The 72,089-nt window shown below is 37.7% G+C and overlaps 3 protein-coding genes across 3 annotated transcripts; 2 read left to right on the top strand and 1 right to left on the bottom strand.

The window, feature by feature from the left end:
- The first annotated feature begins 1,815 nt into the window (after nucleotides 1-1,815).
- LOC139730654 (zinc transporter ZIP9-like) lies at nucleotides 1,816-10,189 on the top strand. The gene is made up of 7 exons (XM_071641514.1): nucleotides 1,816-2,033; nucleotides 3,094-3,196; nucleotides 3,823-4,056; nucleotides 4,988-5,062; nucleotides 6,101-6,186; nucleotides 8,229-8,363; nucleotides 9,584-10,189. Exons 1-7 carry the CDS (start codon nucleotides 1,872-1,874, stop codon nucleotides 9,830-9,832), a joined length of 1,044 nt encoding a protein of 347 aa, XP_071497615.1. The 5' UTR covers nucleotides 1,816-1,871; the 3' UTR covers nucleotides 9,833-10,189.
- A 10,011-nt stretch (nucleotides 10,190-20,200) lies between these two features.
- Nucleotides 20,201-51,389, bottom strand: LOC139730667 (uncharacterized). The gene is made up of 22 exons (XM_071641527.1): nucleotides 51,383-51,389; nucleotides 50,437-50,525; nucleotides 49,523-49,713; nucleotides 48,871-49,151; nucleotides 48,074-48,340; nucleotides 46,261-46,381; nucleotides 45,433-45,838; nucleotides 44,610-44,755; nucleotides 43,804-43,989; nucleotides 42,662-42,976; nucleotides 41,510-41,667; nucleotides 40,647-40,806; nucleotides 39,991-40,098; nucleotides 35,508-35,825; nucleotides 34,744-34,920; nucleotides 33,912-34,044; nucleotides 32,873-33,031; nucleotides 27,870-28,064; nucleotides 26,401-26,502; nucleotides 25,717-25,912; nucleotides 24,238-24,398; nucleotides 20,201-20,867 (listed from the first exon to the last, which is right to left on the bottom strand). Exons 1-22 carry the CDS (start codon nucleotides 51,387-51,389, stop codon nucleotides 20,622-20,624), a joined length of 4,122 nt encoding a protein of 1,373 aa, XP_071497628.1. The 3' UTR covers nucleotides 20,201-20,621.
- Nucleotides 51,390-59,480: 8,091 nt separating this feature from the next.
- Nucleotides 59,481-68,315, top strand: LOC139730653 (uncharacterized). Its single transcript, XM_071641513.1, has 5 exons — nucleotides 59,481-59,498; nucleotides 64,823-65,149; nucleotides 65,518-66,011; nucleotides 66,661-66,778; nucleotides 68,029-68,315. Exons 1-5 carry the CDS (start codon nucleotides 59,481-59,483, stop codon nucleotides 68,257-68,259), a joined length of 1,188 nt encoding a protein of 395 aa, XP_071497614.1. The 3' UTR covers nucleotides 68,260-68,315.
- Nucleotides 68,316-72,089: the final 3,774 nt, after the last annotated feature.

The following is a 72,089-nucleotide window of genomic DNA, read 5'->3' as shown; positions in this document are numbered from 1 at the left end:
TTGTCCTTTAAGTCTGGGGATAAATCAAGAAAGTTAAAATATACACAGGCTGCTATAGGGTAATTCACAACTGTCACTGAAGGTCAAGTGACTGACATTTCTTGATTACTACTCGATTCCTTCTGTGACAGAATTTACCAATGACACAGTTTTTCTTGAAATGGAAAGAAGATACTGGCTTGCTCAGTCTGGATAGGTCCGGGATTGGTATGCAGGATCATACTGTTCTGGGAAGAAGATGAACACGAAAGCATGAAATTAGTGACATCAAATATGAGTGCTGGGTATAGCCCTAGCCATGTGATGGCAGAGACATGGGTCATGTAAAATTTTCACTGAGCTGCAACTTACTCTTCAGTGTTTGTTTGTTTTTTTATCAAAAGATATGATATTTCCATACGGCCTTATGGGTGACTTTTCTCACATGGGTACATAAGTTTGTAGCCAGAGAGAGAGCCAGTTTCATCAGCCCAGTTCCAGTGATTGTACCCAGTATCCATGCTCAAGTCATGAGTACATGTAAAATTATGAATTTTATGATTCTACTGATCTTTTAGTTTGATTTTGATCAAAACATTGTGCTTTGGCCTGCTTAGCATTACTCTGTATGTTATTCAGATTTATAACCTTGAAGTTAAAGTTAGCTTTCTCTTTCACTATGTTCATTGAAGTATTTTTGTGTTTTGCTCTGTTTCGTGTGAGTGCACATTTGGCGTGCCATAGCAATTTCTGGTTTGGCTTCAATCTGAATACGCAGTACTGGTAGTCTTATTGCTGCAGACCGCTAAGACAGTTATTTTCAATACACTGTATCGATTAGATCCACTCTTTGACACGAAATGGAAGATAAAAGTAGAACAAGACATCATGATCGGTATCATTTGCAAAGACCCACACATCGATGGAATTGAAATAGTAAACATATGTCTTTGCGTGTCCTTATCATCCGTCTAATAATATCCATCACGTGTCAATTAGGACTAGATGGGTGCACTGGTGCATAGCCTTATACTGTAGCATGGACCTCAGCTTTTGTTGGATAGGAACTTTTGGATAGCCATCAACTTATCTAGGAAATAGAGATTGGTTTGAAATTATTGTCAGTGGTTTTCTTTAAAACAATAATTCAGTTGTTTAGTGAAAGAAGTTATGAGATTGATGAAGGGAGCAGAGAGAGAATTGCAAAGTACACCCCTGACACATGCCACCGGGGGTTTTGCAGTTACGCGAATTTAAAAGAAAGAAAACAAAACAAAAGGAAAATGCAGGCTACTATGTTTATTTTTTAAAGTCATACAGCAATGCGAAAAAGAGAGCAAAGCAATATTTGTCCGAGGATTTAGGAATGAAATTAACCTACGAGACAAAAGAAATCAAATGGGAAAGCTAAGTCTTATAATAGAGACATCGCCAAATAATGTCCTCTTCGCTTCTCATACATGGCCAGGCAAGAGGCCACGCAAACACAATCACCGTGTGCATTGTGTGTATTCCGTACACATATTTTGTACGTATTTCGCACCTGACCCTTGTGCGCGTGCAAGTCGGATCATCAGTCCGGGCAAGATAGAAGCTACAGGTGCATATCTTCTGCTGGCCAAGAAGAGATAAATTAGGTGTTATCAGTGGTTATCGTCTTTCCATGTGAACATATGTTTCGTCTCTCACTTGTTACAAGAGCCATCAGTCACAGCAAGCGACGTGGTGAATTTCTCTGAGTTGATCAACTCGTCACCGTCACGTCACGTAGGATTTCCGAGCACACACGTATTCCACCAGTTTGGATGGCTGATGTTGTATGCAGCGCTAGCGAGAGACAAGTCTCCAATTCCAAATCTAGCAACTTTCCTGTGCCTGGTGCATGGTGATGTATGACTGCTCAATCAGAGTTTCCAAGTCGTAACGCCGTTAGCATTAGCGCAACGATGGAAGAAGAAGGAACAGAAACATGGGGTATTTTCGTGCTCTCATTCGCGATGCTTGTTGGATGTTTTATTGCCGGTTCAGTGCCGTTAGCGATTTCCATGTCAGAGGTGAATAAAGAGCCAGAAATTTACACTTTGTCTATTCTAAACTAGGGTTTAATTTAGGGCCTAACGTTAAGTAAATTAAGTCAGGTGTGATATGGTGATGTAAGGTAAGCTGCAGTCCAGCTGTAGAATGCTAGAAAATCTAGCCAGTCATGCTACACAGTAGAATGTCACTTAATAATGACTTATCAATCAATTTTGACTAGTCTGTGCCTTTAATTTAACTCCCCCTATGTACGCGTGAACCTAAAGTAAGGACAAGTAGCAAGAAAGACAGAACTATAATAGTAGGTGATAGTACCGTATGCAAGTGGACATGCCAGTGCCAGTGCTTCCACATGACTAAACTGAGTAAAAATTGTAACGTTATCCTATCAAATCACTCAACATGGGAATTTGAGCCACACTGACTATTTTATAAATAATATTGAAGTTTTGATTTCAGCCTTGATAATCAACAATGTCGATTGGTACAATGGTCACAATTTGATGAAAGAGTGTACACTGTGGAAAGGATATATAAATATTTGTTAATTTTTTTTTTGGTCAGATACACAAATTCATGTATTCAAGACTAGATATCTATTTCCTTGATTTTCACTTGCTGTTTATTATTTCAGCTCAAGAGAGCAAACTTCCTTACCGTGCGGAGAGTATAATAACAGTGAAAGAAACATATATATAATTACACTCTCAGTAAAACAAATTCTTTTCATTTATATAAAATGCCTCCCCAGAGGCTAAGGTAAGACCAAGAAAGAAAAGAATTGTGAGGATGTGGACATTTTGTCTAACTTCATCTTACCACTTCAATGAACATGCTGGAGGTCTATAGTATTGCTGCTTAGAAGTACCTGTAGTTGACAGGTTCAAATTCAAGGGTGTTTTTTTTGTGTGTGTGTGTGTTTTTTTTTTTGAACTTGGTGATTGAAATACCATTAATACTGATTGAACGTGTGATCTACAGACTGAGAGTGGTTGGTAGTAAACATATCTATTACTGCACTCTCTGTAAAAACAATTTTGATATCTCTGTTGTTGAAAACGATTCATCATCCCACAGAGCAAGACGCGGCTTATTACTGTCCTCGGTGCAGGCCTACTGGTAGGCACTTCACTAGCTGTCATCATCCCTGAAGGAATTCACTCACTGTTTGAAGAAGCAGGTATTCTGTCGCCGTCCCTCCATCCTAAAAATAGAAAATGCACTTTAAAAATACAAGGTGTATTTTGATATAGTGTAAGACTAGTCGGGTGCTGTAAAAGGGTTATCCCAAATTTATGGAGTTTTCAAACTTGGATTATTACAACTTATACAAGTACATCAGAGACTATGGAATGGTTTTTAGTGTGGGAGGGGCTCATGGGTAGTGCTGGTGTTTGAGTTTCCCCTTTTAATGTTTTTTTATTATTTGTAAAGAGCCCAAAGTGTATGTGTTGGGGGGGGGGGGGTGGGAGGGAGGGGGCTTCTCCCATAGGTACATTACTGGTAACTCACAGACTGATTTTATTACAGTGAAATTGTACTGTAAGAAAATTGAACAAATGTTGATGAATGTGACTTCAGGAGGTTTTGTTAGCAGTTTCATGATCATCTGTAATTTTTGTATTTAGCACTAATGAGATGAGCTTTTTTTTTTTGTCTTTTGGCTGACACTTCATGCATAGTTACTGAAATGTCACTGAGGTAAGGAGATGATTTTTGTCCGTAACTGCAAGAATTTATTTTTCTATCTTCATGCAAAGGTTAATCTTAGATATTCAAGTCTTATTTACATGTCTGCATTTCCAGGCCCACACTGTCATGAAATAGACCCCCGGGCTGTGATAGGACCAGAGAACAACCCAGCGAAACCTGAGGTGAACCAGAATGAGGCTGCAGAGCATCCTGAGCATGACCACAGCCACTCCCCTGCGGAGGAGCTCCACTCCCTCATCGGCGTGGCACTCGTCTTTGGATTTGTCTTCATGCTCCTGGTCGATCAGATCGGCGGAGCCCATGGTCACTCCCACACACAGATTACCGGTAAAAACTCATGGATTGAGTTCATGATCTCAAGTGAAATTTTACTGCATGACAAGGGTCATATGATATACTGTACCTTCCTACTGGTCTACATGTTGTATAATACCTGTCTACATGTTGTATAATACCTGTCTGGCTTCCTACTATGTTGTCCTTAAAGGGAAACTCCACTCTGTAGTCACATTTAGTAAAGCAGATAAGGTCAAATAGAACAAAAAAAAAGTTTGATGAAAGTTGGACACAAAATGAGAAAGTAGAATTTGACAAAGTAACATGTTGTTAAATGCATTTATCCATATTAAATGAAGTGATGTCATTATATCACATGACTTGAACCTAAAGATATAAATTCATTTGTTGGTCATTAGTTTAGCAATTATAACACTGCTTTTTAAAAGTCATTATTGCTTGGTTGTTACAACTGTACTATAATTAACAAATTGTATAATTTTCTCCTTTTGAATAAATTCAATAAAAGACAATTGAATAAAGGTATAATATTATGTGCCAGACAGTGGGAGACTTTGGTAATAGCATCAGGACTTGGTATTATTTATATCCAATTTGCATACATCTGTGATTGTGACCATGATCACTGTGCCATGAAAGTGTTGATCAGAAGACTCCATTTACTTTCTTACTGTTGTCTGCTGTTGATGAAACTTTCACTTTGTCCCCTCCCCCCCCCCCAAAAAAAAAAATACAATGCTGTCATTAATGCTAGAGTTCTTCAAGGCCTATCATGTAGATATACTGAATTTTAGGGCCTACAAGAGACAAGGTTTTTTTTCGATGATTTTTCGCCATTTTATTGTCATTTTATTCTTATTTCAATCATTGAAACAGGAAAGATTCTACATTTTATGTGGTGATTTTAAAGTGTTTGATGATACATAGCAGCATGTTCAATTTCTCACTGCTTTGTGCACAGGGGAACTTGATGTTTCACACAGAACAGGAAGAAATCGTATCACTGCTACACTTGGTTTGGTTGTCCATGCAGCAGGTGAGAAGAATCTATATTATTACATCAGCATAATATTACATACTAGATATTACTACCATAATGGCATCAATTCATTTGACTTTAGTCACATACACGGTATTTGGAAATAACAAATTCTAATAGATATGGCCATAAGAACCACAAACAATTCCCAGGAGTTGTATTGTGAAGAACCGATTTATGCAAGAAACTTTGCAAAACTTTAAAGCAAAATGTATTTTCATCTCCCTACTGAGGGTATTTTTATGCCTCCGCCACAAAGTGGTGCCGGAGGCATTATTTATAGTTTACTTCCAAATGACACATCGTGCCTTTACTGAATTGGCAGTGAAAAGGAATGTTTAATGTTGATAAAAAACAAATGTGAATCATGTTGAATTGTAGAGTGAATTATAGATATGCTGTGTGAGTGTACAATCAGTGTGTGATGTCAGAAGGTTTGATATGTTTTGTTTTTTTCCCATTGCAATTCCTTTGCAATTAGTGGTATACTCTATATCTCTGCTGTCACAAAACCATCTTCCACATTTATTTTGGTAACTCCTTAATAAGCAATTAGTGAAGGTTGAGGAAAAAACTGCAATATTTCATTGCTACACTGCCTCATAGTAATTTCCCTTTGAATAGGATACAGACTGTATATGCTTTCTTAAAGTTGGTCAATGACTTTCTCAGAAATCTAGTCTTGTTGATATGAAATTAGACATTATTGAGAATGTCTATTCATAGTTCACTTGAATTCTACATTGTAAAAGAATTTTATGTGGTGTAGATGAATGCTTTAAAGGATCTGTTATGCTTTTAACTGTACAAATGATAGCTATTAAAAGATGGACAAATTCTTCAGCGCAAGTCCAAACTAGGACTTCCTCCCTTTGCATACAGCATGTATGTTTGTACCCCGTACTTAAACTTTACAGTGCCACGTTTCACCTTTCAAATTCTGTGAAGTGGAGGGTAAACACTTGTACTTCTTGGACCGTGCAGAATATTCTCAGCCTTCTTGCTGACAATCATATTCTCCATCTTAATTTGCAGCCGACGGTGTAGCTATGGGAGCAGCTGCTATAGGATCTCGGGCAGATGTGCAGATGATTGTATTTGTTGCCATAATGTTGCACAAGGTGAGATCTGCACCCTCTATACTCGAGAATGCCATATTAAACTAAGAGGCAAGAAAGGGAAATGGCAAAGAAGTTTGTAGAATCATTTTTGAAATTGGCCACAGATTGCATCAGTAAATTTTAGATATAGAGGTTTCCATATTTCTAATCCACATGACTGACCATAATTTGCATTTTATATATTGTCTTATTTTATTTTATTTTGTTTTTGTAATACGTCTGCCCCAGAGGGTGGATATGGGTGTGTGGTATGTCCATCCAGCCATCCCATGTTTGCATATGTGTACTGACATAGATTAATGAATTTATATACATGTAATAAAGAGAGAGAGAGAAACACATGCACACAACACAAACATGGCAATATTTTAATGTTATCATGACAGATATCTGCTCTTATAGGTTCACAGGTGGCAGTGTTATGCCTAATTGTCCCCGCCGAACGAGTTCGAGCAGGGGACTATGAAACGGGCTCCGTACGTGTGTGTGTCCGTGTGTCCGTCCGTGTGTCCGTCCGTCCGTCCGTCCGTCCGTGTGTCCGTGTGTGCGTCCGTGTGTGATCAAAATCTTCAATTTGCTACTTCTCTGTCATTTATGAGCCAATTTTGATTCTGTTTGCTTTATATGATAGCACTACATGGGAGCTTTGAAACTTCTACACAGAATTTCAGTCGTGACCTTTGACCTTGACCTTTGACCTATATTGTACATTTTGCTACAAAATGCTACTCCTTCGCCATTTCTAACCCGATTTCGATTCCGTTTGCTTTATGTGATGGCACTAGGTGAGGGCTTCAAAACTTCTACACAGAATTTTGACCTTTGACTTCTTTGACCTTTGACCTTGATTTTTGACCTGTATTGTACATTTTGCTACAAAATGCTACTCCTTCGCCATTTCTAACCCGATTTCGATTCCGTTTGCTTTATGTGATGGCACTAGGTGAGGGCTTCAAAACTTCTACACAGAATTTTGACCTTTGACTTCTTTGACCTTTGACCTTGATTTTTTGACCTATATTGTACATTTTGCTACAAAATGCTACTCCTTCGCCATTTCTAACCCGATTTCGATTCCGTTTGCTTTATGTGATGGCACTAGGTGAGGGCTTCAAAACTTCTACACAGAATTTTGACCTTTGACTTCTTTGACCTTTGACCTTGATTTTTGACCTATATTGTACATTTTGCTACGAAATGCTACTCCTTCGCCATTTTTAACCCTATTTCGATTCCGTTTGCTTTATATGATGGCACTAGTTGAGGGCTTCAAAACTTCTACACAGAATTTTGACCTTTGACTTCTTTGACCTTTGACCTTGATTTTTGACCTATATTGTGCATTTTGCTACAGAATGCTACTCCTTCGCCATTTCTAACCTGATTTCGATTCCGTTTGCTTTATGTGATAGCACTAGGTGAGGGCTTCAAAACTTCAACACAGAATTTTGACCTTTGTCTTCTTTGACCTTTGACCTTGATTTTTGACCTATATTGTACATTGGCTACAAAATGCTACTCCTTCGCCATTTCTAACCCAATTTCGATTCCATTTGCTTTATGTGATGGCACTAGGTGAGGGCTTCAAAACTTCTACACAGAATTTTGACCTTTGACTTCTTTGACCTTTGACCTTGATTTTTTACCTATATTGCACATTTTGTTACAAAATGCTACTTCCGGCGGGGACATATGTTACGCACCGCGTAATTTCTACTTTTCCTTGTTGTAACATGATTAATCACAAGTATATAACATGTATGATCAGATTGCTAGGAAAAAAAGAAAAAAGAAAAACTTACAACCAAGCCCAAATGCATAATACCAGATCCATTCTGTAAGAGATTGATGTGAAGAGAGTCTGTGGGTACCATTGCAAGAAGCCAATAGAATGCTAGCAGACGGATTTCATCGTATGCATGTCGGGTTCGAGTCCAGAAAAAGAAACAGGATTATTGAAACATACGTAGAAGTTATTCTGGATCATATTACAATGCATGTACTTCATCTTTGAACATTTCTTTATTTTCCCCACTTTCCAGGCCCCAGCAGCATTTGGTCTGGTGACATTTCTCATGCATGAAAACTACGAGAGGAACAGGATACGAAAGCATCTTCTTGTATTTTCATTTGCGGCTCCAGTAATGGCGTTATTTACTTACTACAGTCTTAGTCATGTGAGTGCTCTTCCTTTTTAACCCATTAATTCCCAGAAACCACTAAAGTTTTTTTTTTCTTCTTTTTTGGACACTTGTGGTGTGGTGCTGTAATTCTATATGATAACATTTACTCATTGTTAAAGGCATAATTTACCATTTGCAGATGAAACAAAAACAGAGCATTAATGCTTTAAAACAGTTCTAAAATGTGAGTTGGGGATAGAAACAACCAATGTAAAAATTTGAATCCGTGTAATTGATGTTAAGTATATTTAAATACACAAAATATGAACAATAGTTATAATAAAGATGTTTCCAGACTAAACCGTCAACATTTATGGTTTATTGAGAAAAATACTGATATCTCCTTATAATTTAAGCTTCATTGCAAAATTTTTATAGGGTAGAATGTTTTGTGATATAACAGACCTACACATGTATACAAATGTATGCGTCAAGTGTGATATCCTGAACATTTTGTAAATCACTGCTCCCAAAGGTAAACAGGACCTTTAATGTATTGTAAGGTAGAATTAAGTATAAAACAACAACAACAACAAAACACAGCAAACTATCCAACATTTTAGTTCTTTTTTGCTCATAAATAAATTATTTGTTTTTGTTGCAGAATTTTCAAAAGCGTCTTGAAGGCAGCAAAATTAATAATCTATTCTAAGATTGGCACCTCATTTTGAAGATTTAAATTCTGTCTTCTCCAATTAATTTTTTGTAAATTTCTTTTCGATTTTGTGCAGATGAATGGATTTTAACCAGTTCTATCTTTCTCTAGTGTAAGAGTTGTGGTGAAATTTAGAGTTGCAAATTTAATGATGTCAAGATGATAATTTCTGCAACAAAATCCCCCCCCCCCCCCAAACTGGATGGGTTACGCTGTTGCCACTTATCAGTAATTGTCATTGAAAGTCTATACTTTTTGACAAACACACTTTACTGAGTACTGATGTTGTCGTTACTTGTTATAGATTTCCACAAATCACCTAAATCTAAACCTACTGCAGCAGCAAAATATGCCTAGAGTTATGTTGTAAAATCATGATACATTTTCAATCCAATAACAGGAATGGATTTAGAAAGGCTAATAAAATGAAGTCATTAGAGACAGAACACTATTGCTGCAGTGAAAATTGTTTGTAAGTGAAGAAGCAAGAAAATGAAATACCAGAATAAGTTCAGCTTTCAAGAAAGTACTGTCTAGAATTCCCTTATTTTGTTTTCAGGCAAGCAAACAGGCTCTGCTGTCTGTCAATGCCACAGGATTGTCTATGCTCTTTTCGGCGGGCACCTTCCTTTATGTGGCCACAGTGCACGTTCTTCCCGAGATAGCCTCCAGCCAGAAACAGCCACCTTCACCGGCCGACCCAGAGGGTGGGACGGAGGTCAGACAGGGCTTTACGTGGACTGAGCTCGGGGCGCTGGTGTGCGGCTGCCTGGCACCCCTCTTTCTCGCCATGGGACACCACCATTAGACAGGTGCAGCTGTATCCCCGCAGTATTTATCTTCCTCTGTACCAAAGGAGAGTCCTACTGCTGGAAACCCTGTACCAGAGGACAAGAGACATTGTACGAGTCCTTCTTCGGACAAGGTCTCCAATTAAGAGATTGCATCGAGGCACAGCAACAGAAATCAAGGGCTATGATAAATGATGGATGCCATTATGATATTTGTGCAGCCCACTTCATCACTTGTTCTGGTGACTCCATCCATGAAGACTGGCGTGAGGAAGAAAAACAAAATTTAATGGGTGCTGAACAGCTTTTTCATGGCTGTTACCATATTCCTGTCAATATAAGTTCTGGTCAGACAGGCTGAGCATAATCAGAGTCAGGAGGATATCCCTAAAAGATGCTTCATAAAACCAGTCAGAAGGGTGTTTTTGGTGGGTTTTTTATGGGGGGGGGGGGGTATTTGCTTTTTGACAAGTCAGATACCAAGTTTTCCTACCAGAGGCCATATTAATGGACTTGTCCTTCACAATAAATGCAAATCAATCTGGAATTGTCATTCAACATCATGACAGTTCTTTTCCAGTTCTGAGGTTTAGCAGTGTGAAGTTGTAAAACTGTTCAGTTTATTTTGCTTTCTAGAGAAGTGTAGTGGAGGCTATTTACTCATAAATTGTACACTTTTCCTGAATCATGTCAAGTATGCCTTGAAGGCTGTTATGTTTGCACCAATGAGTTTTGCACTTTAAAATGAATGAAGTGCTAAATTAGATTTCTGTTACATAATGCCTTGCAATAGAGGGGTTCTCCCAAATGAATGCTCAATTATCTGAGTCGAGTAAGCTGATATTTCTTACTGTCAAAGAAATTCATTCCAGGCAAGCCTAATGAAGCTAGTTTGTACCAAGCAATATCTTATGAACCGGTTCGTGGGGATAATAAGGTTATGTATGTAGTTTTTGTGAATGGATTTGTACTCATTTATGCACAGAAAATTATTCTTATTAAGTCAATATGTAACAGTTCTTGTGAAAGGTCCTTCCTTTGTATGGGTCTGTCTTTTTTTTTTCCCAGAAAGAATATTGCTGTAGTGCTAGGCTTGTGTAATTTGCCAGGTGTCAATTTCATTCAAAGCCTACAAATCAACGAGTTGAATGCAGTTACACTCATCCTGTCAGTATGTGTGTGATCGTGTCAAGTGCATATTTGTGTGTGTGTGTGTGTGTGTGTGTGTTTGTGTGTGTGTTTACTTATGTCTCATGTTCCTTGACTTGCGTTGGATAGTCTAGCTGTTACTAACTGCTCCAAAGCCTGCTTTCAAACTGAAATGTAGGGGAAAATTTCCCTGAATTTCATCCTATTCGTCATCTCTATCAGTACCAGCCACAGTGATAACATTGGTTTGTAAGGAACAGCTCTCTTGATTAGGAGAAAGTTCCCAATTGAAGTGATTTGATTGGATGTTCAGATTGGGATGTTATAGGAAAAGGTGTCAAAGTAGCTGACAATATATGTAGGCTCGTATTGATACATTAATTTACTACTTATAAGACTTCTGGCTGAACTTGTCTTTCACTTTGTCCATAGGGGAAGAAGTTCAAAAGATTGTGTAAGAGTTCACAACATCAGCAGTCGTGGCATATCATCATGATACAGTGGTACATGTGCTCATGAACAACTAAAGGTGACTGGAGATTTTGTCAACTCTGTGTAAATGTGTAAGTCAACAACATGTAAGTCTATGTATGTCAACTTACACAAGGTTTCCATTATTTGTATTTGTACATTTTATAGAATATGAGTGTTCAGCACAGCTTTGTGTGGCGTTTGGAAAGCTGATGTTGTGGTGGGATGGGGAGAAAGGAAGTAACAGACATGATATATTGATTGTATGCTCAGAGTTTGATTATATACAAGCAAGTTTGTCAGTGTAGAGAGGGCTACTAGTGTATATCATGCTTAGATTCCAGTGGCATTTTGTTTGTTGGGACCACCAAAGAAGTGGGAGCAGGCTCAGTCAAAGTTTTTGTATCTTGTATGAGGTGACATCGCTGTCTGTCCATCCATTATTAAAAACAGCATGATCTCAGACCAGCAATGTTGTATACCTGCCGTTATTTGTCTCTAAATGCTGATGACAGGTTGATTAAAGGAATGGTATAGTTTTGGTTGAGATGGGGATTCAGGTTTTAACTTTCTGCAAGATAGTTAGGAACCACTTATATGAAATATCAAGGAGCATATAATTCTAAAATGATATCAAAGGTTATTTGATGAAAATTGGTTTTGTGATGGCTGAGATATCCAGAAATGAAGAGATCAATGATAAAAGGTGGAACCCAATTTTTACTGGGATCACTTTATTTTGCTTTGTTTTTGGATGTCTCGGCCATCTCAAAATTCATTTTCACCAAATAAACGTCGAATTCCCCTTAAAATTGTATGCTTTTTAATATTTCACAAGTGGTTTTTAGTTATCTGATAAAAAGTTAAAATCTTACTCCTCCATCTCAACCAAGACTATACCATCCCTTTAAGATGGTGCTTGCAGTTGAACTCGTTTGATTAGAAAAGTTCAGATCAGAGTGGTATGAAGAGGTACTGCTGTATGCACAGTATTCATTCATCTATTCTTGTAAGTGCCATGATGTATGTACAACGTATTTTCAGTCCCGACTCTGTATTCCTCTCATGTACAGTAAGTCCATATGGTTCTCGTCATACAAATTGCAATGGCGCAAAGTTTAAATATTAAAGGCAAAGAGTGCACGTCGGTCTATTTTACATTACCTTGCCTGCCCCATAGTCCCATATATGTGTTGCTCAATAACCAAAGGACATTTGTAACAGTATGACACAAAACATACACATATATTCCATTACTGCGAGTTAATTTACATCAACTTTTAAACACTTTGTATGAAAAAAAAAGATAAGAGAGCATGAAAAAAATTTTTTGTTTGCTTTTTAGGGCAGTTTGAGAAATCTGTTATTTAAAAAAACAAACATACTTCTGTTTGTATCTGAATGTAGTTGTATGAAGTTCCACACTGGGATGAACATGTACAGTAAATCGTAAGTTAACTTGTGGGTTGATGAATTGCATAAATCAAAGAAATGTCCCCATTTTATTTTCTTATGTTTCTCATGAAATTCTTTATGCAAGACAACATTCTTAAAGGCATAATTTACCATTTGCAGATGAAACAAAAACCCGGCATTGATGCTTCTAGATACTTATAAATGTGAGTTAGGGATAGAAATGACCAATGTAAAAATTTGAACCAGTATTATCGATGTTAAGTATTGTTAAATATACAAAATGTGAACAATAGTTATAATAAAAATGTTTCCAGACTAAACCGTCTACAGTTACGGTTTAATGAGAAAAATTGTGATATCTCCTTATATTTTAGGCTTTAATACAGAAATTTTGTATGGTAGTAGGTTTTGTGATACAACTGACCTACACATATGCATCAAAAGTGATATCTTGAACATTTTTAAAATCACTGCTCCCAAAGGTAAACAAGACCTTTTAAAGGACAAGTTCACCTTCGTAGACATGTGGGTTGAGTGAATGCAGCAATATTAGTAGAACACATCAATGAGAGTTTGAGGAAAATCGGACAATCCGTTCAAAAGTTATGAATTTTTTAAGTTTCTGCTCAGTTACAGCTGGATGAAAAGACTACTATAGCTTGTGATGTCATATGAGTACAACTATATAAAGAAAGTACATTGTATAAAGAAAATTCTAGATATTCTCACTTTTCTCACATAAAAAAAGAACACTCGACTTCTCTCTTTTTGAAGTCAGGGGAAATAATATTACCCCTAACATAAGTCAGTAACATGTTGAAGAAATGTGCACTTTATTCAAAAAGTCAAGGTTTGTGAAATTCTCCTTTTATTTTCCTTATATTGTTGTACGCAGGTGACATCATACGCTGTAGTAGTCTTCTCCTCCAGCAGTGATTGCACAGATACTTTAAAAATTCATAACTTTTGAACGGATTGTCAGATTTTCCCCAAACTTTCACTGATGTGTTCTAATATTGTTGCCTTCACTCAATCCACATGTATATGAAGGTGAACTTGTCCTTTAAGTATTGATAGCCTTCTTATTTCAATAGAAACAAGACATTACCTGGAGAATGACGGACCATTGAGAATGAGGTTCAGTTCTGCATTGCATGCAGTGTGTGATATGCTTGTGTAAATCAATGTGTATGTTTGCCTGAAATATCCATTCACAAGAGGAAAACCCAACCTCTCACAAGAAACACAGGAAAACACACACACACACATAACATATCCTTGTTCGATAATGCAGAAATGCAAGCTATTCGAGGGAAGGGGGGGAGATTTTTTATTGTTATGGGTTTTGGTATCTATTGAAAAATATGGGTTATGTTACTGTCACAAACAGAGTCTGTAAGTTGAGTTTAAAATTTTGGAAACATTACCAAAAGTACAGCACCAAACCACAGAAATGAGGTAGTGACTATTACCAATGAAATAGTGACTATGCACAAAGTTGCTATATACATGGCTCGACACTAACTTTTTTGTTTGGTGGCCCGATGGGGCCACCAAAATCCTAAATTTCAAATTTTTGGTGGCCCGAGAGAAAAATTTGGTGTCCCGAAAAAAAAAACCAATAAAAAACGTTAAAAGTCCTTTTTTTTAATGAGTCAAATATTTAAGTTTTATGATAGTAAGAATTAGAAGTTGGACATATCTACTCATAAATAAACTTCAACAAACTTGCAATACTCACTCTCAGGCACTCATTCAGTCCTTTTCATCCATCCTTTAAACAAAAATAACTGCTAATTTCCGACGCAAAAAGTTACGAATTTATTGACATACTTTTCAAAAACTTTTGGTGGCCCGACTTTCATTTTTGGTGGCCCCGGGCCACCGGGCCACCGTTAGTGTCGAGCCCTGCTATATACATTATGTGCACAAAGAATGCATATTAAAGTAGACCATGGGCAGTTTTACTTGACTAAGGTCATTGGTCTCTGTAAAATGAAGTTGCATTCCATTTTGAGTCGATAATATAGTGTAGAATTGCACATTGCAGTGCATACATCATTTGTTTCAGTGAATAAAGTGTACCAGTAGTTGTAACATATGTAAAATGACACAGAGCTATGTTTTGCATGAACGAACACACACCCACACACACATGCTGTTGTTGCTTGCCACACAAAACTAAAACATTACACATTTGAATGCTGCCAGTGATATTATACGAACTGGTCCATGTTTTTTAATCAAAACAGGCAGTTTGTCGACAGGTTATTACATTGGTGCATGATCTCCGATACCGGCATATAATGGCACAGCGTAATGTTGAAGCAACAGCCAAAAAAGACTGAGGAAAAAAAAAAATGTGCAGTTTCTGCACAGAGGAGAGAGAATGTGATAGACAGCAAAACATACAATGATAAAGGGTGAGAAAGAATTACCCTCAGTCTTCACTAGTAATATGGCAAAAGCCACTTGCTATTGAGTACCAAAATGTGATGTTATAGCTTATCATAGCTGTGGAAACTTGTTCTCATTGACCTGACTTGGCCTGAATATCTGTGAACACTATTGCTGCTATCCATGCGCGCACCTGGTTCCAACCCAAGCTATAACAAAAGACTGTGACACCAACATTTTGGTATTCTAAAAGTTCTGACAACAACCTTTCCGGTATATGTCACAGTAGTCACTATGGGTTCACACTAAATACCACATTGACACAAAGTAGCAAGTACAATCCAAAAATGTACTCTAATCACTACCTCAGGTAATACCACGCAGGGAGGTGCGAAGAGAGTCTCTTCCCACCTCCCTGATAATACCTCAAGAAAGGCCTTCGCACTTCTTCTGGAATAGTAATGACAATCTGCTTTGGAAAGACTTCTCCAGGTTTGTAACCAATACATGTATCATTCACTTGTCATTATATATGTTACCCTCTCTTTTTATCACAGGTGCACAATAGCACTTTTCATCAATTTTTGCAGTCCGCCTCTCAGAGATGTCGTAGATGATACCCATGTTGAACAAAATCATACACGAAAGAATAATTATATACAATAAAACATTAACAATAACACATACACACCAAAAACAAACAATGGAAAAGGGCAGAATCAACAAAAAATCAAACAAGCAGTAAAAAACAACATACTGGTAGTTTTAAAGGAATGGCCAAAGAAATACTCGATACTTGCTTTCATGTGCTGCATACTGTATACGCTGTTATTTTCGCGAGGGTTTAATTTTCGCGAATTTCGCGAATCAGTTGGATCGCCAATTTAACAACACAAGAAATTGTCTCCATGCGCTTTGTTAATAGAGCATTAACGTACGTTGATTCGCGAAAACAACATCTTGCGAAAATGTCTAAGACCTCATCAATCGCGAAAATATCTGTATGCAAAAATAACAGCGTATAGAGTAATTCATTCATGCCTGTGTCTCAGTTCCTAGTCATTTTGATATCTATATCACTCTTCTACCAAATCTGAGGAATAGACAGAATACACATACTCCCCTTCTCTATGAAATACTACAAATAAATTCAAATATCAACATTGAATCCTTTGATCAGCAATACAAATGTCTGCTAATAAAACAAATATCTTCCACGTACAATTCTGAATATCTATTCAAATATCTTCTTTGAAGAGTATTATATGTTACAATATGTACTATTGCATTTACTCTGAGTGCAAAGTTATTCACATCAATGTCATTGGGAGAAAAGCCCTGCAGACATCACCTGAAGTCATTCAAAAATACTAATTCATTAATGGTTTTGGAAAACATACATACATGAAACAAATTGATGAATTTTATATACAAATGTACTTGAAGGACGGAAGAGAGAGGAAATTGTGTGATAATAATAGTTATCACATGATTCCAGATGTGACATCCAAACTGCCCCACAGCACTGATTAAGACAATTCTTCTTGACATTTATATGTTAGATTGTCCTTATATCTTTCAGCTGGTGAAAGATGGATATCTCTATCTTCAACCACAGCTTCATGACAGACAGATACTTAGTTTACATGATATGAATCTTTTGTGTGGTAATAACAAGGTCAAAACACTCATTACCAATATCCATCTACATTTGTCAAGTATCTTCATATACTTGTCGTCAGCTTTAAACATTATCATAGAAAATATATCATCATAAAGATGAATTCTATCATCACACCAAATTTATATATATTAATACTAAATTGTGCCTATCAAAAGTGCACATAAATTATCACTGACAAGTTGGAATGAAAAGACGTGTGGTGAGTTACAAAAGCACAATTCTTGAAAGGTAAAATTCTTTCTACTCCATGACGCAAATCTCTCGTTTGAAGAGGCTACACCCCAGTAAATAATGCCAGTGCATATCTTGGCAATCAATGACTTAAAATCAAAGATATAAAACACCTGTTTCTTGACCCTGGCCTAATCTAAGCATCAGTCATCGCCACAGCGCCACAGGAGGGGGGGGGGGGCACCGCGAGAGGAGGAGATTGTTTTGGTTTTGGCATGGGCCATGTAGCTCCATGGTGCGTGTGTGTGTGTACGTGTGTGTGTGTGAGTGTAGACATTCAGCGTATGCAGACAGAGCATGCCTGTACTGTAGTGACCGGAACTATTGTCATTCCATTTTGCTCTCCCCTTCTCCCTCCCCCATCTCTCCCCCCTCTCCCTCCCTCTCTCCCCCTCGCTCTCCCTCTCTCTATCTCTCTCTCTCTCCCTCTCTCTCTCTCTTTCTCAATGATCCAGTCAGCAGACTGATTGTAACCAGGGAGGTAGTCTCACCTCCCCGTTGTAACTCACTGCCAAATAGCACATTGTCAGCACCGGCAAACTGGCAATGCTCTCCTTCTTATTCCTGTATTTTCGTTATTTACGGGTCGATTTTTTTCGTTCGAAATGTAAAATGGATGACCATAGAATTTCTCAATAGAATATAAAATTGAAAACTTTAGAAAGGATAGAGAAAATTGAGTTCACTTTGAATGGTCTGCCACAGGCAGATATCCTTATCATGCTCTTACGTAATACGACAGCTGCTTTCTCAACGATCCAGTCAGCAGGCTGATTGTAACCAGGGAGTAGTCTCACCAGGGAGGTGGAAGAAGCTCCCTGGTCTCACCTCCCCGTTGTAACTCACTGCCAAATAGCACCGGCAAACTGGCAATGCTCTCCTTCTTATTCCTGTATTTTCGTTATTTACGGGTCAATTTTTTTCGTTTGAAATGTAAAATGGATGACCATAGAATTTCTCAATAGAATATAAAATTGAAAACTTTAAAAAGGATAGAGAAAATTGAGTTCACCTTGAATGGTCTGCCACAGGCAGATATCCTTATCATGCTCTTACGTAATACGACAGCTGCTGGAGTCATCAAACCCTGGCTTGGCCTCCAGGTTTGTCACGCCTGAGCAGAAAGTTTATTTGCAATGAACAAGTACTTCGACTCCCAACTCCCAAACGACAAATATACGCACCCCACTTTGGGTATACCTCAGTTGGGGACTCGCCTCAAACGAGGGATTGACGGCATGCAAATCTAAAAATTGCTAAGGCTGAAGAATGGTTGACTGCAAACCTTACTGCTACTCTTATAAAGCTTGCAATAAGAATAAAAATAGAGACCACCACTATTCAATGAGGCCATTTCTCAAGTGTATGGATGTACTGAAGTATAAAAATATATGATAATACACAGTTTTCATTGCATATTTAAAGATGTGGTGGCATACAGCTTCGTGAGCCATCCATATTTCTTTAATCTGTAGGAGAGACTATATTATTAATTTCTAAAGCTAGATAGTCACAATATACTCTGATATGAAGAAAAAAAAATACCTGCTGGACGGAAGGTTCTCATTCACTTGACGCAACATGTAATTCCTTACCATTTCATGAAAAGATTTTACTCAGGAACTCTAAAAAGAAAACAACATCTTAAAATACTTTAATGTCTACTAATACAGCTGAAAGGTGTCATGATTACTGTAGGACAATTCACTTTAATGGAAGGATATTGAATCTCTTTGGCTGACTTCACGACTAACAACTGCAATTCACCAAATCTTTACAAATCTGACTGGAATCTTCTGAACATTGGAATGTCTTGCATAGATACAAATTTCTCAATGTGAAAATTGGAATCCCTTGATTGAGTTTAATATTGTTTGATAGGTCTCCAGAGAAGCTGACTTGTGAACTCACTTAACATCTTAAAATCACTAACTGCCTGACACACAAAAATACAAAATCAGTGCATATAAGTGCCCAAGTGTTTGTCCACATTTGTTCACAAGGCTCCATTACATCATAACACAAGTCATAATCCTTTCCCACCACTGTTTAACATCCCCTTCAAAGCTGATATTCCTTCTGATACGAGGCCCACTTTGGAGACCGTCATTTTAGATATCTATATAAATGGTACTGTATTCCAAAGCAAGTATTACAAGTAGAAATACTGCTACAAAAAAAGGACATAGGCACAACTATGAAAGGCACAAAGGGCTCCGTCATGTACCTATTCGGTCAAAAAATAGGGCCTTATTCATTCCAGTTGAACAAACTTACGTCATACCATCATATTGATAGATGAGTGTCATCTCAAAATTTCAGGCTACATTGTAGTCTTTCCGCAAACTATTGACTGTTGAAGAAGTTTGTCGGTAGTGTGAGATAAAGGCTGCTGACCATCTCTCACAGACTCTGTAATAGTGTATAGGTTAAAATTGTACTGACATGGCCAGAAACCAGTCCAAAGATATGTAGGATTATGATTGCATCCCTTCCAACCTCCCTACATTCAATGAATAGGAATAAATATGGGGAAATATTACAAAAATAGACATTTCACCCATCTCCAATACATCAATATCAGCAGCTGCTTACAAAATAGGATTACAAGAGTGCATAAAGCTTCTTAGTTCTTTCCAGAGAGACAGAGAGAGAGAGAGAGAGAGAGAGAAAGAGAGAGAGAGAGAGAGAGAGAGAAAGAGAGAGAGAGAGAAAAGAGAGAAGGAATATTCCTTTTAAATATGCATAGTTGACAGGTATCGAATTGGCCTCATAAACTTCAGATATATTCAAGATCTTTGGAATCTGCATATGTTTGGGTACACTTTGGAAGTCATACTCTCAATCTGGATACTTGTATAAAGCATGGACATCACTGTGAAACAGTTTAGTTGTAATATCATTCAACATATTTCCCCCCCATCAACAGACAGGGAACCAATGTATGAACTATGACATAAATATACAGATATTCATTACAAGTTGTAGCTGTACACAGTATCCTGAAATAATCAGTGCTAACTGGTGGTTGTATCAGTGCTTTCAAATCTCCTTGGCAATAAGAGCCTTTGGAAAACCTTATGGACTCTTTTAGAAAATGACTTATGTAATTGCACTAACATATCTTAATTTCTTTCACTGTATTTCAACACTTATGACGCATATAGAATGAATACCATAGGTCTGCCCTACTCAATGTTATGAACATGTCTTTGGCATACCATATCACACAACATATCCATGAAAGTTTTGAAATATATCTTGTATAGTATCTTTACAACACTGTGAGTTCATCTGAAAACAGAATAAAATATCAAAACAAAGAGATGAAATGTGATGGGGGTTACTTAAAAGGGAGGCATCAACAATTGCTCAGTTTTTAATAGCTCTATGATTTTTACATGTACACAGATTCTGTACAATAGAATGACATGAGTGCTATGTGGTTTAAGATTTGGTCAGTCTTGGACAACCACTGCCAGCCGCGGCGGCAGGCTTACTCTGTTGGGTCTGGAAGGAGTGGAGGAGGATTCCAGGGTAGATCCCCCACTGCCCCGGGTTGAGATGGTGTTCCTCTGCCGAGACTGTGGCTGCAGTGTGCCTGGAGTACTGGTGGACTCTCTGGTACTGGTCCGCCCACTTCGTGGCACCGCCGGCGCTGTCTCCATGTCACTGAAGTCTGTTGCCTCGTTGGCCTCAAACACCTAATAACATTTGGATTCCAAAGTTTGTTTGTTTGTTTGTTTGTTTGTTTGTTTGTTTGTTTGTTTGTTTGTTTGTTTGTTTGTTTGTTTGAGGTATGGAGGGAGATGTAAGGACGGGTTGAAGAGTATGTTTGCAGATGTATACATGTGTGGGTGTGTGTGCATGTGTATTTACATGTTTGTGCAGAGAAAAAACAGAAAGACAGAGATTACAGACTTTTTCCTACTGTTGTACCAGCTCAGTGATACTCACTAAATCTGTTTGTTAAAGAGCAAAATATCCAACATAAAATATCAATGTTCTGTGTCAATAAAATAATCATGTTATTCCAAAGACAACACTGCTGACTTTCTTCACAGCGCAAACAATATCAGTGATTAAATGCAGACACAAAAAAATGCACTCTGGAATGTCAAATGAAGTTAGATTCAATGAGAAATGACTGTCTCATACTATGCACAGAACATCTGTAAGAAAATCTGTTAGACAAAGTCAGTTGATTGTTAAGATTGTCTGTATATGAGAGGCAAAATTTCACATCACACGGCATTATAAAAAGAGATAGTAACATCAAATACAATGATCATATTGGATCTGCAGCTCCAACAATATATTTCTTGTCAACTACAATGCACTTCCATTTATAAACTTAATTTGGGAACCTTGAAAGGGATAAGAGTGGAAATGGAATACAGAGTTTACCCATTTGGAATACATCAAGAAAATGGAATATATGAAATGTATGAATTACACCTCCCCCAAGACATCTGCTGGATGCAAACAGCTCCTCTTGCAGCAGCAGGGTTCCTGATGGCATGCTTTTTGTGTATTTAACTTTTTTATTTAGTGGAGTTTTAGTCTAAATCGATGTAGTAATTTCAAAATATCATATCTGCACACACAGCAGCCTAGGTGTAAATGTATTTCAGTATCAATATAGAGACTTTAACACCACAACAAAGTGAATGAACACAGTGTAATGAATGCAAAAGGTCATAGGAGTTTGGGGTGAAAACTGACAGTCTTTATCACACAAAAATGGATTACTTTAAATACCAAAGGACTCTTTTTATTATGTACAGAAAATGTAACTAAAACTTATTTCTTTTTGTTTTCTTCAAAGAGGATAGTTGTATCTATGACTCTGATCACAATAAAAGGGGAAGCGTGGTTTCTACACATTGTTCAAGACAGAAGAGTTAATTTTGCACAAAAACAGTAACATCATATTTTTTTTTTTCGTCTTCTTGAAGGTGCATGTAGGATGCAATGTCAGAAGATTCACTACTTGTAGCAAAAAAAAAAAAAAAGCTGCTGAAAAGTGCTTATCCAATAGTGGTGAGCCAATGGAGTAAAATGGAGTCAAAAGGGGTCTGAGCTTTTGATCCTAGCAGAATCTTCATCAGAGGCAAAATGACAAACAAGTAGGGAAAGCAATCACAAAGGACTTCACACAACAAGAACAGTCAGATTCTGCTAGGATTGAAAGCTCAGGTCCCTTTTGACTCCAAGATTCACTACTTTTCAAAATTATCACAAGTTTCTTGTCCATTTTCTAAAAGTTCACCTCATTTGTTGTTTGCATTTGTATTGTCATATATTCTAACAACTTATCTTTTATTCAAATTCATGAAATTTACGTCGATGCAGGGCAATTTGTCAATCAGTTGCAACTTATGTTTCTATTAAAGATTAGAACGCAGTCAGTATGTGTTATTGCTCATGGCTTGTGTTTGTAATCACAAGGTTACATCACTACAGTTGTATTTGTTATCGAATGAAGTTGTTAATTCAAAGTGAGAATGACAAAAATACAGATCTGTGAAAACGACTCTTGCAAGATTTAAAACGAATTCATACAGTTCATTCATCCATCCCCGTATTGCTTATGACACATAACAGTTCACTGAATAATTCTTCACATCTACTATTCCTTTAAGATTTTCAACTCATGACAAGAAATATAATTTAATTGTGATCTTGCAATACTGCAGACATATTCTGTTTTAGCCTTTCTTGGTTATTACATCAGTACCAGCAGTCCTCTTCTAGTGTTGTTGTTGTATTCAACAGCATTTTATGTGCATGTTGAATACAGTTTGACTAATCTGCACTATCATAACTTGTTTACTCTGAAGAACATTGTGATAGTTTACCAGTATTATACATTGTATCTATTTATATTTCTCTTCTTCTTTTGTGTTGTTATTGTTGCAAGAGTCCAATTCCATAGTTCCACTCTTCCCTGTAAATTGGCCTTACTTGTGCATTACAAAATTTTCATTTACTGCTACCCACATAATATCTGCACGTCACTGTCCCTATGTCCGTGACATTCTTGTTTGTCAGTCCTTTCTATCAAATTACAGTCACTCGAGTTTAGAGTCAAATATTGAGCTAAATGCAGCAGAAAAATGGTGTGAAAATGCACCTGTGGATGAGTTGAGTGCAGAATGATTGCAAGGTTAGCTGGGGGGTGTGAGGTGATAAACTACAATGTGTAATAGCCAGAGTGATGGCACTAACATTAGTCAGTGCAATATTCTGCAAGCTCTACTTCTCTTTCCCTCTCTCTCTGGCAAATGAAGAACAAGTTGCACTGGGGTGCTAAACAACAAATTCTGCATTACTTGGCAATGCAAATCATTTCATGTTCAGACGTGAGTGTGTGCTGTTCACACTTGGGTGTAACACACATCATCACCAGCTAACCTCTACTGCGGCAGTAATTCAACCTGGGCCCATTCCTTGTTTCAGCATGGTTAAGGGAAAAAAAGGAAAACCCACACAAAGCAGATATTGTAAAATTGGAATAATGTTCTTTACATGGAAAATGCCAGATGAATAAAAATACACAAAAAGGACAATTGCTTTAATACTGGACTACAAAGCACATAAACTTGAACAACAATTCACAAAGCACGGATAATTAAATTGGAGACTACATGTTCACATCTGGGTGTGATCTTCTGACATCAAGAATATGAGTGTGTGCAATGACACATGATGCAGCTTTCATACAGCACATCATACATGTGAAGTCCCCTAAAATGTAGCTCTGATGTAATAAAAATATTTTTTGTTGCAATATGGGCAGCTGAAGTAATCCAAGTCCCCTCAGAAGAACAGCTGAGTCCTGTAGGTAAGCTGTAAAGGGCTTTAGGTATTACACTGTATTGGCTGAGTGTGAATGTCCAGTGTAAGTAATATGTTTATCTTTCTTTCAATAGTCTTGTTTTCAAATACAATTGCAAATACACACACTAACAACAACATAAACTAATAAAACAATAACAATAACAACAGTAGATATGGTGTGAAAAAAAAAAATGAGTGATAAATATATAGGTGCTACATAACAAACATTACCTTCCACTGCAGGCCATCACTGATGGAGAAGGTGATCCCAGTCCCACCAGTGCGGTTTTGTGGTGGGGTATGGACAGCTGGCAGCTTAAACTCCCTCTGTGGTTCTCCCATATCCATGAAGAGCTTCAATCTTTGCTTAGAGAGGCGCTCATACTTGGATGCTGCAATGACAGTAGGGGGGAAACAAGCGCTATGGCTGTGAAAATATACAAAAGCACCACTAAATCAAAGCAACTTTTGGCCACTTAATGTGATCCGTCACCATTGAGAGTCTGATCATTGTAATTATCTGTAAAATCTGCTTTGAAGTTTAGATGCAGGCAAAAGTGTCAGTGATTACACATTTCAGAGTCAAGTCAAATTTCTTGGCAATAATATGCTCCCTAAAATTCAAAAGTTTTGAACTTCCAAACTTGCTTAGATGTATTAAACACAGCCAGGAGATAGTAGAGATATGAAATTTCTTCTCTTGAACACAAATGAAATTTCTTATCACCTCATTTTGTAGCTTTCTATTACAAGTTTTATAAATGTCTCAGACTTCATCATGGCAACATGGTGACAGTTTACATGAAGAGTCTGATCTTTCAATTCTGAAAGTGTCATGTATTCATGGACAATTCACTTGCATGAAATCAGTGAAATGAAATCAGCAGACCAGGGGAAGTTTGAGGACAGCCAAAAAGTACCAAAAACATTCAGAAAGTTTGAATGTCAGTAAACCACTTCCACATGGTGTCCTAAAGTGCTTTGAAAGTGTCATCCTGGTAACACTGCCATGACATTGCAGACACAAAATTTTTCACATGTCGCATACACAAGAGGATTGCCATATGACCCTTCTTGAATTTGTATGACAGAAATAACACCCTTTGTCTTGAAGGACAAACAAAAGCAGAACATCCTAGAAATTTAACTGTTAAACACAATCAGAAAAAAAAATATGCCTCTAGAAGAATGTAGAATTTTAAAAACTTCATATCCAAACCAGAAAAGGGCATCAAGGCAAGGTTTATTTCAGTCACATGATGAAGGTGGCTCTTCTGGTGCTCAATGAATGCAATATTGGATGACTTACCTGCATACAGATGGTTGTGTCTTTCTAAGTTTTTCCCTGAGTTTACGGGAATTTTGGTCTGTTATAATTTCAGAAAGCCTTCTCAGCAAACACACATCTTTATAGTCAGATAGCATGTATGACACATATTACGTATGTGAAAAAAGCTTTTATTCTGGCATAGTGATGATTTCACAACATCACCACATGTAATTACAATTGCTGTTGGGTTCTTCTATTGTACTAGATATCAATATTGTTCTTCTATAGACTCTGCAGTAAATATGTCAGGACTTACATTTAAAGACAAACCACTGATCTTAAATCAACAGTCCTAGCATATTCTACACCCTGTCGAAGGTGACTTTACTACATTGTATTGAAAGTCACCAATCACCTTGTCTGTAATACTCTGTACTTACATGGTAGTCCATCCTGGTGATAAGCTGGTTGGTGGTAGCGCTTTGTGAAGGCTGCCCAGTATGGGAGCATCTCTTTGAACACGCTGTACTGGGCGTCGTCAAAGAAGTTTGGGTTGTGAGGATCCTTGCCCGTATCCTTAAGGTAGGCATCAGCCTTCTTCAGAATCCTGCTCCCCAGCTCTGTGGTGATATCAATCTGAGAACCAAGAGAAATGGAACCTTTAGATGGATGGAGCCTTGGGTAGATAGGGATCTACGTACCAGGGCTGTGTTTTACTAACATGGGAACTACTAGTATATCAAGCCAAACAATCAACCCAAAGTTGGGACAAATTCAGATCAGATTTACTGTATTCGGGGAAAGATACACAGTCATTCAAGATTATTCTGGAACGCGGAAAGGTAGGGGCATTATATTGTTCTCAAATGGCTTTCATAGTGAAACAGTTTCTAACTTCTGAGAACTTACTGATCCCAAAATTGTCCCTGGATTAGTTGAATTGAACTTAGGATGAAACAGTCCAGGTATCATTTCTAAAGCATGAACTTTCAGCAGAAAACAAACTTTTGATAGCGCCTAAAATTCTCATCACAGGGCATAAGAACACATAAACATATCATGATAACCACTAAAGGAGTACATTTTCCACAGTGTTTGTTGATGAATTCAACACCAGCACTCACCAGCACTCCTGATGTAGTGAGTGGCGAATCGATGAAACAGTCTAAAATCACTTCCACTTTTCGTTTCAAGAGAAAGTTGTCGGTGTTGGTGTGGCATGCCTCCTACAAATGCAAACACAGATCAAAATCATCACTTATTCAGTAAACACATCCACAATGCAAAAAGAGAAATGAAAGATAAGAACAGTTTGAAATGTCAAACATAAGAGCAAATTTAATGAAATAGATGAGACAAAACAGCACTGCAAAACCATGCATTCGGTTAACACCAAAGGCAATACCATGACAAATGAGTAGGTATGATATTGTTAAATATATCATACTGTATAAATATACTGTATATAACATTCTCACTAAAATGAACTCTATAAATCACTTGCTAATACTAGCTCTCTTGGAGCAAATATATATCATATGGCAAACATCTACACTCTCAATATTCTCATGGTCGGACATCCGGGTATTTTGCGTGTCACGGGGTCATGGATAGCGGTGGAGTGAAAACAAACCATAGTCTTATAGTCGCGTGAGCCTGGAGGGGTAACGCTGTACGTGTTTTCTGCCGGGGCGCCCCGCGAGCATAGCGCTAGCACAAGCTGTGTAGCTGTGCGGGCAGCAGGATTAGGCCCTAGGCCTACCCTAAATTAGGCCCTACCCTTCTTCTTCTTCTGATTAAGTCTGCCTCCTTCAATAGACTGAAGATTCTTGACAGTACTAACGTTAGGCCTATAGACCTACCTGAAGTTTCTATGAGGTAGGCCTACTAAGTAAACGTAGATATCGGGGTAGGGCCTACTCAATGAGGTTCTACTGCACATCTGGCCATTTTCGGGTCGTTGATCCAGAGTCCTGCCGCGATTTCATACGGGCACAGGTCCAGTCCGGCTGCCTTCAACTTGGCAAAATACCGGGATCCGACCGATCGATCGACGGGATCCAGATTTTTAGAATATTGCTGGCAAGACATGATGCATGTATCTCATGAATGATGGCACAAATGACAAAATGAATAATGAAAAACAGTCCCCATGTCTGCGTAGAGCTGCACATAAAACGCGTCGCACATGCACAGCATGCAGTATGCGCATTATGCAGGCTTAGCGCGTGCAAGCTGTTTGTTTTCACTCCAGTCAACCGGAAGTGACGTGTAGCCGACCGCAAGAATAATGGGCACATAGTAATGATGACAATAATACTAATATTAGTAAATTGATAACAATATTGATGTTGTATCACTTACGGGTAGAAAATAAAAGAAAATTACAAGAACAACAAAAAAGTGCCGAACACAAAACAAAACCATATGAAAAATAAATGGGTGCAACAAATATGTTGTCTTATCATTTAAACAGATGTCAAATTTGAGTTTGTTTTCTACACCTGGCATGCAAAATTTGATCAAAAGACAGTTCACCAGACATTAACATTAGACAGAGAACGGACAGCAGAACCTCAGGGATCACGTGTACCTTAAACCTTTGCGCCTCCAGATAGAAGACCAGGTCCTTGTCGAGGAACTGGGCTCCACCTTCTTTATCATTGTACTCCATCAGGTATCGGTGAAAGTACATGAGCTTATGGGATGGGACTCCACGGGCAGATTTGATGAGAGTGGCGTGGAACTCATTCTTGTCTTGACTAGTTGGCATTTGCTGGCCGGATTGCTGTGGACCATGAGGAGTTCAAATTAAATTAGTGAGTGGAGGAAGAAGTGATTGATCAAAACATCCTTTGGGAGATGTAGCACACTTGTGTTGTGCAAAAATGAATAATGGATATTTTTTATAAACAAAATAGTATATGTACATATGCACTTTTTGGACATGCATTCACTTTGTTCAAAGGCAAGTGTATCATAACTATGAACACTCACAAAGATTGTGTTTAGAATTATGAATTCATGCTTTAGTACCAACAGGCATTTATTTCTTTGTGATTTAAAAAGACGTCATTACAATATCACATTTGATGACAGAGTTAGAACTACTACTAGACTGACATGATAAGTGAAGGAAATTTGGAAACCAATTGCCACTGGCATAGAAAGTATTTTGTCGATGCAACTCTGAAAGAGTTTCTTTTGCTGATCTATTTGATGAATTACCATCTGCATGTGACTGCCACTTAATATATACATTGATAATCATTCATGAAAGGAAGTCTCAATCTTGTGCTTATTATTGAGCGGAAGCTTGCATCTCCTGCTGAGGCACTGTAATATTTATCTTTCTGCTTTTTTTTTTTTTAAAGAAAAAAGATAGGTTAGTTTGCCCAAGAAGGAATTGTACCACACAGAAATGCAAGAGAATTCTTTTTTTTTTTTTTTTGATAGGGACTTCACAAGTACACTAAACACAAGCCCAAGAAAGAAATTAGAAAGAATGAAAAAGGAAGAGTAAAGAGAAATATATTTGATGAAATCTTGTATTTTTCTTTCTTGCGAAAGGATGAAACAACTTCAGTACCAAGGTACATAATGTTTATGGGTGACAGCATGAGAGAAGAGTACCACTGTTAGTAAAGCAGAGCCCAGCTTTAACCCATGAGAGAATGAAATGTGAGACAGAGCAGAGTCAAAATCACACTGTAAGTCTAAACCGTATTTCATTTTCGGACGAGCGAAACTGCAGAATAACAAACCTTATTTCACTTTCAAATTAACAAACCTTCTGCATAACATACCTTGTTTCCTTTCCAGACTAGTGAAACTTCAGATTAACGAACCTTACGTAATATTTGGACAACTACCCTTGGAATAACACCCCAAGTGTTCTGATTAACAAACCACATTTCCTTTTGGACTAGCAAACACCTGGTTATATGGCATTTGTATGTTATGGAACTGAGCAAACCTTCTGAATAATGAAGATAACCAGAAATAACATCAGTTGCATGACCTGTACCTTTCAAATAACCTTATTCAAGAGTGCAGTGAAAGCTATCCTAAAGATTGAAAACAGTTATAACTCTCTAAAAATTTGTCAAGTTGTACTTAAATGTACAATGCCATGTGTCTATCACATACCTGCCAACCCTGAGACTTAATAAATCTGAACAAACAGAGAAAAATAATTTAAAAATCTGAACTTTCATAAATTTCATATACTTTACTATTAACAGAATTTCCAAAAAATCAGAACACACTGAAATTAATGCATTTTCTTTCAGTGAAAAATCTGAATATTCAGATTAAAACTGAACAGTTGGCAGGTATATGCTATCATACTTCATTATGGTTTTAATTTGGTGAACATTCCGCAACTTGCTGCATAAAGGGTATTTGCAGGATTTATTTCGACAAAAGACTTTCTCTTCCCATTTGATCCTGGTTCATTTTGGGTGACTACTTGATTTGTTCTGACGTTACATCCTAAAATACATTCTTTTATGAGCTTGATATTGGTATTACTTGGTAACTTAAGGCAAATGTCATAAAAATGACTCACAGCCTAATGATTTTGTCTTACTCTGTCTATATCAAATCTGTTGAAATGATGTCTGTCATGATGACATGAAAGGGTGGGGGACATGAACAGTAAATAACAAAATGACCTGTTAAGATTGCGATATCCAGTATTCCTAGTGCAGAGGCAAGACAAAATAATAGAAGCAACCAAAACTGGCATAATTTCAGAAAGCTGGCAACAGCAGTAAAGAAAAAATAACTATGGTCTTATTTTTCCTATTTTATGGATGCACAAACACACAAAATGCAATGCAAATGCAGGGTTTAATTGACCATAACCAACAACACAAATCACATGCCCTGGAAAATCAAAAACAACTGAGCAAACAAACAAAACGATTGCATGGAAGAGTTTTGCTATAACAATGTACAAAGTTAATACATCTAAGCAGTGTCACATGAATTTCTGAACAAAACTGGTGCAAATTCTTTCTTTTTTTCAGCTTTTTTTGTGCTACATAAACTCAAAATAGCAGTGACAACTCACAGAGCTGCCACAATGCAGATGCATTACTTACATGAGTTTCAGGCTATTGGTTTGATGATGAGCAAGTGAGATAAGAAAGTGATAGTTATGGACAGTTTCTAATAATGAAATGTATTTGTATGATGCCACTCATAGCAGGACACAAACATGTGTACATAAATAATGCACCATAACTGTCTACATATTCACACATATACACACATACATTTGTATACAAAAGCACACATACAGTATACATATATACATATATACATACATACACATATATATGCATACATATATACATACCTACACACATATATATGCATACATACATACATATAGCATACATACACTACATACACTCACAACTGACACTGAGAAAGACCGTTAGGCGGATGAAGGATATAGGCTTACACATCATCACACTGTACTATGCATCCCTATGAATATGACTATATTACTATATTGTACTATTCAGACTATATTGTACCTGCATGCATTCACTGGAGATGAATTACTGTAGATCACCTTTTGACAGCAAAATTTGATCCAAACAATTATCATCATCAATGATATGCACAAATGAAATATATCTTTTAATAACCTTAAGAAATGGCAAAATGAAGAAGAAGAAAAAAATTACCATCGCTGGCCAGTTCTGCAAAAAAGCTTTTCGAATAATCAATTTTTCTTTAATCCAATTTTGGCACTGTTTTTCAAAGTCATTCATTTATTTTCTTGTTCTGACAGCTGCTGGTTTTAACACCCCAAAAACACCTAATTTCAAATGAATCACCATTCTACCAGTTTTTCCATGATAAAGACTACGTGCTCACAATGCTTCACATCTTGCTTTCTAATATACTCAGAAGAATTCAATAAAGATGGGAATGAAATTTGAGGGAAAAATAGATAACCTTGTGAAATTTGCGAGAAAATAGATAACCTCATATTCTATGAGATATATTTTGTTGCATTGATAATTTTCCTTTCTATTCCTATTTCTTTGTCCTATTCATATCTATATCTATGTGACTGTGCACAAACCCAGGTACAATACACTACTACACCAGTGTACAATATGCTACATACACACACAACAGCACTACATGTAATACACGTGTACATACTGCCATACATGTACTTCAAACAAGCATCCACCAGGCAAAATGAGTTGCTTCAAAATGCAAACTCTTTGCACGACCCAGTATGTAAGCTACAAACACAAGCCTTTGGTTTATGTGTTTAGTTTTTGCTCAGCCAAGGCTTTGGGGTGCAGATGAGCTGTTTTGTGAAGGGTTGAGGTTAGGTCTAGGCTTGGCTTAGCAGCATGCCAGTTGACTATGTGATGCATTATGCAGCAGTAAATCTGGAGCTACTGCTAAATACTCCTTAATACATGTATTTTTTTATTTATTTTTTTTTTTTTTGGTCACAAAACTCTCCAAACTTATGTGTTGCTATAACACCACATTTATTACACACAGTTGGTATGTAACATTCAATGTGCAAAATGTCAAGCATTTATATCTCAAGGACAAATATATAAAGCAACACTTATGTATATCATGTGAGAATCATCTTCCTATATTTGTTGTCTCAAATTTGCCACATTACTTTACATACTTAACATTAAAAAAAAAACAGGAAAAAAACATATTTGCCTGGTTTTATTTCAAATCTGACGCATAGTCAATGCAAAAATCCAGTAGAACATGCAGACAAACACTTTCTCTCTGGAACACATCCATAATGAACAGCAGTTGGACCATCAAGATTGACTAATTACATTCCACTGACATTATATATCATTACCAGGATTACTTGGTACACTGAATATGCATAGATGGCAAACCAGGTTACATTCAGATGATGTTATGCTGGAGAGTTCAGAATCTTTGTTTGAATACCACATGAATCAAGCCTGAAACTAGAACAGATTAAGTGTTAAGGCACTACAGGCAATTAGAGTAGAAACATGTGGATAAAAAGCACAATATATTAAGCATAATTATCCAGTGGTTTATTTCTATGCTGGTTTTTTTTTTTAATGTTTTCTACAATTCACTCAGCACGGTGAAGTGCGGCAGTTCTACATACACAAAAACACATACACATACAACAAACAATAGAGACAAAGTAACAGAGCAAGTTAAACAAGAATTTGTGTAGGATTTGTTTACGTCTCTATTTTTTGCACAATCATACAGTGATTTATTTTTGTGTTTGCATTTTTTTTTCTTTGTACTTGTTAGCAGCGTTCAAGTAGTTATGTTAGCCACAATTCACAAAACATGAAGAAGTTTGGTAGTTCTTTCCAATACACCTACACAAACAAGCATGCACACAGCCACACACAAACACACACGCAAACAAACAAACTCACAAACTAGCAGAGCAAGTTAACAAGAGTTAGCAGAATATCTGTTGAAGTCTTTTTTTTTCTCCTTTTGGTTAAGCACAAAGAATAGATAGAACTCCATAAGAATGGAAATCAGTTAACACATGGAAGAGAAGTATTCATTTGTTTCCCTTACCGGACCCTTCCCTCTTCGTCGTCGCTTGTAGGCGAGCACCATGCTTTGGGTGCTCTCAGTGCGCCCCGTGTTGGCCGTTCCCTCGATCCTGTCGCCTCCACCTCCTCCTCCTCCTCCTCCCATTCCTCCTCCTTGCTCATCCATTGATTCCATGTGACTCTGAATGACACATGTCATGGTTTTCATATACAGATGATGGATGATGGGTTGCTCACAACACACCACAGACAATATAAGCAATCACTCTAGCTCACTCAAGCAGTGGGTTCAGATGAAATGCATGTATAAGGGAAATTCAGTGAAGGTTTGTGTACTGGCAAATAGGGGACTTGAGAGCCAGTGACATCATCATCCTAATTTGCATATCTAGTCATAACTGTCATTACTGTTTCATAAAGAGGTGAACTTGACAAAGGATGAGTTCCTTATTTCATGTCTAGTCATAATAAAACTTTCACATTTCTGTTTGTTTGATTTCACTGTACTTATTCAAGTCAACTGAAATTGGCATTTCACTTCAAGGCATTACCTGTTTTGACTGATGGTCATCTAACAAGTTCACACATTGACATCTTATTATTTTGTGCACATTATTATATATGACCATTGCCTGCAATTGTCAAATGTTCTGACCCAGTCTTACAGAATATTCTCCATTTAGTACTCCAGTCAAGACGATAACTAGATTCTCTTTAATATAAGTATAATGATAACATTTGCTTCCAGACTGAGAAGAAGTAAATCCCACTCATATGCTTCCCTGTCAAATCCTCACGATCAAAGGACGATGGTTTTCATGATATATACATGATGTATTTGATTATATGGAGACACATCTGAAAACACAATATATGTATGCATATACGTGAAATAATGAAAATGAAAATATATTTGAGATGGTATTCATTCCGACAATGGTAAGGATACTGTGTATTGAATATAGTAATCTGAGAGGCATCATTTAGCTATGAGTCACAAATAAACATTGTAATGGGCATCCAATGACATGGGGGACAAATTTTCAACAGAAAGTACTTACAGCCCAGAAGTTGCTGAAGGCTTCCTCGATGTTAGGAAGGACAGATTTCAGTGCCATGTCCATTGTTTTTGAGGACAGCCTCTCTCCCTCTGTACTCTGTCGCGCCAGAACCTCTCGACTCATGTTGATTGACCTGAAGTTTGCAGAGAACAACATTCAATGTGTGAGCATGACTGTTCCTAAGAGAAAGCGTGACATCTGAAGCTGCCAGCATTTACCAAGTATTCATCATCATTCAAAAGAGTGACATACAAACCACCAAAATCATTAAAAGCCACAAGTGTCTCCAAAGGGGTTGACATTTAACCAATCTTTCTGGTAGATTTGACCATGATTATGACCTCTCTGCAGTGGCCCTTTGAAAAAAATTAAATTCTTCATAATAATATGAAAGTATATACACACAGTACCATTTACTCTGGGTTACAGATAAAGATAAGATGACTGAAGTCAGAAGTATTCTTGCCCTCAGCATTTCTTTCCCATCACCCCTATGGGGACCACATGAACCTTTTGCATAATTTTGCCTTCTCTACCCCATAGGATGACTGCAAGTGAGAAACGCTGGATGTATCTCCTCTTACAAAGGGTATTTTACGCAAACAGCTTGACAATGTTGTGAAAGTAGTGTAAATACAAGCACACCATCCACACATAGATTCTTAGGTGGTGCTTTTAAGTATAATGGATGATGGAACATAAGGCTGTACGGTCTGCTACTACCACACAATGAATCCCTGCCATGGAATTCATGTGCAGGGCAAAGGAAACCCAAAGCAAGCTGAAATGTACAGGTAACTATGTTGAACAGAAGTTACATAAATAATCATACCTTCTGGAGTTTGGGTCAAAATAGTTTCCGTAGATCTGCTTCGAAAGCGTCATCCGCTTCTCGACCAGGTTTTCAGGGATACGGAAGAAGATGTCAATGTCAAAGTACATCTGGATCATGTTGTTGATGTCCTTGCTCTCAAAATCCTGGGCAAATGTCCTGAAGAGATTCATAATGCTGGACAAGGGAAAGAAAAAAAAACATGTTTCTTAGACTTTGACGGCAGAGGAATGAGAAAGGATGTGCAAATATATACAAGAGCTTTCACCTGGTATAACAATTGTAAATATTGCTTTTAAGACAAAGTTGTAAATGCTGCAGATTTTATTAAATTACCAAACCATAAAGCCAACAAGCTCTTAGTCAATGTTGAGAGCATATTGTATTGAGGTATGAATAATTGCCACCCACCAACATCAAATGACAATAAAACTAGATTACTGAGGATTTGGCACAGGTGAGCAACAGATTACACAGCAATTGTTTGTTCTTGGTTTTTAACTCCTCCACTGATGTAGCACACATATCATCTTGTGGCATACAAGTTTTCAATATCATGGGTGAAAGTTATCTTCATATAAGGTGAATGTTAAAAAGTTACAGAAACTACCTAAGGGAGTGTAAGAAAGGTAAAACGAATGGGACACTGAAAAATGACAAACTTTTCATAAATAGGAAGACTTCCTTTAGAGTGGAGAGCTGTAATAGAGACAAATAGCTGAAAGATTTGACAAGCTAATGACCTCGTTTGAGCAATGAATCACCTTTTGTTCTTGAACATCTTCTTGAAGCTGGTGTCCTTTTCATCCTCCCCTTTCTTGTCCCCCTTCTGGTCCTTGCCTGCACCTTCAAACTTGACCCCCTGCTTGCCCCCCTTTCCACCCTTGCCGGTGTTCTTGGCCGCCTGCTGACGGGCTCGGGCCTGGCGCACCACCTTCCGCTGCATGGCGATCTGCTTCCTCTTGCGCTCCTCTCGCAGCTTCTTCATGGCCTCCTTGTCCGCCTGACTGGCCGTGTCCTCCTTCTTGGCTTTTACTTTCTCAGGTTTCTTCGTCTTGCCCTTGTCTGTCTCCTCATCGCTACTGAAAGAAAAATGTCAAAAACAGGATACATCATTTATATGCCTAACAAGCATTATGGTACACAGAGACTCCAACCCCAAGCACCTTCTGATCTGGAGATTCTCCCACCTGAAACCCCTAGCAAACGGGAGACCCCAAGTTGATGTGCGCAAAGCGCGAAGTTCCTTGCGGCCGGGGTCCAGCTCTAGGGTTCTAAATGCTCTCTCATGCTGTCTAAGGCTTATTTTTTCAACATACGATGGCAATAAGTAAGAAATCCTTTCCAACGGGAGACACAGAGCCAGGGCGGGAGAAATTAAATCTCAAGCGGGAAAACGGGAGATTTGGCAAAAATGGACTTTCAGCGGGAGATCTCCCGTCGAAAGCGGGAGAGTTGGAGTCTCTGGGTACATACTGCAAAGCCGGACAAGAATGGAGACCTAGTGAAATAAAAAGGGTCCAACAGAGAGCTAGCATATTGTCCTCAAACAAACATAAACACAAAACACACATACACGAACAAGTTAGCGTGGATGTGTCTTCTTGGACATCATACAAATACAGAAACATACACACAAAGAGAGTGTATACACTGCAAATATTATTCATTGTCCTCAGATGTCAGACAAACTCGGACACACATTGAATTGATTTTTTTTTAAACCCTCAATTAACATTTTGATATATTCACCACAGAATATCGGTAATATTGTTTTTCTGCATCATCATCATCTCACGTCACAGATTAATCCAAGGAGAAAACTCATAGATAGATACAAACTTGCAACACAGACACAAAATATACTCTCACTAGCAAACAAGATTATTCATTATTTGCTTGCTCATACATACATCTCTTGGCACAAAAGTTACCCATACTGATTATTTGTGGCCTGTAACACACAGCTATGATAACTTCTACTGAGATCACTACATATTGATTGAAAACAAGACCATGCCACATCACAGTGTAGCTTTGGGGTTCTACAGGACTTCCTCTGTAAAACCACTGAGAATATACCAAACTACAAATGTGGGTAAATTTTATTGAAGTCATTGAAATGCAAGACGTATTTTCCCTGTTTTATAAATCCTTTCATTTATATAAGCATTTGTAAATTTGCAATTACTAAAGCCTATCATTCACACACACAAAAAAAAGTAAAACCACCTGTTTAACATGTAGCCAAAATTTTTATGCATACAAGCTGTCACACACATACTCACACATGTTTAATTCATTTGTACCATGACAAATTACAGCAGAACTGGTGCAAGGATGCATGCACACATGTAAAAAGGTAGCATCCCTACAAAACACAACAAACAAACAAAAACAGTAAAAACTGAACTCTAAAAATGATAATGAAAAATATGTGCAAGAGAAATGTGTTAAAAAATGTTATTTGATTGCAGGTAAAACAGTGAAGGATATTCAAAGAATAATTGCATTGATGCTCAATTCTAGATAATGCATAAATCATTCTACTTAAAGTACAGAGATAGAAAATACCACTTTAAATCAATAACTGAAATGACCATAGCTTCATAACAAAAGAGAAGTAGAGAATCGCTACATCTTGTAAAACTTACAATTTGCCTAAAAATATAATGACAAATATACAGAAGAAAGAATAAACACAGGGCATACATTGCACTAATAATCTCAAAATTGAATAAATGTCAAAAATATAATCTGACAAGCAAATAAAGGAACTGCAAACTTAGAATGTGACAGAAAAAATAAAGATGCCAAACTGACAGACACTTGCACAAAATAATGATAAGCAGTGATTTCAAATACTACAAAGTAATCATCACTAAATAATGTGATAAACCAATCAGCTACCCACTTCCTGAAGTATGTGCAATTTACATGTGAGTGTGCAAACTGCATGTAAACTTCATACTTTCATAACTTTGATAGTTAAACTATGCAGTCACAAACACACACACACACAAAAAAAAACAATAAACCAATGATTCCTTCTTTGTGCCCTTCCAAAAATCTGTCTCTTTTGCAAACACACACAAACAAACACACACACACACGTCACTACAATACTTTCAAGTGCTTTCACTGCTGGTTAAGTGCAGGTAAAGAAAACATAACAGCAAATCATCAAAAGGGTGAAGAACCTAGAGTGTGCATGTGCAACAGCACGAGAGTTTTTTCGGGGATGATCGAGGCACGTCACCTGTCATTATCACTGGATTCCATATCTGTCTCACTGCTCTCATCACTGAGGCACCGATGTACGTAGTGGGGGGAGGGGGGTTGAAAGGAAGGGATGTATGAGGAAAGATAGCATGCATATTGAGAGACAGACCTAAAAAGGTTACTTGCATGGTATGCAAGCTAAGACAATGACAAATGATACTGCCAATGACAGCCCTCACAGCTAGTATACCATGAGGGCACTATGTTTGATGTGCACCATACACTAATTGCTCTTTGCAACTGCTCCCCGACTAATGCCAGATTGCTCCCCAAAAATTTCATTACTAAATTCACTAGGAATCTCCATCATGGCACCTTATTGTTCTCTCAAGTTCCTGTAGCAACAAATACACGAATATGGATGGACAGAACAATTTCCTCAATGATAAAAAAGACTGCATATACATACATATTTTTTACAGTGACATAATGAACTACTTGTATGTACCAAGTTAATATATCATGTGAACACTGACTAAGAAATATTCTTTACACTAAAATAATTACAGGAGCAATCATAAAATTTGTCTCAACAGCAAGCATATCAGAAGTGAGCAAACAGATGGTAGATGGTAGATAGAGGGGGAAAAAGAAGTGACCTAAATTCCAACAAAAATTGCAAATTCCAATCCTAACTGTGTAGCACCTGACAATCCTGAAAATCCTGACAATAATTTCCATGATGTTAAACAAAACCAATGCCTCCGGCACCACTTTGTGGCGTAGTCATAAATACTGCTCAAGCACATTTTCATGACATACAGAAAGAACATACACACACAAAAAGAAGAGACAACAATGACATGAGTTTGACCTAATTCATTGCTCCTAAGACAAGTAAAAAGAGTTTAGCTATTAAAGTGCTTGTTCTTCATAAATTGCAGGAACAGGTTACAATGACATTGGCCCTTGATTCACATTGAGCTCTAGAGCTGGTTCACATCTGTGTCATCATTTAACATCAGATTTGTGATGAACGTGGAATTAACTGATATTTAATCAAGTATAGCTTCTCTGATGTTTTCCTATAAACGTGATTCTTGACATTTTGCATTGCACAATTGTTCCTATAAATATTCCATTAAAAAAACAAAAACACTGCAACACTCTTTGAAAACCTTCCTTTACCTGGCTTTTTGATGAATGACGGATATCACTGAAGGCCTTTGTTGCAAGCGTAAGGACACAAAATGGAATCAAGTGCTGTTTATGACACCGTATAATGACACCGTATAAACTACACCAGATTTAATATCCATAACATCCTGGAATGCATGCATGATAGATGCTTCCAACACACACACACAATTTGAAATATGTGTGACAACAAAAGCATCTGAAATTGTTACAGGCAAATGTTAATGTACATGACATTTTCCATTACATAGTTTATTTCAATCAGTTGATCCCCACATTGGCGGTAACTCTGAACAAATCTAGTGTTGCAGTCTTACAGCTCCCATTTGAATAGAAACAGTTTTGCGCCAACCTCACTTCACAAGTTTTATATGTGCAAACGCATTTCATGGGATATTCCGCAAAACCTGTTGAGCATCATGAAACAGAACTTTTACAGCATACAAAAAAGAAGAGGAGATCATGGTAACTTTTTATTTGTTAATGCTAAATAAAGAAGAAGAGAGATAAAAATAAACTTAACACAATCAATTTTCTTCTTATGATGACTGCCATGTATTGAAGAAATCTGCTGGATGTCAACAGTTCTACTGGCAGTAAGCTTTTACCTTCAATGTACAACATACAAAAAAAAATTGAAACAGTTTTAAACTCTTCACATTCATAGCATCACATTCATCAATTGTATCCTGTCAACCATCATCAACTTCGCTCTGTTGTTACTGATAGAATAGATGCAAGAGTACATATGATGTTACGTATTCTAAAGTCACATGATTCTTTAAGTCTTTTAAAAGGGGGGGGGGAACATGTCTTGTAAATACTTACAGTTTACCAGTGTAGATGGATTCTTTCCTTGCCAGAGCTGATCTGTCAGAGTAGGATGTTTTGTGGGAGCTTGCAGACATGATGCGATCCTCAGGCCTAGCTCGACAACTGAACAGATTTTTAATGTAGAAATAACATTTTACAAATAAGTAACTTGTAGTAAACTACAGCAAATCATAGCGATGAACATTCAATTGCAACATGATCGAATATAATGATTTGTGATTGTATGTTTACATGCGCTCTTTTACAAGATTTGATAAGCGACGAATGTGCAAATGAATAAAGAAACATATATCTGTTATCATAGAAAACAAAGTAATAAAAATATTCTATAAAGATCATAATTCTTAAGAGCATCCAACTTTCATTATTTAGCCTGAGTAATATGTCACACAATATCATAGACATTTAAAAACAAATACCCTAATGATCACAGATGACTGATTATTATTGTTATTATTATTTTTTTTTTTTTTTTGGGGGGGGGGGGAGAGGCAAAGTGTAGTGACCTTTGACCTTTCACATTATCACTTTAGTCCATCAAAACCAAGAAAATACATTGCCATGATATGAATATGGGATATGGACTGAGTGATGACTCACAAAAGGTCAAGTCTAGTGTAAGATTTGGGTTATCTAGTGATAGAACTCACTCTAAAAACGTCTTGAGGTCTTCCTTGAGAAAGTGTAACCACTCTCTCTGCAGCAGCTTCACTGCATGCTCTTTTGCCCGGTCAAAGGTTGCTGCCTCCACAAAGTCACTGGTCAGCAGGAGGGTGCTGTGGATAAAGTCTCGCTCTCCAGGCGGTAGCTCTGAGCAAAGTAAATAAATAAATGAAGAAATAGTAAGAAAGATGCAGAAATATTACTTCAACAGAGACATATAAGAGTTTACGGTATATATATGGGTTTCTTTTCCCTACTTCATCTCTTACTTGTCAGAAGGATCTAGAGAGATGGACAGAACTGTCTAAATGAAAGTCAACCCGTCACACAATAGATGTCTTGTACAGTTTACCGGTACATATTTTGCATTCATTTCTGAAATGTTACATATAAAATACAGAAATCATAATTGGAAAATGTATAAGCATAAACTGAAGCACACACTTTATTTGTAATTTGAGATCGAGAAAAGGTTAATGTACTGACTAGTGTGCCAATTTATGCACAATGGAAATTAATGGTTGGAGTTAAAGTTACCAATGATACCTTTTAAAGAAAATGTTGATGCACTAAGGAAAGAGATATGAAGGGGAATGTGGTAGAAACTGAATATTACAGTTTCCTAGTCACTGTTTGTTTTTGCTTTTAATTTTGTTTTGTTTTGTTTGGAAAGACACTGAAGATAACTATTCTGAGGTTACAACAACTTACACATCAAAAATTACTCCCCACTGTAATTACTCAAAGTATATATATCATAAACATGTCAGTCAGGATAGATGTCATGGGACACTCATGCTTGCCCCAGAACTATTGAATGTATGATAAAAGATACATGCTCTACACACACCTATATTCCATATGCCACCATCCATGATGTAACGGTTGAAAATAGACCAGGCCTGGCCCATGAGCAGCAAGCGATCAGCTGATCGGTCTTCGGCCATTACGTAATCTGACACATCTTGCCAGAAGAGAAGATTTGCCAAGAGCAGGCGATCAGAATGTCTGTTGGCAAGAAAAAACAAAACAAAACAAAAGTAGTAGAGTGGGAAACTGTCGAGAAATCTGCTATTTATCTATCAATAGAAACTCCATTATGTGTCACATGCAAGGGGTAAATGCAATTAATTAAATCTACCATAGACAGTTCCATGAAACCAAAGATTAGAGAATGCGTCAAAATAGAGTGATATGAATGCAGTGGGATTTTGAATAAGACACAATCTACCTTCTCACATGGTTACATTTTTCCTCAACAGGCCTGGTCCTATATCAATATTTACATGAAGTTCATTAATCTTAACATATGACTTCAGTCTCCTTTGCACAAAGAAACAATAAACAAATCATTTCTATTCGTCATACCACATTACATTCCAACTGGATTTCCAAGCTGGAGTTGCAGCAGGGAAATCAAATATTTGGCTAAATTAAGAGACCTTTCACCATTTACCATTGTCTATTCATTAGAATTTTCCTACCAAATGATATTACTACTTGACATACATAGCTGAAGAAATAGTCTGAAATAATATTTTTTTTTTTCAAAGTTTAGTAACCTTCATGACCTCTGACCTCAAGGACATTTGTCAAATCTCTACTCTTCTTCTTCTTCTTCTTCTTCTTCGAGATACTCCTCAACGTTCCATCTGGAACCAAACGAGGACTCAACACAACTATAAATCATGCAGCACATCTGGGCCATGTAACATCAGAATTCACCACCTGAGATATTTCTTAAATTGAAATCATGAAAACTGGGAAAGATGGATAGACAACACAACATAATGTCTCCCATACACTTTAGGGGGTAGATACCCCAAAGTTCACATTTAGTCAACATTGATACCATTTATTTTGTCCTTGACATTTCTCCATGTACTGAAGTACAAGAAGAGGACAGCAATGATGAAATCATTTGATCAATGAAGAAGATAATGCTGCTGAAATTAGTTGTGGTAATTTGTAAATGTCAAAGGAGAAGAAACACACTGCTTACCTCTCTAGGTATCTCTGGAATGGCCTGCCTGCATCTCTGTCACATGCCAGTCCTATGTGAAACCGAGCCGACATCGGGCGTGGGATGTATTTGGTTTCATCCAGAGCCATGAGCTGACCGGGTCTGATGACAGGCTCCATCTGCCTTCCTCCCCTGGCTACTCGCGTCCAGTCCTTCTGGGTGGTGGCCAGCCGGAAGCAGGAGGACGGGCGAACGGGCAAGGAGTTGACCAGCGAGATGGAGGGCAGAAACGTGTCTACAGGCTTCTTGGCTTCCTCCATCATCCGTTGGTGGCGCTCTCTGAGGCGGTCATAACTGGAGAGTTTGTTTTGATCAGAAAGAGGAAGAAGAGGTGAAATATCCAATGTCATAAAAGACTATTTACAAGAGGTGATGTGCATCTTTCAAACATTCAGTATCACATCTAATGACATTTCTGGGTCACAGTGGTGCTTCCTCATTGATAATACTGGAAAATTTAGCAGTATGTAAATATACAGGACTTCACTTCTGTTGGTCAAAGACAGTTCATATCTGTTAAAAAGATGTTCACAAAAAGCTGCAGTTACATAATAAATAAGTTCCAATTACAACTACAGTCTTCATCTGTCAATTATGAATAAGCAAAATCAACCTTTTTTTTAACCACACCAAAAACAACATCATGTCTCCCCCCCCCCAAAAAAAAAAATAAATAAATAAATAAATAAATAAAAATAAAATAAAATAAATAAATAAATAAATACAAAAATGTAAAGAATTCAATTCCCTTGAACTCTGGAGCGACAGCCAAATGCAATCAAGCCTGCCACAATCATAGTGCTGCATTTCTTGTTCAACAACCAAACTGAAATCACTTAATATGTTAAGTTGATCTATTGTACTTTTTGATGATAATGGATCTGCTTAGTTATTCACTTGATATCTTCTCATCACTATTCCTCACCATGACATCATTTTACAAGCACTGTGAATGACTACCCTGCATCTTTCTCTTGACACATTTGCATTTTATGCTTCCATATTTAGGCAGACAAAGGTAAAAAGTTAATCAATAGAAATATGAAACATATTTTGGGTTCATCCATGACATTTGTCAAATATACTTCACAATTCCGTTTCAGTTTCTGATTATTTCTCACCTGTACTCCCCTGTCCTCTCTTGGTGAATCAGAAATCTAGCTACCCAGTAGGATCTCAGTCTGCGCAGGACGTCATATTGGGTTCTAGTAAAGACCGAGTCACTGAGGCCGATGTTCCCTTGAGCCTGCTTGATCTGACGCTGAGCATCTGGCATCAGCTTAAAGCGGTACTTGTCTTGGATGTCCCTAAGATGCCAACACATAGGACAGTTATGACTCACAAGGAGAAATAATACATGTCTTATTTGTATGGGGTGTGAAAGCTGGAATGTTGAAGGTGATAGCTACACTGTCAAACAAACACAAGAAGATGTCTTGACTTATCCATTCACTCTTCAAGGTTGTTATATGTACCACTTTCAAATACTTGAAAACTGTGGAAGGAGCTCATTCATCAAAATTTTTTGATTTCACCAATGGTTGCCAGTGGAAATAATTAAGTGGACACTGAAAAACACACTAATATTTTGCAATTAAACATCTACAGGTCATCACATGCACCATGCGCTGTGAACACTCCTTGAAAAAATGCTTAGCTCCACAAAAGGAATATAAAATGAAATTGTAGTTGTCATGACAACACTTGGTCAAACAAACAAAAAGCACCAACAAAATGCCTTGCACTTTAAACCTTAAAGACCATCGTGCAATACCATGTATAAATCACTGAAAAACATGGACTTTGTTTGAACTACAAAGTTTTGCTTCTTACCAACCAACCACACCTTGCAACATACCTATAACCCAAACTATAACATCCCAAAAGTATAAAAGCACATCCAGAATGATGATCAAGCTTTTTATACCTGAAAAGCCTTGTTCTTGTGATGTCTGCACCATCTTCCAGTGCCTGCACATTGTCCCTGTACATCTCACAGTCTAACCAAAAATTCAGCATGTCTTCGCCGACAGTTCCTGCAAGAAAGGCCTTGAACAGCTCCATGCCAACAAGCTGCAAGTGACAGAACAGCCAATGATATTTGTCATACATTTACTGAAGAGCTGCTTGCTGGTCTTTCATATTACGACTGGCTATAATGGTCTCTGAATATGCCTCAAACTTGTGCCAAACATCCAGTTCCTGTCCTCTTTGAAGAGACTAAATCTGAATTGCCAGAATCATCTCTGATTTGTCTCAAAGGAAACATTTACCAATGCAGAATTTAAACAGGGTACACAAAAAGGGATTGAACTCAGAATTGCATTTCTCACTAGACTCTTTCAGCCTTTGTCTTATTTAAAAGTCACACTGGTTTCTGCAATCTTCACAAAGTTAGAGAGTAAAAATCAACATGTCTGCAAATAGTATTACCACTGATATGGGAAAACTTCTAGTAAACTATCAAATACCTACTTGACCTGATACTGAAGATTTGCATTGAAGAACAATCATCTAATGCAGTGGAATTCCTCATAAAAACTAGTCAATGATGATTAAAATTGTTCAAGACAGAAAATTAATGGTGAAATAGATTCATATGACTTTTTTTTTTCTAATGGTTCCCAACAGAAAGCTGAATCATCACGCAAATTATGAATATCTCTCTCACACCAAATACCAGAGCAAGTTTTAGGAGCTGGTCTTACAGAGCAGAGCTTAATGCTTGGCAACATGGAACCTGCACTTACACTGCCTAGGATCTCCTCCTTGAGCTGGTGGAATGTGACACGGTGTTTGGCCTCCACCTGCCGCAGCTCCGACTCCATCCTCTCATCCGCCAAGTCTTCCTCATCCTCGTAGTCGATGATGCTGTGTTCATGTTGGATGTTGTCATTGTCATCCTCCTCATCGTCCACCTTTAACTCCTGGTCGAGGAAGTCATCTCTCAATTCTGCGTCCTCTATATCCACTCCTTGAAGCTGGTGTTGGATTGTCACTTCCTCCCCTTTCCTGTGATCACCGTGATCAGTCACCTCTTCATCCTCCTCCTCATCATCGCCATCACTGAAACTCTTGTCCTCGCTTTCCGTCTCCTCGTCTTCCGAGTCATCTTCAGAGTCAATGTTTCTTGAAACTGATTTCTGTGGTGATCTGCTGTTACGCATGTCACTGTTTAGAGTGGGGGAAAGCATCATGGTAGATATGACAATATACGTAAGAAACCACAGATTCAGCAACTACCTCCTAGCGAGTTATCATATCTGCTGAGGGGAAATCCCAAATTAGATTTCCCATGAGAGTCTAGGTAACAATGGGTGAAATTGGTTCAAACATGTATTCCTGATATGACGTCTAATATGTTTGGTTTGGTATTCTTCTATCTTACACCCTCTTAAACTTTATTATCTGAAGTGATTTGAATGCTGTGGGTAGTTTTTCTGCCAATACTTTCTCTCAAATAAATAGATTGTGATGACTCAAACAAATACTATTCCAGTGACATTTAGCTTACTTACATGCCTACACAATATAGGAATAATGGATCCAATGTGTACCGATAATCGCATTCAACATACCCGTTCATGTCAGATTTCTTCCGAGATTTTCTTCCCGAGTCATCCCTGGGTGTCTGGATGGTGGCATGCTTCTTGGGTGAGGCTTCCTTCCGAGACTCACTTTTTAATGCACTTTTTCTTGCTGTGTATACAAAATACATGTACATTTCAAGAAATAACTAGAAATGTCACTAAGGCGACTGCTATGCCTCCGCCATAATGCATGATTCTCCTAATAGGTCTATAGTACGTGTGGACAATGTATAATTACATTTTCACAATATTGGCAAAATATTGAAATTACATGTTTGTCACAAATGTGTTGAATGTTCACCTTCCTTTACCTAGGTTTAATTAGATGAATAGGAGAGCATGTATTTGGGGATTCAAGGACTTTAACTTGACTTTGACCCATTCATAAGTGTATGAATACTGTAATTTTCAAGGTATGGAGAAAAAGTGTAATTTCTGTATTGAAAAGTACACTGTTACCATTTTCTTTTGGCCTTTGACCCTAAAATTCATAGGATAATCACTGTCAGGCAGAACATGCATAAATATGTAGTAAGTTTCAAGATAACTTGAGCCACTTCTGAGATATGGAGGAAAAAGTTAGTTCAGCACTTTCCCTTGATCTTTGACCTTTTAACCTTTGAGGCAAACCCCCCCCCCCACCCAAAAAAAAAAAGAGAAAAAGAAAATTTCCAGATAATTTAGGTTATACATGCATACACCAAGTGTAAAAAAAAAACTGCTGGCATTACATAAATACATGTAAGAGGGAAATAGTAAAAATTTGAAGTGTTGCACTTGACCTTTGACCCCTGACCTTTGACCCTATGAACCCTAGATTCTCTAGATAATAACTGCCAGTCAGTACATGTATATATACTATGTTCCATGAAGATACCTTGAACAATTTCCAAGGTACGGAGAAAAAAGCGAAGTTTTAATATTTTAACTTGACCTTTTGACCTTTGATCTTTGACCTCATGACCCAAAACTTTCACCAGAGAATCTTAATTGGGTAATACATGTATACACTAAGTTTCAAGAAAATATCTTCAGGCATTGCATAGATATGGAGGAAATAGTGAAATTTTACATATTTGACCTTGACCTTTTGACCTTTGACCTTGACCATGTGCACCCAAAAGTTGATAGGCACAACTTCACCCCCTAATACACATACATGCCAAGTTTCAATAGGATACCTTAAAAGGTTTTGATAGTTACCCTGTCCACAAAATTTATTACGGACGGACGGAAGGACAGACGGACGAACGGAAAGACAGACGGACGGACAGAAGGACGGACGGACGGACGGACAACCCGAAAACATAATGCCTCCGGCACCACTTCGTGGCGGAGGCATAAAAAACTAGTCCAGAACATTTAACACATAAGCATACACATTTACTACACCATGCAACTTTCCAGATATTCAAGCTCAGCAGGTTGGACATGCTTACAAAGTATAGCATAAAAGATAATCTTCTACTGGTCCGACCTGTCTGTAGGACGAGTAGGTACCCAGTTTTTTCCTTTTTTTACCAGTAAATTCCTGAAAAATTTACAGGTCCAACAGTGATTTTTAATGGTCAGGGACCGTTGGACCAGTGCCAGTGTGCAGCATTGTTTTATCACCCACTGACAATAACAGAGCCTAGATCATTCTACAAAGTATAGAATTCCGTTGCTTCTTTTGCATGATATTATTCTGGAAAGTCTTTCAAAGTTTGACAGAATAGTGAAATGCCGGAGTAAATAGAATTTATAGCAAAATCTAATCTCTACATCCCCTCACTAGGCCTCCCACTGAAACATCACCTACCCTGTTCACCATCCCCACTCTTCAGAGTCAGCTGTGTGTCCTGTCTGCTATTGTTGAGTTGGAGTCTCTCCATGGCGTCACCACCGGCCTGTATCTCATCCACGCTCTCCATCAGCGTTTTCTCCCTTGAGGGCAGGGATGACTTTCCTGTCATCCTTCCGCTCTCTGCCTTCCCCCGTGACGCCTTGGTCGGAGAGGGCAGCTTGGTGGGTGACATCTTGTAGGAGTAATAGCCATCGATGGGACTCCAGAGGGCACCATTTACAGCTGTAAAAATTGATTCGTTCAAGAAGTGACTTAATCACTTACCAGCTCATCAAAGACAACAACAACAATAAATGTTCAGAAAGCTTGAGACTGAATGGCTAATATGACTCATATTACCATAACATACCATATAATACATTCTGATGAACTCTTTCAATGTTCAGGCTCTTTGATGTGACTTGCCAAGCTTTTTTTCCCAGCATTCACTTCCTATGGTTGTTCCTCTAAACTGATATCTTTTTACAAAGTTTCACCAATGATACCAGTTTCACCAATGATACCAGTCAATCACATACATACTACATGAGGTCATGACATCATCCCCTCACAAGTCTCCCATTGACCTGCAAACAAGTCTTCTTAGATTGAAGACAAAAAGTCTTTCATATTCATTGCACATTCACCGTGTGATGTTGTAGTAACCTAGAAATGTAGTCATGGGGGTGCAATTCAAAACACTCATTACCTTAGGGGTAACAAAGCTTTCTGAAAAAAAAACAAAAAAACAAAAAACAAAACAAATTACTCACTAAGTCCCAGCATGGGAGGCATACTGATGCAGCGTGAGCCTGGTCTCATGTGCTTGAACAGGATAAGCCGATCAGCGTCTCCCGGCCAGCTGAAGTCGCTGTCATTGTCGTAGGCAGATGCTTCCCGGCTGTGTGCTAGACTAGTGGAAGTTGTAGTGTAGCTTGTCGTCTGGCGACTGTAGCCCCGCAAGCCACGGCTGCTAGGGCGGCTGGTTGATCGGCGCTCATCAAGTGGACGGATTAAGAGCTTGCATAGCTTGTACTCTAGGAAGAGCTTTGTTCTAGGAAAAGAATGACAGATACAGACATGGCTCAATGTTGCCATTGAGTCTTGTTAACATCTACATATCTTTTAATCAAAAAGGCTTTATCTGGTAAAGGAAGTTCAGTTGTTTTTCTTTCCCCTAGATAACTCTGTAAAATTTACATATAAAGACTTTTTTTTTCATTCTAGGAACTTTCACATCACATTCAGTAACACCAGAAAGATATGGCGGGATGATAGCCAGGCGAAAACATTTGTATGGAACAGAGTTTGACAGTATATTGATATATACATCAAGCAAATTATGAAATTTCCTTCAGGCCTACAAACATTTCTAGGTCACCTTTAAAATACCCTGCTCACAAATACTCCGACCGTAGAATTTACCTAAGAAAGAGAGGGAGTCGCTCCTGCCTTGCCCACTCCATGATGCGCTCCCTCTCTGCATCTCCTGGTCCATACAGGCCTCTTCTTGGGTCGCGGTCTGAGGCATCCAGGACCCCCCTGTACAGGGCTTCATCCTCAACCTCTTGGAAGGAACCTGTCAGGCGGTTGTAATACAGAGGCTGGGGGAATGCCTTGGGAAATGGAAAAAGACGACAAAGAGAGGTTGTAAACATGATATATAAATAATATTATGCAATTTGCACATACATGTTGAGCACATGGTGAAGCTACTTCTTAATCAGTAGTAATATAACCCAAACGGTATCTTGCATGATTTGATAGTTAAGGAGAAATGTACTGTACTATCACATAGCATATATGCTTTAGCGATTACCATAGGATGTATGATGAGAACACAAACCATAAAATGAGCAGGAAAAGATGTCAAGAACATGAAGATACATACAACATACAGTATGTACATGCCCAGATTTTTACAACAGCGAAAAATTTCTATCCTATGCTGACAGAGCCCCTTGTGAAAAAGAGAACAGCTATTAACAAACAAACTCGTATCATATCATTTCATATCATATATATCATATTACATCATATAATCTCACATTATGACTTGTACATAGATACATAGAATCAACTTCTGTATGTCATTATGCATCATTGTTTATCTTTCTCTAATATGAAATATGCAGTATTCAGAGGTGCAAATATACTGAATTATAACAAGACAATAATCCCTGATGCAAAATTCTCACAAGACTTGGTGAGCCATTGTAGTAGACCCACAATGAGAATTTTATCAAATGCACTAAGGTACAAAATGGAATTTTACAATACTGTGATAATGTAATTGACACTCTCTAGATAGACAAGTTACTGTAAGAAATGTTACTCACTGGATACTGGAGGAAGGCATTGAAATAATCCAAGAAGAGATCATCATATGCCAAGAGTGAGTCAAAGTTGTCTCCATTCACTTCGATTGCTGTTTATGGCAAGGTAAAAATGGCAAGCTTATCAAAGCAAAAAGTATGGATTAACATGTACATACCTACAAGTACAACTAATGACAAAACAATACAAATAACAGTTAAGGAAGAAACTGCTTTGTTTTGCCTTACTCAAATCAATGTTGGGGTGAATGCCATGGCTGTTTCATTCTTACTCAGGATCTCAATAGTGGTGGTAAGGTACTGAATATGTAAAGTCTAACACTACAGTTGGATTATCAAAGGTATTTTAAGGCATTAAGATAGAAATATTATTAAGACCCTGGGCTGGCTATGCCTATGTTTATGGTATTTCATGCAAATAAACCCATCATCATAATTTTGTTTTAATTTCTTAAATTTGCCCTTATTAGATATTAGTAACTTGTTAGAAATGAATGATTTATCGGTCACAGACATAATAAAATGCCAGTCATTTGTAATGTTTTGTTAAATTTACTCATCATTGACATTGTTAGCTTTCATGAATCTTACTCGACTTACATGTGTAGACCAGTTCTAAATGTGTTAGTTGGGTAGGTAGGCTGTCTACAAACTCGTTCCCCTTCCTGACTGACACTACTTTATAGTGTACAAACCTCTGTCTTGTATATGATAGAGTGGTCTAGGTCATGATGAAATAGCAAAGATAATAATTTAACGTTTCGTCGAATTGATTGCATTTTCAAATCTCAAACGCGTTTACACAAACGTAAATATAGACACGTGGGACCACGATGACAACGTTGGTAGTAAACACGTCATGCAGGCTGTGCACTTGAAATAACGAAAGAAAACAATAAGGCATTCTAGCTGACACAATAGTAATTGTGGGAGATTTTAGATTACTTACGCTTCATTGTAATTCAAATGGTTGATCCATGCTCATAAGCTTCATACTTGTCGTACGAGTGGTTTGGAAGACGCAGAGATTCTAAGCCGGAGATATTCTCGACCTCAAAACTTGGCCTGTCGGTCCAGCGCAGCTTGTACGTACCCGTTTTTGTACATGCGCGTGATGGACGAAACGACCATCTGCCTGAGAGCTCGGCGGCCGCAGCGGCAGCGGGACTCTCAGCGAGCACTGGTATCTCGCGACGATCGCCTACTAGCAGTTAGTCTGGTTTCCAGACCCTTTGCCAACTGGACTCCGCGGCGACGAAGTCGCCGCCCCGCGACGAAGTCGCCGCCTTTGCCGAAGGCAAAGGGTCTGGGCACATTCGCTTCAAGTGGGAGGAGCCTAAATCTACCCCCAGTGAGCGAGGGCGATCATTCTGTCATTACGTAATACGGAAGAGGTCACGTTAGTGACCCCTGCATCCTCACCCAGAGGTCCCAAGGACACTCTCCATATACATTACATGCATGCATCCACTGTCCGTGGAGTATTTCCATGCACTGTTTACTGCATGGAAAGGTTTTCTGGTGCGATAGTCCTGTTTCTGATAGGGCCTATTTAGTCACTATATCCACACTATGCACGGAGCTATACACCATGCCCAAGACACATGGCATCCAAAGAGCGAAAAATGAAGTTGAAAAAAGAAAGTGCAGCGGAGTATTGTGCAAATTTTTTTGTAAAAATTTTGTATGTGGAGATGAGTTGTGGGTGGGCGGCCCATGTGATATATAATGTATTATTCTATGTACATGTATTTTTTATGTTCGTGTTTGCTGATGAATACGTTCAGTTGAGACCCTTCTTTCTATAACTTAATAGCAGCTATATATGTTAGTGAATAAAAAAGAAACAGATGATTAGCAACGTGCTCTTCCGATCAGTTCTTGTCTTCATAATATCGTGTCCCTCTCGTGGAAACATTGCGGCAACTGACTAAACTTAAAAATATAACGATATTGTTTACTAGTATTTCTTCATCTCACACAATAGATAATCACCAAGATAATAACATCGGGATATGTATGAACCCACACAAGAAAAATGAAGTACACTTGCATGTATAGGTGAGCTGGGGTATTGTGGCCCCTCAACATAAGATGTCTTCATACACCACTCTTCTATCCCTTGAAATAGCCCGCTTGATAGCCGTACAAGGTCACTTCTTACCACTATATGCTCCAACATCCATTCATTTAGCAATTATAGCATCTATAGGGGGACCAGTTTTTAAAAGAGCGCGCGATAAGAGCCACATCTATTCATTTCCAATTTATTTTTCATAAAGTCACTTGATGATAAAAACCTTGTCTGAAGTGGTTATGTACAATGAAAGAAATAATTAAAAAAATATTTCTTTGACAGAAGGCCATTGTTTGAAGCATGATGCGCTTCGGGGCAATTATGCCCCCCCCCCTTGAAAAGCTTTGTTTTGCTATAAGAACATCCATGGGTATATATATGCAAGAAAGAATACTAATTATTTAGTTTAAGTCGCAATTAACATGGTTCATTGCTGGCATATATCAAGTTGACGTATACAGTGCAATCATAATGAATTATCATTGCAGCTTGGTTTGGGATATTTTCAGCTGAAAGACTTCATTTCCCAAGGTCATCATGCAACAAAATTAACGGCCAAACGTTACAAACAATAATAGACTCTGACTTACAGTTTTTGTATTCACATAATTAAGATATGACAAGCTCTAGCATTTGATATAGATTTGTCCATGTAACTCATATATTTTTTCGGCTTATTGCAGATTTATCACTTGTATATAGGAAAGTATCGGTTTTGTGGAATATTTTGCCTCAATTCTCAAAAGAAACTCATGTACTTTTTTTTGCATTGTTTTTCATATGCTCAGAGACCCGTCCACATTAGTTAATCATAATAAACTTTCTATAAAAGAAACAGGTGCCAAGTTTATGGCAAATGATATGTTTAGAGACAATTACCACCCCATCGTAAGACTATTAATTGTTTTTTTGTAATTTCTATATATAAGAAGCAACGCAAGTTGGCTGCTTTTATTACCTCATTCAATGCAAAATGAAAATTGAGTGTAGATAAGTAGAGAACAGAAAAAAGTTCGGTATTATATGGCACACCACAACCAATTATTAATTTTGGTCTCCATCCTGTAATTTTTGCTTTTTAATCCCTCGACGACAAACTTCTCCATTTCACCATATGCATGTCTTTAGTTGATATGCTCCTTGGACCTTATAGGATGTAAGCATGTAGGCCATATAGGTGGTATAACCAGGGAGGTGGGAAAACCGAGCACTTGTGTGACCTTTTGTAAATATTGATGTTGTTACATTCCTGATTCCGATAATTGAATGGTGAATGTGGCAAAGAATGGTTCATCCCGATGACGATGTTGGCTATAGAGTATGGGAAAGGTGGGATACGGAGGAAGAAGAGGAAATATTCGTTTTCTATCAATAATGCAATCCAAAATTCCAATTGTATTCCAGCGCTCTTCCCTTAAATTTCATTGCGTAATATTCTATATAGTATCTTAACAATAACAACACCGCATTTCGCTGAAAAATAAAACATATTTTATTTTCGGAATTACGAATCCTATTTCATCACCAGATTGACGCGCCTTTGGAATAACGACCCTTCATTCACTTTGGGATAAACGAAACTTTGGAATAAAGAACCCAATTAAGTTTTTCGGAATAAGGAACATTATTCAATATCATCTGATGATACTGAATAATGTTCGTCATTCCGAAAAACATGATCTGATCAACAAACCTTCTGAAGAATTACGACTCTGCATTCATTTTGGAATTAATCATAAATTTTTGATTCACGAAACTTATTACATTTTAGCACTGACAAACTTTCGGAATAATGAACTTAATCATTCGCATTAGCGAACTTTGATCGGAACGTAACGAATTATAACAATGAGAACGTATGAAAGCATTGACAAAAATTTAAAGAATATAATATGTCCAATTCAGATACTTTTAGCTTGAATAAAATTTTTTTATATTTTTCCCGTGCACAGGTCATATTGAATCATAGCTCTTCTCCGAATATTAGCCTGCCTTATGCAATAATAATAGCTTGTCATCAACATATTTTACAGAGCATGTGGAAGCACTATGCTTTTCAGATGGAGAAATTGTGTGTGTTTTTGTAATGTATCTCATCGTTCTGACTCTTAAGTATGAGTTTAACGTTATACGAACAAATACAGCGGAAGGCGTTGTGCATCAATCAATATCGCCACAATCAAGTCTATTATACTTGCAGGGTTTTGTTGTTGTTGTTGTTGTTTTGCTTTTTTAGAGGGCCTCAATTTTTTCATCCACAAAGATGCCTGATTTTGAAACTCACAATTCCGGATACCTGATTTGGGAAACCTCTTTAGAGTTTTCATTGTTCGTCGAAAATGATCATTGATAGCATGAGAACAATAATTATATCTCTCTAAGATTTATAATGTTTGTTTTTTGTTAAGTGCTGTCTGGGGCAAATTATTTGTATAGTGCCCCATTTTCTCTCTCTCTTCTTTCGTTCTTTAAAACAACAACAACAACAACAATAATGTCTACATGAATTGTTAACTTGTTTCTCTCTGAAAAACCCAAACCATCCCCCCTTCCCCCCAAAAAAGCAACAAATTAAAATACTTCACTGTTGATGCTGTTCATTTGGATATTTGAGCAACAATTCGCACATTGATGAATGTCGGAAAGATTTGGGACCTCAGATAATGTTCATTTACATTGAGCTGATGATTGCATTCCACGTCTATAGCACCTATAAAGGGACTGTACAGTACTGGTTGAGGTGGGCATTCATCTTTTGAACATTCCTAAGTGAGATAATGAAAAGCCTCTTATGAAATATGAAAGAGCATGTAATTTTAAGAAGGATTCAATGTTTATTTGATGAAAATTGGTTTTCAAATGGCTGAGATATCCAAAAAAAAGTGCTAATAATAAAAGGCGACATGCCACAACTTTATTAGGATCTCTTTGTTTCACCTTGTTTTTTATCTCGGCCATTTCAAAACCGATTTTCATCGAATAAACTTTTGATACCCCTTAGAACTTAGAAGGTTTCTGAATATCTCGCAAAACGTTAAAAGCTATATCCTCACCACGACCAGAACTGTACACACCCTTTAAGATTAAATCATTGAAGTGAACTCAATATCACATATAGAAAAAAAATGTGTATCTGAAATTGCCAGTTTCTATCAAAATATGCATCCATTTTGTATTTTTTCATTGGTCAAAGATCCGTGAATTTTGCTTTATTTGTAGGATTCAGTATACTAGTAGTCAAATTAGACCGGTTTTTACATTCAAACTCATAAGGCCTACTAAAAAAAAAAAAAGGTTAAAAAAAATGTTGCTGGTTTTCCCCAAGTCGAGCCTACAAAAGAAATCCATTAGACAACATAGTGGAAACGAGAAAACGACTCAGATGGTTAGGCCTATGCATTAAAATACTGTGATTGAGATACTTTGTAAAGGAAGGAAGGGAAATGTGGTTCGCAATTGTTAACTTTACTGATTGTATTGCACTATAGGCCCTACATTAGTTGAAAAAAAAAAACAACCCAGCACAAATGAAGAAACAAAAAAAAAATCTTCCTTGGACACCTATTCTTCATTGAGCTTATAACATAAGTAACAAGGATATGTGATTTTTGATTTCGTCGATAGACACAATGACACAAAATGGTCTGCTTTAATTTTATTGGAAACATAGTTCACTTGACCATTGTGCGCATCTGTAGTAGTAAACAGGAAAAAACGTGAGTAACAATCAAAAACATCGAAAACTTTTAGGAATACACATCATGGAGTACACACTGTCTACGATTGCCGATTCTTCCATCCGACCTTACTTTAGATCTTAGAAAAGTCCGAATGTTCGTGTGCAGAGAGGTAGAATATACGCCTCCCTGAATGTATACCATCACCCTCATCCTGCATACTACAGTATACAGCATCCACACCATTGGTACACACACGCCGCAATGCCAACACACAGGTAGTAGGGAGAGTCCTCCCACCACCCGGCTCTGATAACACGCTGAGCAGGATAATTCGAATTTCGCGCTTCAGAGGACGGGAGCGCTGACAGATTTATGGATTCCGCCCAAAATCGGGCGGAATCCATTAACTCCAAGACGAATGCTTCCAGACCCTCTGCGCGAGAAAATCAACTTAAACTATACTAGTTTTCGACGTTGAGGGCGTTAATATCATGGATAGCGAAATAGTATGGGCTGAGGGTCTGGAAGCCAGACTAACTAGCAGTGTACTAGTACTCGTCTCCATGGACGCGATCCGGCTGTTGAATCCTGCGTACACTCCCCTTTGATAGAACGAACAGGTGAATTGATAGTGGTTTGACCAGGGAGGTTGAAGAACCCCGATGGTATACCGACATACGTTGGTAAAATGCGCTAATCTCTATAGGAATTTCTTCTATAGATAGTTAGATGAATAATAATGTCAAATCCATTTCAAATTGTTCATGCAAGTTCGTTGATTTTACCCTCTGATAGTGCATTCAATTTTATATTCTACATGTATAGATCTGTGCTAGGTTAAACGTTCTTTTTGTTTATTTTCTATAGGCCTGTCACCTGAGCGTACATGTTTCATCGAAGGCACGGACTCGGCTGATGACTGGCATGGGGAGCATACAGGACATGGATGATCCATCTGAAGAGTGAAATGCTTTAAAAGGAGGATTAAGGTCCCTAGGCTTCGTTTTAGGATGAAAGCGTGATGATTATATGAGGAAATTTGACGTATTCCCGATCCGCATCCGACTGGCGAGTTTGTCATTACGCACTGCTTCTCACATTTATTTTGAGACTATTTTGATTACACGAAACTGTTTTCAAATATAAGAACATTAAAAGAATGGTTCTCATGACAATGCACATGATCATGTTTGTCCAATAGCTGACCTGTATTTGACTGATATTAGAGCCCTTGTATTGAATGGGGAAACGATCATAGCAGGATATCGTTGTCCACATCCAAGAAATAAGATTTTAAAAAGCCATGAAACAGCCGACTCATTTTCGTAAGTACGTCAAAGCAGTGTGGTTGACCAGTGGCGGATCCCAGGGGTGGGGGGGGGGGGGGGAGGGGGCGCACCGGGCGCGCGCCTCCTCTTTAAGAAAAGAAATAAAAAGAAAAAAAGGCACGTGTGCCTCCCTTCATTTTATTAAAAGCGCCTCCCCTCTACGGAATTCCTCTATCCGCCCCTGTTGACAGCGTGCAGAGATAACGTAAATGAGTCCGATTATGCAACTTCAAGAAAACTCACACGACCATGATTTTGTAAGAAAAAATATGAACTTGGTATATCACACCAGAGCGAGCATAATGTCAACGGATATGATAATAAAACAAATTAAGGACATCATAGTTTTGATAATGATTCACCGACATTCCAGCATTGTATGTTTCTTATCATTTTTTTATTTCACTGACTACTGATTTTACGAATTACTAAAGAGATATTGAATTGCCTCCATACCATTCACGCAATTAAATCAACGTTTTCTTTAAGTCAATTAACTCCTGTCATTTATTATCTTTTTTCATATATTGAGTTGGTTCTATATATTTTCAGTCTTTTTATCTTATGCAAGGACCAATGGCAATAGAAATCTTTGTATCATTTTGTAAGACTATTAGCAAAGAAAATGATAGCTCATTAAACACTTCAGTTTGATCCAGAAATATCCCAATTCTAAGTATAACGTTTTGCTGTCACATCCATGAAAGCGAGAGGAATCGTGAAGAAATGGAACAGGACCAAGCTGAGAAACAAAACAATTTGTCTGTATAGGATTTTGAACGTCTGTCTCAGGAACCACAGTTTTGCTGTCATGTCATATTTGTCGGGTCGCAGAAAACAAAATGATACCGGCTGTCAGTCTTTTCTCGTTTTGTTTTGTTTTGTTTTGTTTTGTTTTGTTTTGTTTTGTTTTGTTTTCGTTATTTTTGCATCAACTTGTCGACTCGAGTTCGCTATGAAAAGTTTGCAAAACAATTATGCTAGGTATAATGCTGAATATCTCCTTTATCAGCTGCAGTGGTCTTCATTTACAGGTTCGTAAAAGAGGAGACTTGTGAGGCAAGTACATGACCACCACACCATCTTTCCTCTATACACCATTGTGCAATGAACTAATATTCTTTCTGAACGCTCTTCATACAATACTGTGAAACGTTGTTTTTTTTTTTTGTACGACTTACATGAAACTTTCACAGAGGTTCTTCTTGTTTGATTTTAAACTTTTCTTTTTTATTTTATTTTAAGTCAAGTGGAACCTGAAGAGACTTTTAGCTTTTAAGAGCGCACAAATAGTTTTCTCCAATGGAGTTTTCGGCTTCACCAAACGCAAGATAAGTATTGTGAGAGGGAGAGAGATCCCTATAGAATGAAAGTGAAAGGGCGCCACCATGCAGTTTGTGCAGTTATTAATATTGGTAGTGCTTTTCATCTCCAAAAGAGGCATAACTAACTCACATTACACACACGCACACACACGCCAGCACACGCAAATGGAAATGCACACATGCAAATAACCTATTGAATTCTATTTCCGTGCATGTACGACTCGGCTCTCGCTGTATTGATCTTCTCTTTTTGTACTTCATTGAGTCGATGAGTTGTGTGTACGCGCTGATGAATTCCGGGCGCTGCATGAGAGAAGAGTGAATTTCAATTACTGATCAGTCGAAGCTGCAGGGGGTGCCACACGAAAACCTGTCTCACTCGAGGTATCTCGAAGAAATGCAAAGTACGGAACGATACATCCCTCGGATACATGGTGAACTTTCGAGTTGAGTCGTATATGCAAACTTAAAAAGGAATCAAGAACGAGGGATAAACACTGTATCACACCAGTATACTTTAAAATGATTTGATGTAGCCCGCCTCGGCGTGACAACCTTGTCTGGCAACTGGACGCCATTCACCGACGGTCCGATAACTTTGTCGCTCCTCGACTCACGGCAACAACAATCTATACGAATGAATGGCAAATTCATGGTAAGTCTATAGAAGCTACACTGCAGAAATAGCAGTTGTTTTTGTTGGATGGGCTGGAGTTTTGTTGTTGTTGTTGTTGTTGTTGTTATTGTGCCGTTGCTGTTCACTGATAACACATCACCAAAAGTAAAATCATATCCCTTTACTCAGCATTCCGATGCGTCTCACACACATAGGCCCTAATCGCATATAATGTCATTATTTTGTGTACGAAGAGAATGGGCCTACGGTCCACCCTCAGTTATCCGGACATGGTTTGGCACATAATAAAATTGTTTAAATTTTACTCAAACCAAATACGAAACAAATAGAAGCAAATACTTGGAAGTATGAAACTCCGGACATAATGCCGATCTCTGTGGTACCATGTATTATTTCAACCAGAAAAGAAAGCATGACACTCGTCTGATGGTTTGATATATTAATCGTTTCACAAAGTAGAGATATATACAACGCAACGATCAATTTTCCAATACTAATCACAATATTATATCCGACACAAAATGAATATAAATATTATAGTATATAATGTACCAATGATGAAATATTGTATATAGGTGGATTATAATCATACAAAAACAATTGGAAAATCATTCATTATTCAATTGAATTAATACATACAAAATCTTAAGCTGTAGCTTGAGTTTGATGAAGGCCTCTGGAAAAGCATGATGGCTTATACTTCATTACAAATAATTTGATACATATCATTATTTTGATAACCGAGTAGGGTAGGTACAAAATGCATCAGTGCAACAGTTTTATACACATACCTATAGTATATGGACAGGAATTGAATTGACACTCAGAGGGTTTAAGGGAGGTTGCAAAGAGAGGGAAACCTTTATAATCAATATGCATGTCAGCAAACTCATCAGAGAAACAAAGACACACATGACGAGGCATTATAATTCATCCATTTCCACATCATTTAAATTGTGAAGAATACAGAATAAATGTATATCATCGCATGGCATAGCAATAATGATTTGGCAATGCCTGAAATTTTATCTCCCGACTGAGCTTGCCAGAAAGTGTCTTTCTGGACGATTATCTCGCTTATGAGGCAATTATGATATGAGATAAGATACACGCATCTCGAAGTAATATTGTCATGCCGATTTTAACGTTGTCATGCTTATACATCACTTCGTCCTGGAAGGGAAAGGCATGCCAATAAACGCAAATAAGTGAAACATTTAAATAACTTTAGTTTACGTTCTCTGACATGCAAAATGTGCCGGCCATAATCAGATAGTTTAGTAGCGAGGAAGAGAATGCGTATGTGTTCAGCAATGTCGGTAATGCAGTTGTAATGTAATCACATGCACAATTAAAAAGCACAAATTAATTTCATTCATTTCACACATGCATGTTCACATGCATGTTTTTTTAATTTTCATTTCCAATTAAACACAGGTAATACACTTTGACATGGAATGACATTCAATGGAAACGAAGCACTGTACTCTATTGACCCTTTTAAGACCATCATCCTGCAATGCTATCATAACCATCGGCATGAAAAGATTATGTTCGATGTGCATTATTATGACTTGCAGTCATTGTTGCGGTCGCCATAGTAACTTTTTGTAGTGCTTGCAGCCAATTGGTTGCTACAGTGCTGCTAACACCATATGTAAAGCAGTATCATTGAATGTTAACACCATGTAAAGCAGTATCATTGAATGTTGCTGATGATGCCGGTAATGATATCCCTTCCTTCGATCTTGAGGCTTGGTATGTTATAATCACTAACAATAATATTCTACTTTTTGCTTTTTCACCTCGGGAAAAGGTTTAGTGTTATGAGTTTTGCATCAGACTAAAGAATCAATATCTTAATATTGATGTCAAACTTGTTATATTTTGTTTCAGTTTGTTTTCTTTTCCTTGCATTGCATTGCATTGCACTGCACTCATATCCATAACTGTATTTCGACCAATGCCCCTAAAAAAGTCTTAAATATACATTGAGTAAAACTCTTTTATAATGCATGAGGGATGTTTCGTTTCTGTAACGAAAGTGAGTACATACGTACATACTCACATATACTCCCACGATATCTGATCAACCCAATATTCTATAATAGTCTGAGTGATTCTATGTATAGCGTAGCATTGGAATAATTATGTGGGAAGTGCTACGGATCTGTGCATTCATGTGTATCATAGGTAAATGTTATGACATGAGTCGATCATTACACCAAGTTCATTACCTTCGGTTCGGTGGAGTGAAGAGACTTATGTGCAGGCAAGAATAACATCCTAATTATTTCTCCATCCATGCGATTCATTTGCTCCTCTGGTCCTGACGTATTGTTTGTTACCAATGGAGAGGGCTGACAGGCATCCTTGTATTAGTTATGATTGCACATGACAGTCAAATAACGTCACGGAAAGCATATAGTCTCTGGTCAAGCCGCAAGCCATTATTTCTCCGTGGAGAGTCGGCAAGATTTTGGCTGACGAGTTTTCCTGTAGCATGTCACATTTCAATAAAATACATTACACTTGTCTGGAAAATCATTGGCATAACTATATTCTCATGCAAACGAAAATTGGGTTGGGAAACCATGTCAAAACCAAACTACGTGATATTTTCATCATGGGTGTAGACTACAGAGAGATTATGGAAAGAGCATCCAAAATAACCTGCGTAGGCTGAATACCACGGATGCCTTTCACTCTGCTCTTCCAAGGAAAGCTGTTACCAGACAGAGTGAGCGTCTAATGTACGCGTGCCATGGAAACGGGAATTGCAAATTGAAGAGCTTAAAGGGAACCCTATAGGCTAATATAGCAATAAAAACTCGCGTTTCTTTTGTTATGCACTGATACGAAGACTTTCATCAAATAGTTAACACGGACATATACCATACCACGGGTATTGTTTATCGATTTGTAGGGTATTTACTCAATGTCATAACGGCTAAACAGGATCAGAAAAGAGGATTCGATGAGCAAAACTTCCACATAAGATGAGAAAAGTTACCCTTGGAGTAGAGACCATATACGCAGTTATATAATCCCCCAAAAGGACAAAAATTGGAACTGAAGGTGATGAGATCATTAATTTGACTATATTTAGAAGAAAACATGTTTTAAACTCTCCAACGGTATAAATGGTGTAAGGTTGTAACAGGATCAAATTAGCTCCTACCTTGAAACATGTAAATCGTCTTGATTCAAATAGTATTGCATCAGTAGGTTCTGTGCATTTATTATGAAGTCTATGAAGAACAGCGTATAATAAAGGGAGTTTCAACATCAAGAATGACGTCTATGTATACATAGAGATTGTAAGCAGGCACGAGTTCCATGTGTTAGCTATTCGTGTTTGGGTGATGGACGTGTGGCAATTCATCAGCGTAGATATTATACTGTTTCCTTAATATATTCATTTATTATGAGCTCTTTCTTGAGACATGACTATCGTTTTACTATTGAATATTACCGTAATAATTAAAATGTATATGAGCTCCTTTGTGGAGATATTCATTATGAGCTCGGGCCCTCGTGGAGACATTTATTATGACATTCAGTACGAGCTCGGTCGTGGAGACATTATATTGTATATCTAATATCAATGCTTGATTTTTTAAAGATCTATTATGGTCTGATTTTATGTCAGTATTGTCTGGGGCAAATTGTTGTTGTTTTTTTTAATAGGGTCCCATTTTTTCTCTCTCTTCTTTTCTTTTTAAAACAACAACATGGATTCCCCTGTTTTGGCGGCATATACCTCAGACTTACCTCATTCATTTTCATTTCATTTGTTTTTTCATTCGCTTTAATTCAATTTCAACGCGGTGATAAGAGGAACTTGCTCAGCCAATGGCTGTTATTCTGCAAGTTTGTGCGTAGTATAATCACAGTAGAAACAGAGCACAATAAATTTGAGTACAGAATAAATTATCAATATGGAGAGAAAATCTCACCCTTATTTGCATTGTTTTTCTTCACTTTTCTGCAGATATTGCAAATAAACAGAATGGTATTAGATCAATCGGCATATGAGTCGAGTGTACTTTCTTCCTGTTGAGCCTTTTCTGCACGAAATAAGAGAGTCGAAAGTGCATGAAAATGTTCTAATTCAAATGAAATGGCCCTATACTTCAATGCCCATCATTCGGCAATGTTACTTATCAATGTATTGTACAAATGGACACAATATATCATGAGAGCAGTGCACGGATGTTAACCCATTTTTTTATTTATTTTATTTATTTATTTATTTTTTTTTTGCTGGAAAGGAATTACAACACAATGGGAGCATGCTTTTTGGGTGATTTCAACAAACTAAGTCTTATACAAACCAAAGTGTTTCGGATCAATCTTGTAACGGTATATAACAACGTTACTGTGGTTACTGACAGGAATGTATAAGCATGCACCTTTTTATTTTTATTATTAAGATTCCATCAAAGCGCAAGCAATCTGCCTCCATGAAATTCTCTTCATTTCCAAACTCTTTTCCAAAGTCACTTTTTTAAAAGATTCAATCAATTAATTCATCATCGTCCTACTCCTCTCATTTCTTTTTAAAATTCGCACTTGTGTGTATCAATATTCTGACTGTATAGCGTATAATACAACATACTATATCAGTTTATTATCTTACGTAAATTGTCATTGTCAGCATCACGATATCTTTATCATAACTATCGTCATCATATAGTTATAATTACTGTCAATGTTATTGCAGCAGTCGTCATTCGCACACACACTTAACATTGGGGGGGGGGGGGGGGAGCCTGTCAAATAATGCCCTCATACTATATAAAATAATGCGACATGCATTTCCAGCGCTCTTTCGTTCTATATCCATGTCCCTGTGTGGAAGAGATCTGCAGAGGGTAAATATCGTGGCGCCTTATTAAACTTCACTTCGCATCGAACATTGTGGGGAGTTGCACACTATTGACATTTTCTATTTTCTGGATAATTGCTAAGGGAAATTGATGAATGGCTGTCATCTAACCGATGAGAGGACGGGAGGACGAATTTGGAATTCAGTTTGCAATATCAGGGAAAGGGGAAATTTGATATGGAGAACCTATTCTGTTCACAATGAAGCCGTGGACGATGCATCGGAATTCCTCGGTGAGAGGCGAAGCAAGGCCTTATCATTCATTCTCATTGCGGACAACTAGTGACTTTCTACCACTATGTCCGTTTCACTAAAACTCTCACTTGTCTGTTGTTGTTTTTTTTGTATTTACAAAACAAAGCAACTGTAACTGATCTCTACATTTCAGTCATTCTTCACTGATTCGTCTACTGGTAATTACTTCATTATTCATGTCTGTTACGTTTTACAGATGTCGAAGAAAACCAAGCTGCCATCGCTTGATGGTAAGCGTGACCATAAATCGCCCCCGCAGCTACAGCCGACCAAGATGGGGGCCGAGGCAGCGCAGGATCCACGGAGGGCCCACATGAGCATGATCAAATACCCAAATATAAGCGACACCTTCCTCTATAGTCAGCAACTCCTGGTGGACACATGCATCGCTCTCCACGGCATCATTCTGCAGGATCTCAGTATGGGCAAACGAGAACTCCTCAAGGATCCGCTCTTTATCCAAGCTCGACTCTACGAGACCATCACCTACATCATGAAACAACAGGACAAGACACTGGACCAGGTTTATTATCCTACAATGATCAGGGCTATATAGGGGCTTTCACTCCAACAAAGTCTCATATAGATGATGCACTGTCGTGGCACTGACTAGACATAACATACTTTGTTCAAATAAACATAGAGATTGCCGGTGCTGTATATGGGCCTTAAGTTGCAACAGATATGTTATACAATAACTCCCACCGTTACAAAAACACGCTTTAAACTGTCACGTATAAACGCGTTTACAAATTGCAAATGATAATAATCAACTTTGATATAAGTGTATAGTCTTCCAAGAACTGGATTTTGTAACTCGTGTCTTATGATAGAAAGGTAATTACATCCCTCATTGTGTAATGATTTTCTGTTCTTTTCATGCAAATATAGGTCATGCTGGAGTATGAGCATCCCCGATTAAAGTACCTCCGAGGGCGAACCGTCATTCAACCAAAGATCGACGTCGTGCTGGCGAAACGGAAACCCGAACTCCTGTTCGTCACTGCACTCATGCTTCGAAAAAGAACTGCTGGCTATGAGCCGGACGTGCGTAGCGTCCGCTCTGACATGGCCCGTCTGGCTTACCTGGTTTTGGAGCGTGCTGTACAGTGGGGTTTTTACCTCTGGATCGGACCACTGGAGGAACTGAAACACTTTGAGATACTTAACCGGTACTCGAGTCTATGTGAGGCTGACGGACAGCGAAAAAGCTACATCGTACTACAAAAGCACACATTAGTTCTCCCCCGCGTCGGCAAACCCATTCCGTCCACCTTTCAGACGACACTCTTGCTCAACCGCATCTCACCGGACTTCTGCCTGCGACTCTACCGCATCGAGCCCGAGATGACTATGTGGGATGATAAGGAGGATGACGTAGCGAGGTGAAACTCCGTCTGGCAGCCATAATTGGAAGATTATTACTCGTTTGGCATTCCATAGTATAAACGGGAATGATACTAATATCTTTGTGTATTTTCAGTGATGAAGATTACATGATATTGTCTTATCCGATGCACAATAGCATTACGCATTGTGCCGAACGATTTTTAAGAATGCATTTCCTCTGGCAATTGAAACGAAAGGTGTGTGAGTCAATAGCGAATACTGCTGTACAGCAATAAATGATAATTGGATGAACGGTTAGTTTCTCTTATCTGCCATCGCGTACTCTTTGGGGTTTTTTGTTTGTTTGTTTGTTTGTTTGTTTGTTTGTTTTACATCTGCATGTATACAACCTGTATTTCCGCCTCCATTATTTCTAAGGTTTCCTGTTGTTTATCAAGTATCCATAATCACGCAGTTCAAAACCCACAAACCGTGAGATTATTAACCAGCATGAACGTACGGGTGAAAACGCGTAGGACACGTTATGATGTACAGACAGATAAAAGATGATAAAAACTATCATATGGCAACATTTGCTGAAGGCAAAAATGTTAAAGGAAATGTCATATTATTGTCATCGATAATTTGCACTGTGCGTCATTATACTCGACCCTCTGGTTGCATTTTCATCTTCATAATCTGCAGGCTATACGAGTTCTACAGCAGTACAACGAGTATACACACTGGCTACGGAATGTGGGGAATCGGAGACCAAATAAAGAATGTTAGAAATCAACTACTGAAAATAAGAGACTATGTCGAGGTAAGATCGGAAAACATTACTTTCACTTACTTTCAGGCATTCTGGTCGAAACGAGTGCACTAACCTTTTCACTGAGCTTCTAACATTTTGTTTTATGTGGAGTATGATTAGTGTAAAAGGCCACGTCAACATCATCTGTGTGTATCCTTTAAAACATCATTTTCACTTTTTTTTTTTTGCATGTTAATTTTTCGGGGTGTAATTAGTGCTTCTCTGCCCCCTTCCGCTCTCCGTGCATGTGTGCGTGTGTGTGTGTGTGTGTGTGTGTGTGTGATGTATGTGTGCATGTGCATGCAGTTTTATGTTTGCTTTTAAAGATGTGATGCATGTTCTTCGTATCGTTTGTGCAAGTAGTCATATTCATATCAATTCAATTCAATTCAATTCAATTCACTAAAAAGCAATGCTTGTATATTGTGAACCACTCAAGAGTTTCTTTAATATCATTGTAGTCGCAGTCATTTTCCTACAGCTCGAACTGCATATGAAGTGAATCTGTGCTATTTATTTTGTAATATCGTGTAATCTTACGATCAAATTTATTTCGGACTTGGGAACTTTACATAAAACTTATCATCTAGATTTTTCTTTTCCTATCTATAAACACCGACAGAAAAAGGGGGACATTTTCATTCCATCAATACCACGAATGTATGTTTGATATGCACGAGTATATAGTTACACAAGTACGCTTATAGCCCAAATTTTTCCCTGCATACACGTTTCAGAGGGGTATTGCTTTTCGGCTGACAAACTCCTTCCTGATATCGTAAAAAAACAGCCTTCAGTAAAGGCGTATTCTGAATAGTACCTCTTTTAACACACTGCAGCCATGTCCATTGTGATTGCCAGTGACATTGAAGACCCATCCACTATATTGTAATGTAAAGCTGGCTATCTGTTCATGAGCTTTCCAAGGGGAAAACATTAATTTTAACCAAGCTATATCCATTAACATATTAAACATGTAGCGAAAATAGCGTCCACTACATGTATCACTATTGAGCTCATATCAGATCCATCAACCTGTCACCGCTTAAGTGAATGAGATTACTGGCCTGTGCACCTAATTCATTTGAGTTCTTTGCTAATGATTTATGTAAGGCAGGCCTGTATAAAAGGTATGGTGATGTAAATGAGATAAAGTTCCCTCTATTTCAGTGAGACAGTTCAATTCGTTCTTTACGCTATATAACGTTTGAGCAACAAGTGCTTACACTGCATGCTTGCAACTATTCTAATTCTTCAAGGCAAGTTTGTTCGACCGTGCACGGGCGATGCTGATGATGGCTCGGGTCATGTTCACCGACCTCGTGGTTGTCAAGAACCTGGAGCGGGAGGAGATCGAGGAAGCCAACTACATGAAGCACCACATAGACGAACTGAAGGCCCGCATTGAGGAGGCTTTCCGACATGGCGACGGCTACTCATCCACGGACGAAAGCGTGTACGACGACAGTGGCAAGCAAGGGCAAAAATAAATCACCACCAACGTGTTCGTAAGGGTTAAATACTATCGCTACTGTGGTCACCATGATAAGAGGAGTAAGAGGAAGAATATGGGATGTATTGCATCAATTACTCGTCAGGAAATTTTGCAGAGATTGTCATTGGAAGACCAAACTAAAGAAGAAGAAAAAATGGGTACTAGTATTGTGATTGCGGCACAACAGTCTGAACAACTCGTCGCCAATGATAATGTGTCGTTAGTTATACCAAAGCGGAATGTACTTTATGTTGGCCTCGTACCGATAGAATATCATCCCTCGATCTTGGTTAATCAACTTTCGCAATAGAATATCACTTCAAAGCAACCGCTGCAAAGATTGTTAGAAGGCCATCTGTTTCGCATAAATATCGTCCTGTAACATTTTGGCCCATTTCAGATGTATGCCGGTTATTGACCTAAAAGTGGTGTCAAGTCATCATTGTGGATTAATCACACTTAATTGTTACTGTCGTTCTCTCACAATTTGAGAATATGTGTGAAAAGATATCTTTACACTTAGTGTCAGTAAAGACACAAATCGTGGAGTATGATGGTCTTTCAAATTTCCCAAATTGCCGAAAAATCTGGAAAACACCTGCTACAGACTTGAGTAAAGATTTATTTCCACAGATTGTCTTCATCTTTTGAACCTTATAGAATATAATCACTATATTATAAATAGAATTACAAAGTTTAACACGCCTTTGGATCGCAAGCCCCCCTTTGACATGTTCTCGTCGGTGAATTTGTGCAACACCTTTCAAAGACAAGCAATCTTTAGCAGTTTAAATTTATCTTCAACTCCATGAGAAAGCGCCCCTGAGATTGTGCCAGCCACATGGCGCCGCGGCGCCTTGTTGGCACAGTCTCAGTGGCGCTTTGAGATTTTTGTCCATGGGCGGTTAAACCCATACTGGATGCAATATCCTTGTCTCTACTCTTCCTCAGGATCACTGACCTTTATCAGTTTGAAATAGCGTTGTTACGATATACTGAAACATGAACTACGGTGTATTACGTCACAATCATTATAAAGTAAGCACTTTTGACAGAGACGAGAAGGCCTGTTTTGAAGTCTTTACAGCTAGGATAGTAATCAGTCACTTACAATGTCTTCAATGTCGTACCGTCATAACAAGACAAACACACTATAAAGTTCTTTTGTATGAGAAGTTAGATTCAAAGAGAACGTTCGCCTATTTCTTTATGAGTATACATGTTAATGATCATATGAATTATGTATTGATCATACTAATTGTATAGTTTATATATTAATATACACATATCTATGCAAAAATCGTACGTCATGATTATATTTTCTTTTGGAACAGAGCCAAGACAACTGCACACGTACCAAACTAGATGAATAAAGTCACAACCTCAAAGGTTCGCGTTCGATATACTCATCCTCTAAAATGACTGTTGGGACATAAATATTATTTTCAAAACAACGTATACTATATATATATATATATATATATATATATATATATATATATATATATACATATATATATATACATTGTATATATAGTTTCAAAGTGTCTCACAGGCGATGTTTTGTGGTAAGTGCAATGCAATACTGGTTCTAAATATTCCTGAAGTAAGTAAGCGTTTAATGAACACATTATTTCTAATGTAAAAATCCTTATCCATATAAGTTTTCTTTGTTTTTATCAGAAAAATAATACATTATGTATGTTATCAAACATTATCATTCAAATGATTCGAGACATCACTGTTATAGGGGAGACTAGAGTTCAGAATGATGACCTCCTTCATTATTAGATTATATTCTGTATTGGTGATATATTTCCAGTTATGCTGATTATTAAATATTGAGTAAAGCGAATGTTAAACGCGAGACAATGACACACATGCAGTAAACAAAAACACCTAACACAACATAAAGGTCAAATACAATTTTGCAACTACATTAATCCTATCTAAATCATAGACAATGTAACATATTCAAAATACATGTCTAGCAGTAACTGCAATAAGCTTACAGTTGATACAATTGAAAAAAAAAGCTTTACACACATGTCATGCACATAGCTTCAATTTATCTTAGTTTTACGTCGAGGTGATCAGTTTAATTTGAATGAAAGGCAGATCACATGAAAATTAGCGACACTTTCACCCGTTTCATGAATAAATTTTCATGATTTATGATTCGTTTTGTCACCACTCATTAACATGTTATCTAGATTTACAAATGGAAACATAATGTGGGTGTCTGATAGTTGTTATAATATGAAGACATTATCATCAGTCAGTGTGCATGGAAAGTCAGTTGCCAAATGTATGTGACTGCTGAATAGAATTGGAATCAACTGCAGCCAAACAAATTGCAAAAGAGCTATATGCTTCTTGCATTTTGATTGTCAGATCAAAATTAGGAAATATTCATAATTTCGCATGTGGTAACCACGTTGTTCGCACTTGTTCAAAGCATTGGTGCATCATTGACGTCAAAATTTGTCATTGACAATTATTGCAACCTGAAGTTATTTCGCTATAATAAGGAGACAAGTTCCGGTTTTTCAAACGTTTAACTGTCCTTCATTTTCATTTCATATTTCAAGTCGTTTATGATGCATTTTCGCCAAATAGATGTTGAGCCGTTCATACGTGTACAGAGAATAAAACTTTAATGATAAATCGAACAATGGTTCTTTACCCTGATCACTGATTTCGAGATATGAGAAGAGAGAGAGAGAGAGAGAGAGAGAGGGGTGGGGGGGGTGGGGGTTGGGAAGAGAAGGTAGAAAGAGAAGATATACCGTGTATAAAATGGGTCTCTCCTACGGACTGGAGAGCTCGACATGTGGCAAGCTGCAAAAGAAGATCTTGATAAATAGATAGAATTAGATCAAAGTTTGACTTGAATTGCATATTATAATTTGATTTAGGAGGACGTTAAGGAAGCAAAGAATGCTTGCAATAGATGAGGCGTTGATATAAGTCTTTCAATGACAATGTCTCACTTCAGTTATTGCTTTAATAATGATTCCAAAAAGAAGGAAGTATGGCATTGCCACGGAATGGACAACTTTTAGAACCTCACGGGAACCATTGTTCCCGAAGCTAAATTATCTGAAAATCGATTTATACGCATATCATAGCGTATGACTGTAATGATTTAGTAAGGACGACTTAAAGGAGTTGAAGTTGATAAATAGGCCTCATCTTTATTGATAAAATAACATTTAGCGTACAATAATCATTCACATTATGACCAATGTCACTGTTTTGTGTTCAATAGTGTCTCTCTAAAATTCATTAATTTGCGCGTTTTGTCCGATTTAAAAGAAGGTATCACTATTTGGATAATATGACTCTTAACGAAGTTGCTCTGTAATGTTTATACAATTACACTTTTTGGAATCATGTAGGCCTCCTTCATGTAAATGACATGCTAAAATAAATCATGAAAGAGATGTACTGTCACCAAAGCAATAGTACTGTGTATAGCAGATCTATGAGACTGCCATAGAGGGGAAGAGAGAGAAGGAATAGACTCCCCCCTCTCTCTCTCTCTCTCTCTCTCTCTCTCTCTCTCTCTCTCTCTCTCTCTCACATACACACACACGCATGCACTTTAAAGAAAGTAAATTTACAGCTTTGACGGCTTTTTCCTCGAGTCGAGTCGTACATTTTTGGCATCGTCAGCTACGAATACTTCATTGTTTTCCAGACATATGAGAAGGTCCAAGTGAGAAGCTTTACGAACAAGAGAGAGTGAGAAAGAAGAAGGAGGAGAAAATGAAGCGAGATAGATAACCTACGACTGTTCAATCATGTTCTGAGTCTTGGTCT

This window comes from Diadema antillarum, unplaced genomic scaffold (genome assembly GCF_040938485.1).
Source record: "Diadema antillarum isolate AM-2024a unplaced genomic scaffold, OU_Dant_1.0 seq00000326_RagTag, whole genome shotgun sequence".
In the NCBI taxonomy this organism is placed as follows: domain Eukaryota; kingdom Metazoa; phylum Echinodermata; class Echinoidea; order Diadematoida; family Diadematidae; genus Diadema; species Diadema antillarum.
This window is presented reverse-complemented; position numbering and strand designations above follow the sequence as displayed.

Coding starts and splice junctions, on each gene's coding strand:
- LOC139730654 (XM_071641514.1), top strand. CDS start 1,872: ATGACTGCTCAATCAGAGTTTCCAAGTCGTAACGCCGTTAGCATTAGC. Junction 2,034..3,093: donor TAGCGATTTCCATGTCAGAG/GTGAATAAAGAG, acceptor ATCATCCCACAG/AGCAAGACGCGGCTTATTAC. Junction 6,187..8,228: donor TTGCCATAATGTTGCACAAG/GTGAGATCTGCA, acceptor CCCACTTTCCAG/GCCCCAGCAGCATTTGGTCT.
- LOC139730653 (XM_071641513.1), top strand. Junction 65,150..65,517: donor AGGACAAGACACTGGACCAG/GTTTATTATCCT, acceptor ATGCAAATATAG/GTCATGCTGGAGTATGAGCA. Junction 66,012..66,660: donor AAGGAGGATGACGTAGCGAG/GTGAAACTCCGT, acceptor CATAATCTGCAG/GCTATACGAGTTCTACAGCA.
- LOC139730667 (XM_071641527.1), bottom strand. Junction 48,341..48,870: donor GCCTCCCATGCTGGGACTTA/GTGAGTAATTTG, acceptor CAATTTTTACAG/CTGTAAATGGTGCCCTCTGG. Junction 34,045..34,743: donor TTTGACCCAAACTCCAGAAG/GTATGATTATTT, acceptor TGCAAACTTCAG/GTCAATCAACATGAGTCGAG.